Source organism: Chenopodium quinoa, unplaced genomic scaffold, assembly GCF_001683475.1.
Source record: "Chenopodium quinoa cultivar QQ74 unplaced genomic scaffold, ASM168347v1, whole genome shotgun sequence".
Classification (NCBI taxonomy): Eukaryota; Viridiplantae; Streptophyta; class Magnoliopsida; order Caryophyllales; family Amaranthaceae; genus Chenopodium; species Chenopodium quinoa.
This window is the reverse complement of record NW_018742523.1, coordinates 628,569-700,657: the sequence shown is the minus strand read 5'-3', so window position 1 is coordinate 700,657 and position 72,089 is coordinate 628,569. Positions and strand designations below refer to the sequence as shown.

Here is a 72,089-nt window from a genome sequence, read left to right as displayed (position 1 = left end):
ATGTTTATCCACGAGTTTGGGGTAAGCTGCCACACGCCCAAGTCATACCCCTTCTAAATTCTTTTAATCCCTTTGCGAAGGGGAAAGCGGAGGCCGACTTTAATCACGGCTTCATAGCAGCCAAAACAGTAGTCGGCGTTCTCAATATCATCCTCCTAGCCAATGGTTGCCTCAGGCGCAGGAACCTATATTCTCCATCCCTCTCCTACCGGATGCGCTTCTACAAAAGCTCTAAAGCTGCTTTGCTTAACAACTTAGTCCCTAGGAAGCATTATAGTCGTTAAGTGATTGGGTTGATCCGGTCCTTTAGCCGGGTGTTGATAGTCATCCGTTATATCCCCTTGGCCAGAGCTCGACGCCTCTGAGTCAGATCTCTCAGCGGCTTCCTCGCCACCTGACCCCTCCTCATCAGACCCCAAGGAAGAGGCATCGCCCTCCCCGTTTTCCCCTTCCAAAATTGTGTCGCTAAGGGTTGAAGGGGTGCCATCCGGGGAAGAACCCGCCTGCTCTTCCTCCGAACCCTCGTATTCCTTATCAGGAATAACTTCATTTGCTGGCACTTTTTTAGCGCGCCGCCTTCGAGCTATCTGCTTAACTCTTGGCATTGTGTCCTGCATAGACACAGAGACGGAGGTGTTTGAGGATAAGCAAAGCAGGTCCGAATGTCCACAAAAGGCACCCTAGGTTCTAGATTCAGCCGTACCAGGAGACCGGCTGAATGACCTAGGCGGTGCCGTGTGGGTCGATGACGAGTCCATTTTGTTTTAGAAGCCTAACTACACAAGCGAAAAAGTATAAAAAGCTTGAAAGGAGTATAGGTGGTTACCTTTAACTTAGCTCTGAATATCTAAAAACTGCTACACGCGGTGACCGGATGTGCTTCTCGAAACGCAGCTGGAAAAATGCAAAATCACAGTAGACGGTTGAAGAGTTTCTCTCTAAAAAGCTCTCTCTTTCTCTCTCTAAGAAGTCAAAAGCTCTGGTGTGAAATGAGGAGAGGGAGAGGGTGAAACCTTCTATTTATAGAAGGGTAAAAGCAAGGGCATCCCCGTCAAACCCTAGAGGGTGAATAATTTTACTATTCATCGTTTACTGAATGCCACGTGTCATAGGCGCCACGTGACCAGCCACGTGCCACTTGTGAGGGGCAAATGTTTTGGATAAAATTACCCTGTCCACGTGGACCAATCGGAGAAGGCCACGTGTCAAGCCTGGCAGGTCCATTTGGGCCAATTGCCAACTGACACGTGTTAGCCTCAGATTCTTCCCATAATTGCGGCTTTCAAGGCCCAATTCCCAAGAACGCCTTAAAATGGTGCAAACCACCAAATCTAGGTCAAATGACCTAGAAGGGGCACGTTCTCCAACAAACCTAAAAATAGGGAGATATTCCCTAATTTTGGGATACATTCAATCATTTATTACACCTACCCTACATTCTCTTACATTAAAGAACACCTGATCTCGGAATCCGAGAAGATCTCATTGTATCTTCCGCACCTTCTCCTACTCACATACAAGAACTAACTTGATCGTCGGAGGCAGAGCTCCAAACACTCTGAGTCTCCGTTGTTTTGCAGGTACATGCACAATCGGATCAGTCATTGAGCTGTAACTCTCCCGAGGGACAAAAACACCCAAAACAACTGGTATTACCCTGCAGTTGGGAATGGGGCAGGTGGGACGACCCACCTTTGTTGGTGAGGCAAAAGAATTGTTGTGTACTAGGCCATTGTTGTTGGGCCCATGGTTCTCCAGGTGGAGCACTTTATTGTAGGCCCGATTGTTGTGGCTGTGACTGTTGCTGACCGGATTGTTGTCCACGCCCTGTGCCACCGCGGCCGGGTTTGCCGCCGCCATGGCCCCGGCCACCGCCGCTGCCTCCACTGCCGACGAACTAAGATTGCTGCTGAGGTTGGGTAGAGTTAGACGTGCTCTGATGTTGTGCGACAAAAGAGGTCGGTGGGGTGGAGTTGTCTGTGCCACGACGCATTTTCGAGAGTTAGACGTGCTCTGATGTCTCTTTGATACGATTCCATAGTTCTAGAGCCATGGATTTTCGAGAAAAGGATAGTTTCAAAAAAATCGGTGGATATTGTCCCGTATATCCACTGCTTGACAATAGCATCCAACCTCGCCCATAAAGCATCCGAAACCTCCGAGGGACGAGGTGTGGTCGGGTCTATACGATCAAGAATATTATATGCCACATCATGGTTCACAAAAAGTTCCACCCAATTGGAATATTGCACCTTCTCATAGTCAAGGGTTAAAGGAATAGCATTCCGAATGTTATTGACAGAGAGAGCAGGATGAAAATTTGTTGAAGGGGGAGGTGGTGGCGGTGGGGTAGTGTCACCGTCCTTAGTCATGGTGGAGGGGCGCTGTGAAGATAACAAAAACTAGCGGAAGCAAAAAAAAAAAAAAAAAAAAAAAAAAAAAAAAAAAAAAAAAAAAGATCTTTAAAAACCTAAAGATGTGATACCATGTAAGATTTCGGGAAAACTCCTCAAGCCTGGAGTGTGTACCATTGATTCATTACATAGAGTTTACAATAGCTAGGCCTAATCACGTTAGGAAACCTAGAACGATAAGGATACAAAATATACAATAATATATCCTAATCTGCGATAAATATTATCCTAAATATAATATCTATCACACAAAAAAAAAAAAAAAAAAAAAAAAAAAAAAAAAAAATAATAAGAATCCCGAAGCCATAAAATGCAAACGATTGAAAACTAACATATTATAAATCAATTTTTCGATTGAATGGATACCATAAATTTGAGAAAAGGGTTGGGGGGGATCCCTCATCTAACTACCTAAACAAGCTCTCAATGCACTCACAAAGCAATTTCGACTTTAATACTCTATTAAAACTCAGGACACCTACCTAAATAAAATCAGAAATTGAAAAAGTGTAAAGATTAGAGAATAAGATAATTATGGAACAAAAATGGTGGAATTTGAGCAGTAAACAGACTGAATAAGTCTGAAAAAAGATGTTTTAAATAGCCTCTTTGGCTCGATAAACCTTTCCATAAGTACCTTCTTCAACCTTCTCAAACACATTCATGGCCAACAATACTATTTTCTCCTCTTGTTGCTTCCACGTAATGCTGCCATTGAAGAAAGAGGAAAGAACATCTCGGAGAAAGACTGAATGGGAAAGGAGAGAAAGAGGGAAAGTTAAAGAATTGAGGGGAGCTTACTGTAGTAAAGAAGGCATACACAAGAACTGCAGGTATTCAGGTGGAAACATTCTTCATAGGCTCTAGCTAATAAAATTAACAGTCATATTCATATCTACCTAATGGAATTTATCTAGTAACAAAACTCAATAGTTTTTTTAATTTAACTAGCTGCAACTTTTAGCTAGTATAAACATACAGTACTTTGGTTTATGCATAGATTGTGATAAATTGTTATCAGTTACAGAAGGTGAGAGTTGAACAGGTCTTTATTCTGAATTACGTCGAATTTGAGGCAGTCTAATGGCAAATAATTAGAAATAATGTATTTTATTCAGGTTAGTTTAACATACATACGTGTATGATGGTTGCATTTTACCAAATTATGTCCTTGTTCTTTTTGTAAGTCAACAAGGGAATGTCATTTTTTCTATTATTTAGCCTACAACCAAGTTTCAAGGATCCAAAAAAGTCAATTACGGTGAAATGAAGAATCATAGTAACATACATACCAGACTTTAGATATGAGGATATCAATCCAGAATTTATTAGTAGTCTCACTCGAATTAAATTGTAAGTAGGGAACTTGTATGCTTTAGTGTGGATAAAGAGTTAAGGACTGTAATTAGCTTAAAACTGAGAATAGATGCTCCCTTTAATAGTTACAATGACTTGTAAATTAAGCTTACCAGATGGAGGGAGTCAGCAAAGTCATTGAGCTCCAGCTATTGCTGTCATCTCGTCCAAAAATAAATGAGTTCCCAGGGCTTGGTCCATGCCTATGAGGCTATGACTTGAAGGCCTAGGACGGCTGGATGCTCGTTGCAAAAAGGAAGACTACATCCAAAAGCAAAGTATCAAAAATGATCAGCTACACAAACAGGGTGTTATAATTTAGCAGGGAAAATGAAGCTCATTCAAAGCATTCTGAACATTGTAAATAGAAAGTCAGACTGCTTATTTCCAAAGCCAGCAGATCATATTAATTTTTATTATTCTTACCTGGCCTTTGAAGAGTCCCTGCTGCTCCCTTTATTGAGTAGAGATTCAAAAATTGCTAGAAACAGGTAATAGAAAAGACAACGAGAATGACAGCAGACAAATACTCATGCGTTCCCTGTGGCCCATTGCCATCCCTAATCTAGAGGGGAAAAAAAAATTAGTATTAAATTGCATAGACGCATATTCCGATTTACCTGCCATTCAATTAACCCAATTTTTAAGGGAAAAAAAAGAATAAATGGAGAGGAGCATTTTGAGACTGAAGCTGGACGTTATATAAGCTGTTATCTTATTTTTAAACTTTCAGTTACAGGTATAATAATGACAAGCAGACAGCTATGTAAGCAAACAGCCTCCAAATCAGGGTGCAAGCTCAAAAAATGAGCAAGCATATCATAGCAAAGCAAGGCATACATGAGAACTACAAGTACTCAGGTGGGAACATTCTGTACGGGTGCTAGCTAATAAAATTAACAGCCATAATCATATCTGCCTAATGGATCACTTGTACTAAAAGACTAATGACAAAATAGTTGTGATCAGGTTCGCTACATGATTAAAGCTTAATCAAGTTCTATAATCTCAATCTTGGAGCAACCACGGGTAGCCTTAGGAGTACCATCCTCCTGCTGGTGCATCTTTGCGAACATAGGTTCGCAGATGCTTTTAAGGTTCTATTTTCTCCTCAAACTTGACAGCTTCAGCAAGCAAATAGTTCCACTTCAGCCACTGGGTTATCTTCTCAATGGCATCACCCACTTTTCTCTTGTCCTTGTTATTCATCTTTGTTCCACTATGTTGTATATTTGGAGTAACAACTCGAGATATACAAGGGATAAACCAAAGGATAGTTAAGGCTAAAGAACCAAAGGCTTCTTAGATATAGTCACACCACTAAGAAACGGTTTGGATTCCTAAGATCACAAGCCAACTAGTAGCCTAAACTAGCTAACTAAGCAAAGGAAACGAAATTCCAAATCCAAGAATTTCAGGTTTGTTTCTAATCCAAGAAACGAATGTAAAGACAAAGTTGTTTGTTCGAAATAATCTGATTTTTTCATTCACATTTGCTTGCTATTTATAGTAAACAAGCATCCTTAAGTACAAGCTAATTACGTGACTTTTCAGCTCACTTGTTACACGCCTAAGCTAAGTACAAGATCAGCTTTTGTTGTCTAGATACATTAATAAAAGAAGCTTTATTTAACTAGATACATCACAGAGAAAATGGTGGTTTGTAACCTCCAAATTAAGGCTGAAAATAAAATCAGAAATGAGAGCATAACTCCCCCTTGATTCACGCCCAACAAAGCAGCAAAAAAGAAGTGTAACAGCTCTATTGTTTACGCCCAATTCAAACAGCAAAAAAGAAGTGTAACTCCTTGTTTCAAGCCTTGAAATAAGCTTGAATGTATGTAGACAAGAGTGTATCTGGACGCCTTTTAGATGCTCCTTTGCTGACTGAAAAAACGCCCACTTGAAGGCTCAATTGAAAGCTTGTAACTCCTCATTGAAGCTGATTGTAACACCCAAGTTAAAGCCTTGAAATTCCTTTAAAAGAATTTCGGAATCTAGGCTTCTTTCACAAGCTTAAATGGCTGCCTTCTTGATGTATCTTGTACTTGTACTTTGTGTGAATGTGACATTACATTTTCGAATTTTAATCAGCTAAAAAGAACTAAAGAAAATATCCAATTTGCAAACTTAAAATAAGACTAAAGTTTACAATTTATTCAAAGCATAAAATGAACTAGAATGAACTAGTTAATAAGAAAAACAAGAAATTCAAGGGATTGAATATCTTGCTGCACATAGATAGAACGCATAGCATCAATGCTTGATGCTACATCTTGAACCAAAGAAACGTCCATAACCAAGTTGTTAGGCTTGGCTACAACATTCCCCCCTTCTCTAAAAGAGTTTGCCCTCAAACTCAACAACTCTTCAAACTCATCATAGTAAGGTGATAAATCAGCCACGTTAAAGGTGCTAGAAACACCATAATCTCCGGGCAATTCAACTTTGTAAGAATTATCATTCACCTTTTCAACAATAGCAAATGGACCATCACTACGAGGACTAACCTTGGACCGCCTTTTGGAAGGAAATCTGTCCTTTCGAAGATGCATCCAAACTAAGTCACCAGGTTGAAAACGGACCTCCTTTCTCTTCTTGTCATAGTAGGCCTTTGTCTTTGCATTAGCTTGTTCAATTTTGGAACGAACTTGCTCATGCATAGACTTGATTTCTTTTGCACGCACCTCGACATCATTGCTGAACTTGTTTGGTGATGGGAATAGGATTGAAGCCATACACAACTTCAAAAGGACTCAAACCTGTTGTCTTGCTAGGCACACGGTTGTAAGCAAACTCCGCACGAGGAAGCATCTCTTCCCATTGCTTGGGACGTTTGGTAGCCAAAGACCGCAACAAGGATCCCAAAGTTCTATTAGTCACTTCGGTTTGACCATCTGTTTGAGGATGGCTTGAAGTGCTAAAGTTCAATTTCGTGCCCATCTTTCTCCATAATGTAAGCCAAAAATGACTTAGAAATTTTGGATCACGATCACTCACCATGGATTTAGGTACACCATGTAAACGCACAATCTCATTGAAAACTAAGTTAGCAACATGAGTAGCATCATAAGTTGAATGACAAGCAATGAAATGAGCCATTTTAGAAAATCGATCCACAACAACCATTATGGAATCTTTCTTTCGTTGGGTAATAGGAAGCCCCAAAACGAAATCAAGACTAACATCCTCCCATGGTGCTTGTGGAATAGGTAAGGGAAAAAGATAGCCTTGTGGAAGACTATGACTCTTGGCCTTTTGACATATCACACATCTCTTCACAATGAACTCCACATCACGGACCAATCTAGGCCAATGAAAGTATTCTTGTACAAGAAGAGTAGTCTTCTCTAGGCCAAAGTGTCCCGCCATCCCTCCTTCATGAAACTCTTTGATAAGAGATTCTCTTAGGCTTGATCTTGGAATGCACAACCTGTTTCCTTTAAACAAGTAACCATCTAAAATGTAATAATCTTTGTAAGCATGATTAGAACATTTTAAAAACAAATCACCAAAATCATGATCATTTTTGTAACTTGCTTTCACTTCTTCAACACTTATCACCCTTGCTTTGAAAGAATTCAAGAGTGTGTATCTCCTTGAAAGTGCATCAGCCCCTTTGTTCATGGCGCTTCTCTTATGCTTGATCACAAAATGAAAAGCTTGCAAATACTCCACCCATTTGGCATGGCGTGGTTGGAGTTTTTGTTGGCTTTGAAGATATTTGAGTGCTTCATGATCTGAATGAAGGATAAACTCCTTGGAAATGAGGTAATGTCGTCAATGGTCCAAAGCACGAACAAGAGCAAAAAACTCCTTATCATAGGTGCTATACTTTCGTTGTGCTTCATTGAGTTTTTCACTAAAGTAGGCAAGGGGACGCCCAACTTGTGACAAAACAGCACCAATGCCACTCCACTAGCATCACATTCAACTTCAAAAACATCATCAAAGTTAGGCAAAGCAAGAATAGGTGCACTAGTAAGTTGACGTTTTACCTCATCAAAAGCCTTTTGAGCCTTGTCATTCCAAACTAACTTTTGATGTTTAGTTAGCTCGGTGATAGGTGCCATGAGAGTACTAAAATTCCGCACAAATCTCCTATAGAAAGAAGCAAGTCCATGAAAGCTACGATCTTGTTGAATTGTTTGCGGCGTGGGCTACTCACGAATTGCAGCAACTTTCTTTTCATCAACTTCAATGCCTTGTGATGAGACTTTAAAGCCAAGAAAAATAACTTGGGAAGTGAAGAAATGACACTTCTCTAAGTTACTATACAATTTCTCACGTTCAAGGGCTTCAAAAACCTGTTGCAAATGCATAGAATGCTCTTCTTCCTCCCTACTATACACCAAAATATCATCAAAATAAACTACAACAAATTTACCCATTAAAGGTTGCATAACCTGATTCATAAGGCGCATAAATGTAGATGGTGCATTAGACAAACCAAATGGCATCACAAGCCATTCATAGAGGCGCTCCTTTGTCTTGAAAGCGGTCTTCCATTCATCTCCTTTGAAAATTCGAATTTGATGGTAGCCACTTCTCAAATCAATTTTAGAGAACACCTTAGAACCATGCAAATCATCAAGCAAATCATTCAATCTCGGAATAGGAAACCGGTACTTGATAGTGATCTAGTTGATTATCAAAACACATTCGCCATTCTCCATTCTTCTTAGGCACAATCAAAGTAGGACAAGCACATGGACTAAGAGACTTACGAATAAGACCCTTGGACAATAATTCTTCCACTTGTCTTCTAATCTCCTCGGTTTCTTTTGGAGTGGTTCTATAAGCTGGTTTGTTTGGAAGCATTGATCCGGGAACAAGATCAATCTTGTGTTGTATATCACGTTTTGGGGGTAGGCCATGGGGAATGTCTTCGGGGAAAACATGAGAATAGGTTTTCAGAAGAGGGGTGAGGAGTGGGTGTTGTTCTTTTTGTGACGGTTGGGAAGGTGTATCAAGTTGGCTCAAAATGAATTGTTTGTGAGCTTTATGCTCATGTAATTCAGATTTGATGAGGGTGGTAAGGGAAGTGGGGGGTGTGGATGTGGGGTGGCCGTTTTTGAGGTTTAGAGGGGTAAGGATTATTTTCTGTGCATCCTTAGTGAAGGAGTAAGTGTTTTTATACCCATCATGCATCACACGCTTATCAAATAGCCAAGGTCTACCAAGTAAAATATGACATGCATCCATAGGTATAACATCACACCATAATTCTTTCTCATAAGTTTTACCAATACTAAATGATAACAAGACTTGCTGTGTTACTTGAATCCCTTTACCATGATTTAGCCATTGAATCACATAAGGTTTAGGGTGAGGGACGGTTTTTATTTTCAACTTGTCTATCATTACTTGTGAAGCTACATTGGTACAACTACCTCCATCAATAATCAAGGTGCATACCTTACCACCAATGGTGCAACGAGTGTGAAAGATCGCCTCACGTTGCAAGCTCCCTTCTTTGCCCAACATATTGCTTAGCGTACGTCGAACCACCAAGCATTCTCCTTCATCCGGTCCTAGACACGCATACTCATCATTCTCCTCAAGATTGCTGTCCTCTTCAACTTCTAATTCGTCCTCCTCTTCATGCTCAATATAAGTAACAATCTTCTTATTTGGACAATCACTAGCCAAATGTCCAAGGCCTTGACACTTGAAACATCTTCTTAGGGCTGGTTTTGAGTTGGAATTTTGGGTGGTTTGTGAAGGTGGTTTAGAAGTAGGCTGATTGGATGTGGGTTTGTAAGGTGGGAAGTTGGTTGTTTGCTTTTTTGGGGGAAATGAGGTTTGAGATGCAAAACGTGACGAATCACCTTTGCCTCTTACTTTTTGTTGCTGCTCAATCTTATGTGCTAAGATAATGAGCTCTTCAAGGGTGGTGTAAGGGTGTAGCTCGGCCACATTGGCTATTTTTGGGTCAAGTCCTCCCAAAAAGCGCACCAATGTTTGAGGTTCATCTTCCTCTACTCCACATTTCATGATAAATCCTTCAAATTCCCTAGCATATTCTTCTACTGATTTTGTACCTTGTTTGAGGTTGTGGAACTTTGAAAAGTTTTCTTGCACATAATATGTGGGAAGAAACTTTTGTTTCAACATCTTCTTCATCTTGGTCCACGATCTCACCTTCTCTTTGCCTTGCCTTTCCCTCTTGGCGCACACACTAGCCCACCAAGTTGAGGCATATTTTCGTAACTTTAAGGCCACAATCTTCACCTTTTTCTCTTCCGGTGTTTGCTTGTAGTCAAACACTCTCTCCACCGTTCTAAGCCATTCTACAAACTCATCAGCATCGAGTTTGCCATCATACTCCGGAATGTCAGCTTTAATATCATTGTTAGGTCGTGACCTTTCTCTTTCATTAAAAGGTCTCTCATTGTGATTGAAATTAGATTCACTCATTCCTTCATCACTGTGATTGGGTGAGCCCTCTCTTTGATGGCGCAACTTAGTAGTAAGATCTTTTAATTGATCTTGCAGATATTGCATTCATTGCTCCATATCTTCTTTCTCTTGCTCAACCTTATTGACATACTCTTGCCAATTAGGTGGTGGAACGCTTGCCATGGGTTGTGTTTGGGTTGTGTTTGGGTTGTGTTTGAGTTGTGTTTGGGTTGTGTTTGAGTTTGTGTTTTGCTAGATCCCCCTCCTTCTAGCGCCAAATGTTGTATATTTGGAGTAACAACTCGAGATATACAAGGGATAAACCAAAGAATAGTTAAGGCTAAAGAACCAAAGGCTTCTTAGATATAGTCACACCACTAAGAAACGGTTTGGATTCCTAAGATCACAAGCCAACTAGTAGCCTAAACTAGCTAACTAAGCAAAGGAAACGAAATTCCAAATCCAAGAATTTCAGGTTTGTTTCTAATCCAAGAAACGAATGTAAAGACAAAGTTGTTTGTTCGAAATAATCTGATTTTTTCATTCACATTTGCTTGCTATTTATAGTAAACAAGCATCCTTAAGTACAAGCTAATTAAGTGACTTTTCAGCTCACTTGTTACACGCCTAAGCTAAGTACAAGATCAGCTTTTGTTGTCTAGATACATAAATAAAAGAAGCTTTATTTAACTAGATACATCAAAGAGAAAATGGTGGTTTGTAACCTCCAAATTAAGGCTGAAAATAAAATCAGAAATGAGAGCATAACTCCCCCTTGATTCACGCCCAACAAAGCAGCAAAAAAGAAGTGTAACAGCTCCATTGTTTACGCCCAATTCAAACAGCAAAAAAGAAGTGTAACTCCTCCTTGTTTCAAGCCTTGAAATAAGCTTGAATGTATGTAGACAAGAGTGTATCCGGACGCCTTTTAGATGCTCCTTTGCTGACTGAAAAAACGCCCACTTGAAGGCTCAATTGAAAGCTTGTAACTCCTCATTGAAGCTGATTGTAACACCCAAATTAAAGCCTTGAAATTCCTTTAAAAGAATTTCGGAATCTAGGCTTCTTTCACAAGCTTAAACGGCTGCCTTCTTGATGTATCTTGCACTTGTACTTTGTGTGAATGTGACATTACATTTTCGAACTTTAATCAGCTAAAAAGAACTAAAGAAAATATAACTAATTTGCAAACTTAAAATAAGACTAAAGTTTACAATTTATTCAAAGCATAAAATGAACTAGAATGAACTAGTTAATAAGAACAACAAGAAATTCAAGGGATTGAATATCTTGCTGCACATAGATAGAACGCATAGCACCAATGCATGATGCTACATCTTGAACCAAAGAAACGTCCATAACCAAGTTGTTAGGCTTGGCTACAACACACTACCTCTTAAGGTTCCCTTAACCTCGTATATATAATTCTCCAATTTGTTTTTTACTATGGCTGCCTTCTTGCACTCCTCATCCTCAGCCATGTACTTTTGAGCAGACTTCATGATCTTGTCAATCGATTCCTTTGATAACCTCCCACTGTGATTGGCGATGGTGATTTGGTCCTTGTTGTTCGTGCCAACAAGCTCTCCAGACACAGTTAATAGGCCATCAACATCAATGTTGAAACAGACATCAAACTGAGGGACGCCTTGAGGTGCTGGAGGGATATGCAGAGAAAATTGGCCCAATAAGTTGTTTTCATTAGCAATGGATCTCTCACCCTCATATACTGGAAATTGTACAGTTTTCTGGTTGTCAACCGCAGTACTAACTCTGCTGATCATCTTCGTTGGGACTGGCGTATTCCGAGGAATTATTACTTTCATGTTACCAAAGTATAATTGCATACCAAGGGACAGAGGAGTAACATCCACAAGCACAGAGTTCTTATTACTACCTACACCAGCCAAGATTGCAGCGTGGAATGCAGCTCCACACGCCACTGCTTCATCTGGGTTAATACTTTTACAAAGGTCCTTTCCATTGTAAATATCTTGCAACAATTGCTGAATCTTTGGTATTCGGGCTGACCCACCCACAAGAACATCATGAATTTCACTCTTTTCCATCTTGACATCTCTCAAACACATTTGAACAATTGACATACAATCTTGGAACAAATCTGTATTCATCTTTTCAAATCGGGCACGAGTAATGCTACAAGAGAAATCTACTGCCTCAAAAAGGCAATCAATCTCAATAGTAGTCTCTGTAGTTGAAGAAAGGAGTCTCTTAGCCTTCTCACAAGAAGCTCTCAGACTTCCAACAGCCCTACAATTGGCACTTATATCTTTCTTGTGTTTCCTCTCAACCTCAGCGATAAAATGGCTCAACAATCTATTGTCAAATCTCTACCACCAAGGTGGGTGTCCCCACTTACTGCTTTTACTTCGAAAACACCCTTCTTGATTGCGACCAAAGAGACATCAAAACTTCCACCACCAAGGTCAAAAACCAAAATATTCTTTGTCACATCACTGCTAGTACCTTTCCTATTAAGACCATATGCAATGGTAGCTGCTGTTGGCTCATTAATTATCCTCATAACATTTAGGCCAGCAATGACACCAGCATCTTTAGTTGTTTGCCGCTGGGCATCATTGAAGTAGGCGGGAACGGTAACAACAGCATTCTTAACTTCTGAACCAAGATACGCCTCCGATATCTGTTTCATCTTCATGAGAAGCATTGACGATATCTCCTCTGGAGCAAATTGCTTTTCCTCACCCTTGTAAGTAACTACAATTATAAGCTTCTTGAAATCCTCTCCATCAGCAGTAGGAATCACTTTGAATGGCCAGAGCTTAATGTCTTTTTGTACCATTTCATCGCTGAATTTTCAACCTATAAGCTAGACTTGGCAAACATGTCATTCAGGTCGGGTTCGGGTCAATTCAGATCGGGTCAAGTTCGGGTCAACAAATGTTCGGGTTGGGTTCGGGTCGAGTCGGATTGATTCAGGTTTCGGGTCAAGTTCGGGTCAACAAATGTTCGGGTTGGGTTCGGGTTGAGTCGGATTGATTCAGGTTTCGGGTCAAAATCGGGTCAGCACTTCGGGTTAAGTTCGGGTCGGATCAAGTTCGGGTGAGGTCAAGTTCGGGTCGGGTCTGTTTAGTTCGGGTCGGGTCAATTTTTAAGATCAATTTTCGGGTCAATTTTGGGTCGAGTCAAATTTAGATCGAGTCAATTCGGGTCGGGTCTATTCGGGTCAACTATGTGTTGGGTCACCAAAATAAATTCACTTTTAAAAAATAGTTGGAAAAATAAAGTAAAATCGTTAAAAAAAATAAAAATAAAAAAATCATGAGTGCCTATTACGTAGGAAATAAAGAAGCCCTAAACTAAGTAATTCACTATTTCACCATTTCACTTAGGATTCGGGTCAATTCGGGTCGGGTCACTACAGGTCGGGTCGATTTGGGTTAAAATTGGGTCAGTTGACTTTGGGTTTCAGGTCATTTCGGGTCGGGTCAAGTTCGGGTTTCGGGTCAAGTTCGGGTTTTGGGTCAATTTCGAGTCAGGTCATTCGAGTCGGGTCACTTCGGGACATCGGGTCATGTTCGGTCTAGTCGGGTTAGTTCGGGTTCGGGTCATTTTCGGGTCAACTTTCGGGTTACGGGTCGGGTCATTCGGTCGGGTCAATCAAGTCAGGTCAGGATTGCCAGGTCTACTATAAGCCTCTTAGCATCTACAAAATTATATATAAAAAAAAAAAGGGGCTCTCATTATCATCTCCAAAATAAATCAAATCCCGTCATTGGATTCCAACAGTATAAAATTATGATACCAACGGAAAGTTATCGTCACAAATTGACTGATACAAATATCTATGGCTAATTACAGAAACATGTTCCCTCTTCACATGTAAGATGCAAATAACATGGCAGAAAAAAGTTCAAGATGAGTTGACAGATTTTACAGGATACTTGCAAATTATGTAACTAAGCACAGCAACTGCTACCTCAGAAACAAAAATCTGATCACATCTCATATTCAAGTGTTTGACCTTCACTGCCCTTTCCCTAAATAAATACTTTTGAATTTGTTTAATCTTAATTGCTTTCAATATCAAATTCAAGACCAAAAGCCAAAGAAGACAACCACTTTGACACGAGACAATTTCGATAGTCAATACTTTGTACTATGCTCACATAACAAGCCACTAACTTTACAGTAAAATTTCTTTCACAAAAAAGCTCTAATTTATAATCAACTTAAAGAAGAACTAATTTACTAAAGTGTTTCCCAACCAATTCAAACATCATTTAAAATGAAGCAAATTCAATACGATTTAGCTTCAAATTATACTCTTTTAACTGCTAAAGTTAACATAACCTTAATAACACTTATCTCCTTCCCAACCTCACTTCACTCCTTTAATTGAACTTTCTATTTCAGGAATCAAGACATTTATTTTCTGAACATCTCAAAATAGTCTATCACTATTATTTCCAATTCGACCCAAAAGAGTAATGATCCAAAACTAGATGACTCAAAAATATTTTTTTTGCGTCTTTCTTAAACTATGTAGTAAAACAGCAATAATAGCATAATCTCAACTATATTCTTAATTTTTCCATACAATATCAATAAATCAAGAAGATATCAAACTCAACCAAATATATTTTGTTACTCTGAAGTAAAGGGTATACAAATTTACAATTATAACCATTTATTTCTGTATAAATTTTCATTATTCCACAAAAAAAAAAAAAAAAAAAAAAAAAAAAAATGATAAAGTACAAAACTTAAAAGCATAAAAGAAGAGGGAAAAAGAGAAAAACCAAAGATGGTGTTGGTAGGATTGTTTCCGGCTTGGTTGGTGGCAGCCTCGCCAACGAGACGCTGCGTATCGTTGAACGCGACCCAAGACGGCGTCGTACGGCTGCCTAATTCATTGGTGTATGATCTCAACGCGGTCTTGTTGTGGGGACCATGCTCCGACGCATGGGTAAGTGGTCCCGAGATCGATTCCTATTGCCGGCAATAATTTTGCTTCTTTTCCTCCGTTCATCTTCCAAACTCATTGTATCTTTCACGGTTTCACCCAACCTCTTTGTTTCAATTTTTCAAATGGTGAAAATACGTACTATAATTTTTTTTTATTTTTTTATTTATTCCAGCTATTTCACCAAATGTTATTAAACACTTTAAAAATCATCAAATGTCATCGGACTTTTCATAATTCACCAAATACCACCGAGTGTCATTAATGACTAACGGAGTTATGTCATGTAGAGGTGTTTAAAAATACCCGACCCGACTCAATGACCCGATGTAAAATAGTAGGATATTTTTTTTTAAAAAAAAAAACAATTCTTCGGGTCGATACCCGGCCCAAGAAATTTGTGTATCTCCCGGGTCGAGACATGGGCCAGTCTGCAGTTAATTTTTTTTCACCTATAATTTTTTTCTTTTTCTAGACTCTTGTGTAGTTAGGGTTTATTTGTTTTCATCTATTCCCCTTTTTTGTAGTCGTCTACTCCATCTCTCTCCTCTCCTTAATTCTCAGTATTCATCTCACATTCTCCAATTTCTTTCTCTCAATCTTGCCTCTGTTGGTTAATATTGCTCCTAAATGATTTGAATTCGTGACTCATGGCTTAAAGAAGAGAGATAAGGGTTGGGTTGTTCATCTTCTCAAAGGATTTTAACCAAGAATATCTCCAAATCCCAAAAGACGTAGGACAACATCAACGGCAATCTCGACTAGATGCATCAGATTCAATTCTTCAATAGATCTCGTGATTCACGCCGTTGATCTATTTCACTTAGTTTCAGAAAGTTGGGCCACATTTTCCTCCACTAATTTGATATTAAGTGTTGTTTCACAATAATATAAAGTGAATTGGTTTTTTTTTTTTTTTTTTTTTTTTTTTTTTTTTTTTTTTTTTTTTTTTTTTTTTTTATTTACAGAATGCCTTTTACTACATTGTTTATCTATATTCACTTTTGGCAGTAAATTATCAACCCAACTAATTTGGGTACCCATTGACCCGACTCGAGAAAATTGAGTACCCAAAATCCGGGTACCCGGTTTTCTCGGGTCGGGACATGGGACGTGTTTAGAATAATTTTACCCTGCCACGTGGCCCAATCAGAAGGTGACACGTGTCAGCCCCACATTGGTCTAAAATGGACCAATCCCTGCTTGACATGTGTCATTCCCTAAATCAAGGGAAAAGACGGCCTTCAGGCCCAAATCCCGAGAATGCCGCCAAACGCCGCAGCCCATCAATGATTAGGGTTCAGTAACCTAATCAGGGGCACAATTCCCGAAGACCCTATAAATAGGGAGATGTCCCTCATTTTGAGGGCACGTTTTTTATCATTTATTGCACACTTATCTTTGATAGAGACATCCTGAGCTTGGAATCCGAGCAGATCCCTACCTAAATTTCCGCACCTTTTTTCTCCCTTCAAGTTTCTAACTTGTGCGTCGGAGGCGGAGCACCACCCAACTGGTGTCTCCGTTTGTTTTGCAGGTACAGCTCACCCCGGATCAGTGTTCGTGTTGTAACTCTCCCGAGGGACAAAAACACCCAAAACATTTGGCGTCGTCTGTGGGGAGAGTACCTCGAAGATGGTTCAAGAGTTTGTACCCCGTAACCGTCTGGGCGAAGACCCAGAAGTCTTTACAGACCATGAGGAGGATGAGGATCCTTAGGTCGAAACCTCCACAGCCGAAGACGGCTCTCTCAGAGTCAAGCGAATCCGGCCCAGAGAGACTCTGGAGCGGGGCGCCTCCCAGGCGGGTCCGAGCAGACCCACTGGGCAGCCGGAAGGGGCAACCCAAACGGCAACTGGATCAGCCCCTGTCACCCGAGACGAACTCATGAGGTTCATGACGAGTTTCATGGGTGAAATTACAGAGCTGATCACCAAAAGCAGGGCTGCCCCGAGTAAAGGTCAGTCGGCGAAGAAGACTCCTCCAGAGAAGGGGAAGTCAGTCAGAAACCGGCAGCCCACTCCCCATCCAAAGGAGAAGGCAGCCGGGACCATTGATTGGTCAAAAATTCTACTTCCTGGGGGGAACACCAATAACACTCGCCGGCCTCAGCAGCCGGTGAGAAGTAAAAAATCAACTCTTGATGCCCGGGAGATTATTAAGAGGAAGAGAAATCAATCGATGTCTGAGTCGGCTTCAACGTCGAACTTTCCAGACAGTTTCAACAATATTTCTGCAGGGAGTGCACCCTCCTTGCATGAGAGTTAGACAGGCGGTAATACCGTCCATTCTGGCCCTCATATGATTGGAAATGTACCGTATGTGCCTACTCAGGCTTACGGACAGTATCCTCCTCACTTCATGCCGCCGACCTTCTTTGGGGGTCAGACGGCATACCCTAATGTCCAGCCACTGGACTGGCAGCTCCGTCTGCTGCGCCTGGGTGAACAACCTTCTGCGTTCACTCGGGAGATAACCGAGGCGGCTCAGCCGGCCAAGGTTAAGAACGTGTTGGTTGGTACCTATGATGGTACCACCAATCCAGAAGACCACCTCATGGCTTACACCAACCTCATGTACCTGTAGGGGTTGGATGATGCCACTTGGTGTCGCTGTTTCCCGGCTACATTGAAGGGCATTGCCCAACAATGGTTTGGCAATTTGCCGGCCGGGTCCATCGATAGCTTCAGGAAGCTCGCCATCCTGTTTGCTTCCTAGTTCTCAATGAACATCCCTGCTAAGAAAACAAGTCTTGATTTGAGCACTGTTAAGCAGGGAGAGAGAGAAGGGCTGCACTCATATTTCAGGCGGTTCAATCTGATAAGAATTCGGATTTAAGGACTGTCTGACAAGGTAGCTTTTACAGACTTTTTTAAGGGTCTGAGAGACGGGTCGACTTTTAAGTTCGACCTCGTCAGAAAAGGGGCTTTCACCCTACAGGCGGCCCTGAGGGAGGCGGAAAGCTACATTCAAGCTACCGACCTCTGCTCGCCTGGTAGCCAGTCGGACTCTAAGAATTCTGACAAACAGAAAGACAGCCGGTCAGCTCAGCCGGCCAAAAACAAAGAAGAGAGCAAGAAACGAAAAGAAGTCTGGGCGGTCACTGACTCTGACCAGCCGTCCCAGAAGAAAAAGAAAGAGTTTAAACCGTACGTCCCCAAGTACAAGTTTAACAAAGACTGCAACTCCATCCTCATGGAGGTAAAGGACCGGCTGTCCGTTGAGAAGCCGAATCCTATGAAGAGTTATGTCCAGTCACGGAACAAGAATAAATTCTGTTAGTTCCATGAGGAGATCGGCCATGACACCAACGACTGCTTCAGTCTTCAGCGTGCGTTGGACCGTCTGGCTGACAAAGGGCTGTTGAAGTCCTACATTTCTAAGTCCCCAGCCAGGGCAAAAAAGAAAAACAAGGGTCAGTCCTCCAAGACTACCCCCCAGCCTGCTAGTAGTTCGGATACTGACAAGGAGCCGGTCTACACTATAGCAGGCGGGTTCTCATGTGGTGGCCCTACCATCTAGGGCACCAAGAGCCATCTTCGAAAGATGGACAATGATGATGATGAGCAAGCGTCTGCCAGCTCTTCCTTCCCAAACGTCTTGATCACTGAGAAGGATAGGGGCAGCGTCCGCCGCCCTCATGATGACCCGGTGGTCATTGAATGTAAGGTTGCCAACCAGCTGGTTGGACGGATCCTTATAGACACCGGTAGCTCATCAGACATCATCAGCCTCCGGTGCCTGCAAAAGCTGAAATACAATGTCAGCAGCATGCATCCGGTCACCCACCCCTTGGTTGGTTTTGGGGGTGGGATGGTCTACCCAACCAGAAGGATTGACTCACCCATCCGGCTGGGATAGAAGGGCCAAGGACGACATATTGTCGTCAGATTCTTGGTCGTTGAGGAGTTGACCGCCTACAACATTATCCTTGGCCGGCCGACCCTCAACGTAGCCAAGGCAGTAATCATCCCATCTCTCATGCTCATCAAGTATGAGAAGGATGACGGCACTGTGGGTTCCCTGAATGGAGATCAGAAGACGGCCCGAGAGTGTTATCTCTCAACCGTCCGAGATACCGTGGCCCTAGGCGGTCAGGAACCCATAGACCTTGACAATGTCAAGGATGCCGATCCAGTTCCTGCCCCACCAGCAGCCGGAAAGAAAAGAAATGCTCCTATGCTGGTGGAGGTGAAGAAAGAGAAAAATAGCAATCACTGACCGGTGAACGGTCAGATGAGCTTCGTCCCCAACCGGCTGGTGAAAGCTTTGATCTTGTTCTAGATGAAAGCCGTCCGGAACGTACTATAAAGGTTGGGACGGTTGCTTTCTGCTGAAAGAATTCAAAGACATTTTTGCCTTTGAAGTGGAAGAGATGCCAGGCATCAGCCCGAATCTTGCTGTCCACAAGCTCGCCGTGGATCCTAAAAAGAAGCTCATCCGGCAAAAGAAAAGAAACCACGGCGAGGAAAGAAGTCAGGCGGCAACTGCCGAAGTCAAAAAGCTGCTAGACGCCAGGTTCATTCGGCCTTGTAATTTCCCCGACTGGGTGGCCAATGTGGTCCTTGTTAAGAAACCGAATGGGACCTGGCGTATGTGTGTTGATTACACAGATCTCAACAAGGCGTGTCCAAAGGGCAGTTACCCGCTTCCAAAGATCGACAGTCTGGTCGACTCTACAGCCGGTCACGCCTTGATGAGCTTTATGGATGCCTACTCCGGCTTCCATCAGATATCCCTGTGGAAGAAAGATCAAGAGAAGACGGCCTTCGTCACCGATCAGGGGATATTCTGTTATACTGTGATGCCGTTTGGCTTGAAAAATGCGCCTGCCACTTTCCAACGGATGATTAATACGTTCTTCATTAATCAGATTGGGAGGAATGTGGAGGCGTACTTTGATGATATGATAGTCAAATCCAAGATACAGGCGGATCACCTTGCTGATCTCCGAGAAACCTTCACCACACTCAGGCGGCATAAGGTTATGTTAAATACTAAGAAATGCGTCTTTGGTGTTGAGTCTGGGAAGTTTCTCGGATTCCTGATTGATCAAAGGGGGATAGAGGCTAACCCTGAAAAGATACAGGCGGTGATTGACATGAAGTCACCCCGTTCGGTCAAGGAAGTTCAGAGACTCACCGGTTGTCTGGCCGCCCTGGGGAGGTTCCTCAGCCGGTCAGGCGACAAATGCCTCTACTTCTTCCAAGCAATCAGGAAGAAGACCAGATTTGAATGGGGGGATGATGTTGAGGCGGCATTACAGAGGTTGAAAGAGCATTTACATTCTCTGCCTAGGTTGGTCAGTCCTTTGCCTAGGGAGACGTTGTACATGTATTTAGCCGTCTGAGACCATGCCCTCAGTGTCGTTCTCCTTGCTGAGCGAGACAACGTGCAGCTCCCGGTTTACTTCATTAGCCATGTTCTTAAAAATGCTGAACTCCGGTACCCCATGGTTGAAAATTTTGGCCTTGCTTTGTATATGGCATTCAAAAAATTGAAGCCTTACTTTTTGGCACATCCGGTGGTGATCTACACGGATCAGCCACTCAAGCGGCCAATGTCTACCTTGGACTCATCCGGGAGAATGTTGAAATGGGCTATTGAAATGCAGAGCCTTGAAATCACTTACGAACCAAGAAAGGCAGTAAAAGGTCAGGCGTTTGCCGACTTCATTGTTGAAATGACTCGTCCGGTGGCTCCGGATAACCTTGACCAGGTTTGGAAAGTGTACACGGGAGATCTACAAAGAACGGCTGTGGTGCAGGCGTAATTTATGAGTCTCCTGAAGGAGGCAGATTTGAATATGCACTACGCTTCAAGTTTCAGGCCTCTAAAAATGAGGCGGAATATGAAGCCTTGCAAGCCGGCATACACATGTGTAAGGCGGCGGGGGCCATGAAAATTGACGCCTACTCTGATTCTCAATTGGTTGTTAGCCAGTACGAGGGAAGTTATGAGGCTACCCATCCGGCTATGATTAAATATCTTCAGGAAGTCAAAGAAGAGACCAAGGAACTTGAGGAATTCCGGCTGAATCAGGTACCTAGGTCGGAAAACAACCAGGCGGATGCATTGTCAAAGTTGGCATCTTCCGCCTGCCATGATACGCCTCGGTCAGTCTTCTGGGAAGTTCTTGAAAAGAGAAGCATCTATGAGGACCCCGTTGGAATTCTGGACCGAAGCTCTACCTGGATGGATGGCATCCGGGCCTATCTCTCAGACGGCACACTTCCTGATTCGCCACAGGAAGCAGCCGTCCTGAAAAAGCGAGCTGCAAGATTCGAGTTGAAAAATGGAGAACTCTTCAAGGCGGGGTTTCTGAAGCCTTTGTTGAAGTGTGTCACCCCAGAAAAGGGGAAAGAAGTTCTCGAAGACTTGCACTCGGGATTCTGCGCCTCTCACATAGGCAGCAGGTCCCTAGCCGTCAGAGCCAGACGACATTACTTTTGGCCCACTCTTGAGGCAGACGCCAAGGAGTTGGTGAAGAAAGGTGACAAGTGCCAAAAATTTGGCAAACTCATTCACCGTCCGGCTATTGATCTGACGACCATCCACAGCCTAATCCCGTTTGCAAAATGGGGCATGGACATTCTAGGTCCTTACACGCCTGCTCCAGGCGGAAAGCGCTTTATCTTGGTAGCTGTGGATTACTTCACCAAGTGGGTGGAGGCTGAGGCGGTTAAAAACATCAAGACCTCAGACGTAATTTCCTTCGTTTGGAAGAACATTATCACCCGGTATGGGGTACCTATGTCTATGGTATTTGCTAATGGTCCTCAGTTTGAGACGCCTCAGCTAAAAACTTGGTTGGGAGATCAGGCGATCTCAAGTTATTTTGCATCTGTTGGCCGACCCCAAGCAAACGGCCAAGTTGAAGCCTTCAACAAACTCATCTCAGACGGAATTAAGAAGAAAATAGAAAGAGCTGGTGGCTTGTGGGCAGAAGAGTTGATCCATGTCCTATGGGCCATCCGGACAACGGAAAAAGGGGCAACCGGTGAAACCCCATTTCTCATGGTTTACGGTGCTGAAGCCGTCTTGCCCATCGAACGTTACGAGCCGACTCTTAGAGTCATGCTGTATGATGAAGAGGCAAACTGGGAAGCAATGCGCCTGGCATTGGATTCACTCCCAGAACGCAGGGGCAATGCCGCCTTGCGTCATGAGATTTACCGTCTGAGAATGACGAGAGCCTACAACAAAAAAGTACACAAGCGTCCTTTGAAAGTTGACGACTTGGTGTTACGAAAAATGGAGGAAACCGGTAGGGCCAATGAGCTGGGACAGCTAACCCCAAATTGGGAAGGCCCCTACCGGATCTATGAGGAAGTAAGGGACGACACCTACCGCCTGGAAACTCCAGAAGGCAAGCGCCTGCCTAGAACTTGGAATGTAGACAATCTAAAAAAGTACTACTTCTGAGAATGTAACTTTTTGTAAACAGTGAGTCAATTAATGAAGATTCAGTCTTTGTTTGCAAAATTGAGTTATCGTTTGATTATCCATCCGGGTAATATCCAGGCGGATTCCCCATCTACCTAACTAAGTTCGATACTTAGTGAAGGTTACATTTGTTTATCCGCCTGGGTAATGCTCGGATCCCTTGTTTATTTAAGTTTGATACTTTGTTTATTCAACTGCTTGACTATCCGCTTGGGTAATACTCAGACGGATTCTCCATTTATCTAACTAAGTTTGATACTTAGTATGATCAAATATTTGCATGTCCGTCTGGGTAATACCCAGACAGACTCGTTTGCTTAAAAAACAAAGTTCGATACTTAGTGTAAATTCAATACTGAAACTAAGCACAAAAACGTTTAGTGGCTACGCAACTGGTCTCAAACAAGACCAGAGGCTAAAATGGCTGGATGATTGCTCATTTTATAAAATCGACTGTCCCAACATGGACAAAGGCGTTCGGCGACACCCCTCTGGGTGCAATCGTCGCAGAGAACAAACTATTTGTCGGTTCTACGTATCCATGTAGACGACAAAGATTGAACGACCAAATTGGTCAACTCATAGCCGTCTGACCAAAATAACCTATGAATAACGAATAAGTTCCCAGATACCGGATGCCCATAGGCATCAGTCGGTCGCCGGCTGAAGTTCTCACATGTTATTTATTCCAAAAATTGCACCTCACCCCAATTGGGGCAAAAGAGTTCAATGGCTATGAAATCTCTACCAAGACGAACATACGCCGTCTGTGTAGTGACCGAAAATGCTTGTTGGTGTACGGCTGTGCACTTGGTTTGGGGCAATCACTACTATGATTGATTGACTTACAAACATATCATGCTCTTTGCAGCATCAGACGTTTTCAAGCCAATCAACCAACTCCACTTGAAACCAATCACACAGCTGTCCAGGGGCAAGGACAGCCAGGCTATTGACTAGTTAGGAAAGAAATCGCCGCATGCTTTTGATAAGTTAGGCAAAAAAAATGAAAAATTAAAATTTGCACAAAATAAAAATTCAAAATGATCAAAACCGACTCAGTCGGTGCATTTCATAAAAGTCCATCCAACCAAATGGTTGTAATGGATCAAATGTTAACTGGACCCCGTCCGGGACAAAGAAATTGTTAATTAACCCGGCTCCACAGCCGGTAAATACACAGATACTCGGCACGTAGGCCGGAAAAAGCAAGTTTTGGCATACAACCGCTGAATAAAAAGAAAATTAAAAAAGCAAAGATTGGCATACTGCTGCTGAGGAGTCACTTCTGGCCTGCAGACGGAGCCTCCTGGTCCTCCCCCTCCTCTTCACCATCTGAGGGTATCTCTTGTGCTTCACCAGGACCAGGAAGATCAGGCGCGGACGTTTCATTGTTGGAGCTGACCCAGGCTTCGAAAGAGGCAGGCTCTGACTCGCCTTCTTCTCTCAAGTACACCACGTACTCGGCATAGCTGTGCGCCAGTGCCCAGATGCTATAATCAGCGTCTGGGTACAAGACGGCCCACACAATCTTCATACAGGCGTTGTTGTCAGCATCACTCTCAGCAACAAGGCGGTTTTGTTCCGCCTCCAGGGTTGCTGCAAAGTTTTTCTGAGCTTGAGCAGCATCCTTCTCCAACCTCTCAACCTTGGTCTTCAGTTTGCCAAGGTCCGCCTGGGCCTTCTTGAGTGCCTCATCAGCCTTTTTGGCGCTCTCGTCCGCCTTCTTCTGGGCCTCCTCCGCCCCCTTCTTGGCCGCTCAGCATCCGTAGTACGCTGGTCGACCGCCTTTAGATCTAGCTCCAGCTGCTGGATTTTAGACGCCTGTGTCATAATTATTGCTTTAGTTTCAAGTTCATTTACGATAGTCGAGTGTAAAGCAATATTATCAGCGTCTATGGCGGACTTCTTGGCCCTTTTTACCTCTTCCCGTTTACGGGAATAAGGACGCTTGAGCCCGTCCACCCGCAGCATGGCCTGCAAAAAGTCAGGCGGCATAAGTATGGCAGGCGGGATTAGACACTTGGAAAAAATAAAATTAAATTGACAAGTTTCTTACCTCAGCCAGAAGGGATAGAATGCGTTCAAGATTGAACGTCTCTATCCCAGGGATATTGTCCTTATCCCTTTTCCGGACGGCTTCCAATATGGCCTTGGCGTGCTTCTGGACGTCTGGCCAGCGGGGAGATTGATCTGCACCACAATCAATACGTGATGAGTGCGAAACTAAGGCAGCACCTATCTGTTGCCGACCGTCTGAGGATGACGTCTGTTGGGAGTGGGATTTCACCCGTAAAGGCCACCCCAGCTCAAGAGGGGATTTAAAAGGGTTCTTACCTTCAGAGCCAGCCAAGCGGGAACCGCTTGCAGGCGTGGTGAACCCCGCAGCTGCTGATAAGGGGTTGACAAGATCAAGGCACACGCTGCCGCCTACCTTCTTGAGTCGCCCCGATATCCGCATCGTCTTAGGCCCGGCTGAGGCACCAGGAGTTGATGCAGAGGTGGATTTTTTGATTTTGTTGAGAACGGCAGGGTTCTCCTCCCTAGCCCGTTTGAGTTGCTTCTCAAACGACTTTCCAACCTCTCCTCCCTGAAAAAATAACCAAAGTTAAGGATAGCATCCGGGAAAATGATTTTAAAGGGTCAACTTATGAAAGGGTCAGGCGTTTGTTACCTTGGCCCTGAGCTCAGCCGCAACTTTCTCCGCAAGATCTTTGCGGATGGTTGCAGAAGACCGTTTAGGAGTTTTCTCTAACTGCAACATTTTTAGAGCTTCTTCTGCAAAAAGAAAGAAATTGGTCAACATCTTGAATCAATTTTGATAGAAAAATACTACAGACGATATAAACTCAGGCGCATACGTTTTGTAAACATGTGCCCTAGCCCACAGGCGGCTAGAAAACACTCATCCCTGAACCAGGCGCTCTTGGGGATCCAATTTTTGGGGACTTTTATTGTTTCCCCGGTTGACAGAGTTGCGTTTGTGAAGCCGAAAAAGTCTGCCTCAATTCTTTTGTCAAAATCTTCCTCTTGGATCTGGGGAAGAGCGCACTTCCTGCCCAACAAGTCGGGCTTCTTATTGTACAGACGAAATTCATTATTTTCCCGTCTGGTTGGGGCTGACATCAGGTAGAACCTGTGCTTCCAGCCATCGAACTTTGAGACCTTGTCCAAGGTCATCATATATTGCGGCTGCGTGGTTAGAGTGTACCACGCCCTCCAGCCGCCTGGGCTTCTGCTAAGATAGTACATGCTTGCAAAAGCCTCCCAGCTGGGGTTAAGCTCCTGGAACTCGCAAGCGGCAACATACCCCAGAATATTGGTCTAGGAGTTGGGGGTAAGTTGCCAGACCCCAAGGCCGTAGCCTCTAAAAATTGCCTTCACTGCCTGGTGAAGGGGGAGCGAAGGCCGGCTTTGAACACCGCCTCATAATAGCCAAAATAGTTGTTGGTGTTCTCTTGATCATCCCCCCACGCGATGGTGCCCAGCTCAGGCGGCACCCGGATCTTATACCCGTCTCCTAGCGGGTGAATTCTCTTAAAATGCTCTAAGTTCTCCCCCATCTGGATTCGGTCCTTGGAGGAGGCGTGGATGCTGAAGGGATCGTCCTTCTCACTCCACTTTTTCCTTTCTTCCTCCTCTCTACCCGGAAGAGGGGGCAAGTCATCGCTGCTCTCGGAGGTAGAGGCGGAGCTGTCACTCTCCGTCTCCCCCTCGCTTTGGTCCATGGGGGCAGAGGCGGCCTCGTCGCTGCCTTGGTCGCACTCTTCCAAAAAAGAGTCTGCAGAGGTTGAAGGGGCGCGTAGAGGGGATCTCTCCAGAGCCGTCTGGTTTCCCTGACCAGAAGTTTCTCCCTCAGGCGTTTGGCCGCCTGAGCCTTCGCTCTTGTAATTCGGGTCTGTGGGCGTCTGCATTGTCCGAGCCATGGTGTCCTGCACAGACACATAACTGGTCGGAATCCATGGCAAAGGGTGGTCCCAACACCCCGAGCCGACACTCCCAGTCCTAGACTCAGCCGACCTTGGTGACCGGCTGGACTCTAACCTAGGCTGTGCCGTGTGTGTTCGTGATGCATCCATTTATTGCAAGAAATATGTACAAGCGGTGAAAAAAGAAAAGAGCTGAGAGAGACAGAGACGGTACCTTTTTATTTGGTATCTGAACATAGACGGGACCGGCTGTATTGCTGAAGAACAAACTTTCTTGCTCGCGTCTGCCTCAAACAAGTGACTTCTGCTCTCTCAAAGTTTTTCTCTCTAGGAAATTTTTGTAAACGTACAAAATTATGAGGGTAAAACGGCTATATATAGAGGGTAAATTTGGGGGCATTTCTGTAATTTACCCGGAAGGTGAACGGTTACTCTGTAACGGTAAAATTACCGCCAGCCGGAGCGTGACATGTGTCACAGATGCCACGTGGCGTGCCACGTCACATCTGTGAGGGGCAAATGTTTAGGGTAATTTTACCCTGCCACGTGGCCCAATCAGAAGGTGACACGTGTCAGCCCCAGATTGGTCTAAAATGGACCAATCCCTGCTCGACACGTGTCATTCCCTAAATCAAGGGAAAAGGCGGCCTTCAGGCCCAAATCCCGAGAATGCCGCCAAACGGCGCAACCCACCAATGATTAGGGTTCAGTAACCTAATCAGGGGCACAATTCCCAAAGACCCTATAAATAGGGAGATGTCCCTCATTTTGTGGGCACGTTTTTGATCATTTATTGCACACTTATTCTTTGATAGAGACATCCTGAGCTTGGAATTTGAGCAGATCCCTACCTAAATTTCCGCACCTTTTTTCTCCCTTCAAGTTTCTAACTTGTGCGTCGGAGGCGGAGCACCACCCAACTGGTGTCTCCGTTTTTTTTGCAGGTACAGCTCACCCCGGATCAGTCTTCGTGTTGTAACTATCCCGAGGGACAAAAACACCCAAAATAGGACGAGTTTCCAACTACCCGAAGATCCGGATACCCGAATTTTTGGGTACCCAAAAACCCAGGTACCCAGATTTGAACATCCCTAATGCCATGTGAGTTATGCCACATGGCATATTCTAATTGATTCATTTTATTGTTATTTTATTTATCAAAAAAATTATAATTAAAAAAAAAACTAAACCCCAGCCACTTTTCCCACCGCCTCTACGCCAGCCCTACCCCTTGCCCCAACCCCCACCAACGACCAACATCCTCTTCGGTGTCGGCTGCCCTTTTCCACACGACCCTATGCCATCGCCACCCTCTCCTTCCCAAAACCACCTTCCCTTCCCACCGGCGCCCAACCCCCATTCCTTGCGCGGGCGAAGCTAATTTTCCCATCCCCTTACCATTTCCATCCACTCCCCCCCTCTTAAACCACCGTCCTCGACATCCTAAAACCCCAAAATTGAAATCTCCAAAATCAAAACCCTAAATTTCGATTGTAAGGTTTTCAATTTTAGGGTTTAAGGGAGGTGGTTCAGGGGGTGGAGATGGGAGGGGCGGTTTGATGGGAATGATGTCCTTCGAATAAGTGTATTATTCCGATAGAGGACTCATAATTATTAGAAAACTAATTATTCAAGGAGGTTAAGTGATCGAAATGCCTAGTTGGAGGCCGCTTCCGATCAGTGATATTAATGTATAATATTACAGCTTAATCTTGACTGAACCATTCGAGTCACACCCAAGCAACTAACGATCCGATACGACGAATTAATCCGGAAGGAATTAATGGGTTGCTTGAGTATTATGAATATAGACGTCGAATATTGAGCTAGGAGCGTCGAGACCGAGTGTCGTAAGTCGAGTCGAATTAATAAATCGACGAGGAACGATATGACATATTAGGCTAACACGTACTACCGCAAGCAAGCCGCAAGCACCAAGCAGCTAGCTAGGGCTTGCGTACTTGCAAGGGCAGTTGCGGTCTACTAGCAAGCTAAAGCATGCTGGCCAGCCCGCATCAACAGCCAAGCAGCGCACAACAACCGCACGGGCTTGCGATGCGTGCTGGCAGGCAAAGCCAAGCAGCGCACTAGCAACACGCGTAGCTTGCGTATGGCTGCAAGGCCCAACCAAGTCAAGAAGGGCCTTGACCGATTTTTCCTTGGTGACCAAGGAGATTGACCAGTCATTCCCTCTTATGATTGGTGGGTTTGGTGGCTTGGGGAATAAGGAGGCTATGTTGTCCTCCTTGTGGTCCTCACCTAACCACTCCCATGTGTGTGCCAAGTGTTGTTTAATTATTTTCCTTGCAATTTAACTTAATTTAGGAGTTGGGATTATTCACTTGAGTTGGAAATCAAAAAGGCATCTCTACTCGAGAGAAAACCTTTAAGTTCATATAATACTCGAGTAGTAATTTGGTCCTACTCGGCTAAACTTAGTGTAAGAGACCGGTCGGGTCGAGTTGCGGTTGGATATCGTCAAAGGTCTCTGCGCTTGCAAGACTTGGCTTTGAAGTAAGAGCTTCGGGTGTGAGCGAAGCATGCGACAAGGGTAAGATCGTCTTTTCTCTTTTTCTTGTTATTTATGTCATTTATTTATATTAATTTTAAGCGGGTCTTGGGGTCGGGTTTTCTTCCACGGTGAGGTAGACTTACCAAAACCCAACACGGTTTGGGTTCGCGGGAGCGGGGAGGGATTATTGGATGCCAGCAGTGGGGAGTGGAGGGGGCTTCGAATTTAGGGAAATCAATATAGGGGTTTAAAGTGTCAAAACCCTAGATCTCGATTTTTGGGGATTTTAATTTAGGGTTCCGGCGTGGTGGTTGAAAGGGTGGAGCTCGGAGGGGATGAACTAATTTGGGTTCTCCGGCGTGGGGAGGGGGACTTTGGTCGTTGGCGGTAGGGAGGGGAGGGATTTTCGAGGGAGAAAGAGAGTTTGTGAATCGCGGGAAGGGTGGTTGGGTTGTGTCGTCGATGTGGGCTGGCTAGGCTGGGTCGCCGGTGCAGTTGTTCAGGGTTGGGTCGCGTCGCGGTTAAGACTAGCTGGAGGCGGGGATATGGTGGTGGCAGTGACAGACGGTGGTTGGGGGTGGCTCATTGTGGGTGGTTTTTTTATAAAGTTTTTTATTAAGTAATTAATTTACTAATTTAATAAGCTACCAATCATAAGCCATCACGTGGCATAATTAGCCTTAATGACTATCGGAGTGAACTGCCATTAGTCATTAATGACACTTGGTGAATTTTTTAAAAACTCGGTGGCATTTGGTGAATTTTTAAAAGTCCGATAACATTTAGTGAATTTTTAAAGTGCTCAGTGGCATTTGGTGAAATAGCCGTTATTTTTTTTAGGAAGTGAAAATACAATTTTATTTTTCCTTGAGGAAAACAAGTTTTATATACCAAGTACTCTGTTTCAAATGGGAGTATATTTTATTTACATTTTAGTTAAAACAAAAATAAAATAATAAAAAAAAAAGAAATCTCACATCTCGGGATAGTGGAACGTGTAACCCGTTAACAGGCTAAAGTTGTAATCACCCAATCAAAAATAATATCTAAATCATCTAACTAATGCAGATAGGGAAGTAGGGTCGAATCCACAGGGAATTTGGTCTTTCTATTCCTAATTAATTTAAGCAATCTAAATTATCAAGTAACAATTTAATAATATGGATATAAAACTAAACTACGGAGATTAAGAGTAAAGAGAAAACAATGAATAAAGGCCTAGGGCATAGGTTCACCAATAAATAACATTCCAGGGTAAAACATAATAATCAATGTTCAATGCATAAATTAATCAGACCATAAAGGACTTTCGCTACGTATTACAATCACATAATTAATCTACCGCTATTAAATCTCATCTCTCGAATCTCGACTTAACCATTTATAAATTAACCTGCCTATTAAAACTAGACCTAAACATCAATTCTCATCTCTCGAATCTCGAATCAATATTGTCAAACTCATGCATAAAAGATCAAGCCTAATCTAGTCACACAACATTAAATCAATCAATAGGAAATTAATCTAGCATTGATAATCAACAACAATAAATTACCCCTTCATATTATTTATGGATCCCCACAAACCCTAGAAATAAAACTACTCTAACCGGCCCTGGGCTATGAAGGATGGTCGTGCATCTCCAATGCTCGTAGTTGCTCCATAAAATCCCGGGAAAATGCTTCGAAAATGCAAATCCCTACAAAAGTCAACCAAATCTACGAAAACACTAGAAAACACCAATTAGTAATAAAAGTGGCTGTAAAGAACCAAAAACACTTCTAATTATGAACAAGGGATGGGGGTAAAATACTATATAAAATGGACATATCAAACTCCCCCAAGCCAAACCTTTGCTTGTCCCTAAGCAAAGATCTCATCAATGAATAAATAAATATGCTTCACCCCAAAAAGTAAAAATCAAGCACAAACAATTCAAGGTAAGTCTAATAAACATGCTTCAACATCAACCAATCTCATACATCCAATTACTCTTCCTTCCTAACAATTGTCAAATAGAGCAAACCACAAGAGCATATAGAATTTAAGACTAGTGCTCACACACTCAACTCTCATTTATGTGGCGAGTAAAAGATGTACTCGATTGCTATCCAACCAACCCCTTTAATGTGAACAATTCCCTCCCAACTCACACTCTCGTGTGTATAAAAAGATGTAAACTCAACCTACTAGTCGACTCGGAAATATGTCAAATCATAACTTGCATTGATAAACAACACTTTCACATTCATACAACTTTATGCACAAAGGTCGGAAGGTCTTTAAAGCTTGTAATGTAAGGCTAGGGTAAAGGGTAGGAAACATTTAGGAATAAGTGAGAGAAAAACTATGCTAAAAGGGAGCAAATCCTAATAAAACCTGTGTTGGGTGTTTTTGTCCCTCGGGAGAGTTACAACACGAAGACTAATCCGGCGTGAGCTATACCTGCAAACAAACGGAGACACCGGTTGGGTGGTGCTCCGCCTCCGACGCACAAGTTAGTAACTTGAAGGGAGAGAAATAGGTGCGAAAATTTAGGTCGGTATCTACTCGGATTCCAAGCTTAGATGTCTCTATCACAGGGACTATTTGTAATAAAATGGTAAAAACATGCCCTCCAAAAGAGGGAAATCTCCCTATTTATAGGGTCCTTGGGATTTTTGCCCCTAATTAGGTCATTGATCCCTAATCATTGGTGGGATGCGCCGCATTGCGACTTTCTCGGGATTTGGGCCTGAAGGCCGCCATTTTCCCCCTAATCTCTGGAGTGACACGTGTCAAGCAGGGATTGGTCCACTTTGGACCACCCTGAGGCTGACACGTATCGTCCTCTGGTTGGATCACGTGGCGGGGTAAAATTACCCTAAACATTTTCCCCTCATAGATGTGACGTGGCACGCCACGTGGCATCTGTGACACGCGTCATGCTTCGATTGGTGGTAATTTTACCATCAAAGAATAACCGTTTTCCTTCCGAGTAAATTACGGGAATGCCCCCGTATTTACCCTCTATATATAGTCGTTTACCCTCATAATTTTGTACGTTTACAAAAATTTTCTAGAGAAAGAACTTTGAGAGAGCAGAAGTCATCCGTTTGAGTTAGGCGCAAGCAAGGAAGCTCGTACTCCATCAACCCAGCCGGACCCGTCTGTCTTCAGATATCAAATCTAAAGGTACCGTCTCTGCCTCTCTCAGCTCTTTTTCTTGTTTCACCGCTTATACATATTTCTTGCAATAAATGGATGCATCACCAACACATACGGCACAACCTAGGTTAGAGTCCAGCCGGTCACCTGGGACGGCTGAGTCTATGACTGGGAGTGCCGTCTCGGGGTGTTGGGACCACCCTTTGCCTTGGATTCCGACCATTTATGTGTCTATGCAGGACACAATGGCTCGGACTATGCAGGCGACCACCGATCCGAACTATAGAAGCAAAGGCTCAGGCGGCCAAACGCCTAAGGGAGAAACGTCTAGTCAGGGAGACTAGACGGCTCTAGAGAGATCCCCTTCGCGCGCCCCTTCAACTCCAGCTGATTCCTTTTTGGAAGAGTGCGACTAAGGCGGCAATGAGGCCGTCTCAGCCCCTTTGACCCAAAATGAGGAGGATACGGAGAGCGACAACTCCGCCTCCACCTCTGAGAGCAGCGACGATTTACCCCCACTTGAGGATAGCGAGGAGGAGGAGAGGAAGAAGTGGAACGAGAAGGACGATCCCTTCAACATCCACTTCTCCGTCAAAGATCGGATCCAAATGGAGGAGAACTTAAAGAACTTTACGCAAATGCACCCGTTAGGAGACGGGTATAGAATCAGGGTGCCGCCTGAGAATGGCACCATCGCCTGGGAGGATGATCAAGAGAACGCCAACAGCTACTTCGGCTGTGATGAGGCAGCGTTCAAGGCTGGTCTTCGCTTCCCCTTCACCAGGCGGTGAAGGCAATATTAAGATGCTACGGCCTTAGAGTCTTGCAACTTACCCCCAATTCTTGGGCAAACATTTTGGGGTATGTTGCCGCCTACGAGTTCCAGGGGCTCAACCCCGGTTGGGATGCTTTTGCTAGTATGCATTACCTTAGCAGAAGCCCAGGCAACTGGAGGGCGTGGTACACTCTAACCACGCATCCCCAATACATGATGACCTTGGACAAGGTCTCCAAGTTCGACGACTGGAAGCACAGGTTCTACCTGATGTCAGCTCCGAGCAGGCGGGAGAATTATGAATTCCGCCAGTACAATAAGAAGCCCGACTTGATAGGAAGGAAGTGCGCTCTTCCCCGGATCCTAGAGGAGGATTTTGACAAGATCATTGAGGCAGACTTTTTCGGCCTCACAGACGCAACCTTGTCAACCGGGGAAACAATAAAATTTCCCAAGAACTGGATCCCCAAGAGCGCCTGGTTCAGGGATGAGTGTTTCCTAGACGCCTGCGGGCTAGGACACATGTTTACCAAATGTATGCGCCTGAGTTTATATCCGCATGTAGTGCTTTCGTATCGGAATTGATTAATGATATTGACCAATCTTTCTCTTTTTTGCAGAAGAAGCTTTAAACATGTTGCAGACGGAGAAGACTCCCAAGCGGTCCTCTGTAGTCATCCGCAAGGAGCTTGCGGAAAAAGCTACGGCCGCAGTCAAGGCCAAGGTAAAAAACGCCTGACCCTTTCTTAGATTGGTCTCAAAGATTATTTTCCCTGGATGCTAACTTTAACTTGGTTATTTTTGCAAGGGGGGGGGGGGAGGTTGGAAAGACGTTTGAGAAAAATCTCAAACGGTCTAGGGTGGAAACCCTCTCCATTCTCAACAAAACCAAAAAATCCACCTCCGCCTCCACTCCTGGCGCCTCAGCCGGGCACCAACAGATGCGGTTAGGGGAACGAAACGAGAGGGTAGGCGGAAGCCTGGGCCTCGACCTTGTCAACCCCGTAACAGCAACCGAGGGGTTCACCATGCCTGCAAGCGGTTCCCGCTTGGTCGGCTCTGAAGGTAAGAACCCTTTTGAATCCCCGCTTGAGCTGGGGTGGCCTTTGCGAGTAAAATTCCACTCCCAACAGACGTCATCCTCAGACGGTCGGCAACAGATATGTGCTGCCTTAGTTTTGCACTCATCACGTATTGATTATGGTGCAGATCAATCTCCATGCTGGCCAGACGTCTAGAAGCATGCCAAGGCCATGCTTGACGCCGTCCGGAAGAGGGATAAAGACAACATCCCTGGGATAGAGACGTTCAATCTGGAACGCATTCTATCCCTTCTGGCTGAGGTAAGAGACTTGACAATTTTATTTTTTCCAAGTGCTTTACCCCGCCTGCAATACTCATACCGCTTGCTTTTTTGTAGGCTGTGCTGCGGGTAGACGGGCTCAAGCGTCCTTATTCCCGCAAATGGGAAGAGGTAAAAAGGGCCAAGAAGTCCGCCACAGACGCTGATAATGTTGCTTTATACTCAACTATCGTAAATGAACTTGAAACTAAAGCAATCATAATGACACAGGCGTCAAAAATCCAGCAGCTGGAGGCGGATCTGAAGACGGCTAACCAGCGGGCGGGCGACGCTGAGACGACCCAGAAGAAAGTAGAGGAGGCCTAGAAAAAGGCGGATGAGAGCCTCAAGAAGGCTAATGAGGCGCTCAAGAAGGCCTAGACAGACCTTGGCACACTTCAAGGTGTTTCTGAAGAGAACACCAACCTGAAGACCAAGGTTGAGAGGCTGGAGAAGGAGGCTGCTCAGGCTCAGAAAAACTTTGCAGCAACCCTGGAGGCGGAGCAAAACCGCCTGGTTGCTGAGAGTGATGCTGACAATGACGCCCGCATGAAGATCGTCTGGGCTGCCTTGTACCCAGACACGGATTACAACATCTGGGCACTGGCTGAGTCCTCTGATGCCTGGGTCAACTCCAACAATGAGCCCCCCACGCCTGAGCTACCTGGTCCAGGTGTAGCACAAGATATTCCCTCAGATGATGAGGAGGACCAGGAGGCACCGTCTGTAGGCTAGAAGTGATCTTTCAGCGGCAGTATGCCAATCTCTTTTTTTTTTATCTTTTCTTTAATTCTGCGGCAGTATGCCAAAACTTGATTTTCCGGCCTGCGTGCCGAGTATATTTGTATTTACTGGCTAAGGAGCCGGGTTAATTAATAATTTCTCTTTTCTCCCGGACGGGGTCCGGTTAACATTTGATCCACTACAACCGTTTGGTTGGGTGAACTTTTAATGAATGCACCGACTGAGTCGGTTTTGATCATTTTGCGTTTGCATTTCAATTTCAATTTTTGCATTTTTTCCTAACTTATCAAAAGGCTGGTTGTCATTGCTCCTGGACGGCTCTGTGGTTGGTTTCAAATGGAGTTGGTTGATTGACTTGGGAACGTCTGATGTTGCAAAGAGCATGATTCGTTTGTAAGTCAATCAATCACAGTAGTGATTTCCCCAAGCCAAGTGCACAACCGTACACCAACAGGCGTTCCAGTCACTAACCAGACGGAGTTTGTCCGTCTTGGTAGAGATTTCATAGCCATTGCATAATTCTTTTGCCCCAATGGGGATAGAAAGTGCAACTTTGGAATAAATAACCTAAGTGAGAACTTCAGCCGGTGACCAACTGATGCCCCAAGGCATCCGGTATTCGGTAACTTATCGTTCTTCACAGATCATTCTGGTTAGACGGCTATGAGTTGACCAACTTGGTCATTCAATTTCTGTCGTCTGCATAGGTACGTAGAACCGACACATAGTCTGTTCTCTGCGACGATTGCACCCAGAGGAATGTCGCCGGACGCCTTTGTCCATGTTGGGACAGGCGATTTTATAAAATGAGCAACAATCCGGCCAATTAGCCTTTGGTCTTGTTTGACACCGGTTGTATATCACTAAGCGTTTTTGTGCTTAGTTTTTAATCGGCGCATTGGTCAAACGTTATTGAATTAAAATAAGTATCGAACTTAGTTAATTAAACAGAAAGTCCGTCTAGGTCATTACCCAGGCGAACAGACAATTATTAAGTCAAACTTGTAAAATAAAGAATCCATCTGAGTATTACCCAGGCAGAAAAACAAAACAAATTTGCAAACAAAGTCTGAATTCTCATTAATTGACTCATTGTTTACAAAAAATTTACATTCTCAGAAGTAGTACTTTTTCAAATTGTCTACATTCCAAGTTCTAGGCAGGCGCTTGCCGTCCCTTACTTCTTCATAGATCTCTTAGGGGCCTTCCCAATTTGGAGTTAGCTTCCCCAGCTCATTGGCCCTACCGGTTGCCTCCATTTTTCGTAACACTAAGTCGTCAACTTTCAAGGGACGCTTGTATACTTTCTTGTTGTAGGGTCTAGTCATTCTCAGACGGTAAATCTCATGACGTAAGGCGGCATTGCCCCTGCGTTCTGGGAGTGAATCCAATGCCAGGCGCATTGCTTCCCAGTTTGCCTCTTCATCATATAGCATGACTCTGAGAGTCGGCTCGTAATGTTCGATGGGCAAGACGGCTTCAACACCGTAAACCATGAGAAATGGGGTTTCACCGGTTGCCCCCTTTGCTGTTGTCCGGATGGCCCATAGGACATGGATTAACTCTTCTGCCCACAAGCCACCGGCTCTTTCTATTTTCTTCTTAATGTCGTCTGAGATGAGTTTGTTGAAGGCTTCAACTTGGCCGTTTGCTTGGGGTCGGCCGACATATGCAAAACAGCTTGAGATCCCCTGATCTCCCAACCAAGTTTTTAGCTGAGGCGTCTCAAACTGAGGACCATTATTAAACACCATAGACATAGGTACCCCATACCGGGTGATAATGTTTTTCTAGATGAAGGAAATTACGTCTGAGGTCTTGATGTTCTTAACCGCCTTAGCCTCCACCCACTTGGTGAAATAATCCACAGCCACCAAGATTGAGCGCTTTCCGCCTGGAGCAGGCGTGTAAGGACCTAGAATGTCCATGCCCCATTTTGTAAACGGGATTGGGTTGTGGACGACTGTCAGATCAGTAGCCGGACGGTGAATAAGTTTGCCAAATTTTTGGCACTTGTCACATTTCTTCACCAACTCCTTGGCGTCTGCCTCAAGAGTGGGCCAAAAATAATGTCGTCTGGCTCTGACGGCTAAGGACCTGCCGCCTATGTGGGAGGTGAAGAATCCTAAGTGCAAATCTTGGAGAACTTCCTTCCCCTTTTCTGGGGTGACACACTTCAACAGGGGCTTAAGAAACCCCGCCTTGAAGAGTTCTCCGTTTCTCAACTCGAAGCTTGCAGCTCGCTTCTTCAGGACGGCTGCCTCTTGTGGCGAATCGGGAAGTGTACCTTCTGAAAGATAGGCCCGGATGCCATCCATCCAGGTAGAGCTTCGGTCCAGAATTCCAATGGGATCTTCATAGATGCTTATTTTTCAAGAACTTCCCAAAAGACTGACCGAGGCGTATCATGGCAGGCGGAAGATGCCAGTTTTGACAATGCGTCCGCCTGGTTGTTTTCCGACCTAGGCACTTGATTCAGATGGAATTCCTAAAGTGCCCCAGCCTCTTCTTTGACTGCCTGAAGATATTTGATCATAGCCGGATGAGTTGCTTCGTAGCTCCCCTTATACTGGCTAACGACCAATTGTGAATTAGAGTAGGCGTCAATTTTCATGGCCCCTGCCGCCTTACACATACGGATGCCGACTAGCAGGGCTTCATATTCCGCCTCATTATTAGAGGCCTGAAACTTGAAGCGTAGTGCATATTCAAATCTGTCCCCTTTAGGAGACTCGTAGATTACGCCTGCACCATAGCCGTTCTTTGTAGAGCTCCCGTCTACATACACTTTCCAAACCTGATCAAGATTATCCGGAGCCACCGGACGGGTCATTTCAACAATGAAGTCGGCAAACGGCTGACCTTTCACTGCCTTTCTTGGTTCATAAGTGATTTCAAGACTTTACATTTCAATTGCCCATTTCAATGTTCTCCTGGATGAATCCAAGGTAGACATTGGCCGCTTGAGTGGCTGGTCGGTGTAAATCACCACCGGATGTGCCAAAAAGTAAGGCTTTAGCTTTTTGAATGCCATATACAAAGCAAGGCCAAATTTTTCAACCATGGGGTACCGGAGTTCAGCATTTTTGAGAACATGGCTAATGAAGTAAACCGGGAACTGCTTGTCGTCTCGCTCAGCAAGGAGAACAGCAATGAGGGCATGATCTGAGACGGCTAAATACATGTACAACGTCTCACTAGGCAAAGGACTGACCAACCTAGGTAGAGAATGTAAATGTTATTTCAACTTCTGGAATGCCGCCTCAGCATCATCTCTCCATTCAAACCTAGTCTTCTTCCTGATTTCTTGGAAGAAGTAAAGGCATTTGTCGCCTAATCGGCTGAGGAATCTCCCCAAGGCGGCCAGGCAACCGGTTAGTCTCTGAACTTCCTTAACAGAATGGGGTGACTTCATGTCAATCACCGCCTGTATCTTTTCCAGGTTAGCCTCTATCCCACTTTGATCAATTAGGAATCCGAGAAACTTCCCAGACTCAACACCAAAGACGCATTTCTTTGGATTTAACATGACCTTATGCCTCCTGAGGGTGGTGAATGTTTCTCGGAGATCAGCAAGGTGATCCGTCTGTATCTTGGATTTGACTATCATGTCATCAATGTACGCCTCCACATTCCTCCTAATTTGATTAATGAAGACCGTATTAATCATCCGTTGGAAAGTGGCCATCTTCTCTTGATCCTTTTTCCACACTGATGGAAGCCGGAGTAGGCATCCATAAAGCTCATCAAGGCGTGACCGGCTGTAGAGTCGACCAGACTGTCGATCTTTGGAAGCGGGTAACTGTCCTTTGGACACGCCTTGTTGAGGTATGTGTAATCAACACACATGCGCCAGGTCCCATTCGATTTCTTAACGAGGACCACATTGGCCACCTAGTCGGGAAAGTTACAAGGCCGAATGAACCTGGCGTCTAGCAGCTTTTTAACTTCGACAACTGCCGCCTGACTTCTTTCCTCGCCGTGGTTTCTTTTCGTTTGCCGGATGGGCTTCTTTTTGGGGTCCACGGCGAGATTGTGGACAACGAGATTCGCGCTGACGCCTGGCATCTCTTCCACTTCAAAGGCAAAAATGTCTTTGAATTCCTTCAGCAGAAGGTGCAAGCTTGCACCCAAGGTAGCATGAGCAACCGTCCCAACCTTTACAGTACGTTTTGGACGGCTGTCATCCAGAACGAGATCAACGTTTTCACCAGCCGGTTGGGGACAAAGCTCGTCTGACCGCTCACCGGTCGTGATTGCTATTTTTTCTCTTTCTTCACCTCCACCAGCAGAGGTGCCTTTCTTTTCTTCCCGGCTGCTGGTGGGGCAGGTGTTGGGTCGGCATCCTTGACATTGTCAAGGCCTATTAGTTCCTGGCCGCCTGGGGCCACAGAGGTAGCACTCTCGGGCCGTCTTCTGATCCCCATTCAGGGAACCAACAGTGTCGTCATCCCTCTAATACTTGATGAGCATGAGAGACGGGATGATTACTGCCTTAGCTTCGTTGAGAGTTGGCCGGCCAAGGATAATGTTGTAGGCGGTCAACTCCTCAACGACCAAGAATCTGACGACAATATGTCGTCCTTGGCCTTTCTCTCTCAGCCGGATGGGTAAGTCAATTCTTCCAGTTGGGTAGACCATCCCACCCCCAAAACCAACCAAGGGGTGGGTGACCGGATGCATGCTGTTGACATTGTATTTCAGCTTTTGCAAGCACCGGAGGCTAAAGATGTCTGAGGAGCTGCCGGTGTCAATAAGGATCCGTCCAACCAGCTGGTTGGCCACCTTACATTCAATGACAACTGGGTCATCATGCGGACGGCGGACGCTGCCCCTGTCCTTCTCAGTGATCAAGACGTCTGGGAAGGAGGTGCTTGCAGACGCCTGATCATCATCATCCTTGTCCATCTTTCGAAGATGGCTCTTGGTGCCCCAAAGGGTAGGGCCACCACATGAGAACCCGCCTGCTATTGTGTAGACCGGCTCCTTGTCAGTATCCGAGCTACTAGAAGGTTGGGGGTAGTCTTGGATGACTGACCCTTGTTCTTCTATTTTGCCCCGGCAGGGGACTTAGAAATGTAGGACTTAAACAGCCCTTTGTCAGCCAGACGGTCCAACGCCCGCTGAAGACTGAAGCAGTCGTTGGTGTCATGGCCAACCTCCTCATGGAACTGACAGAATTTATTTTTGTTCCGTGACTGAACGGAACTCTTCGTTGGATTTGGCTTTTCAATGGACAACCGGTCCTTTACCTCCATGAGGATGGAGTTGTAGTCTTTATTAAAATCGTACTTGGGGACGTACGGTTTAAACTCTTTCTTTTTCTTCTGGGACGGATGGTCAGAGTCATTAACCGCCCAGATTTCTTTTCTTTTCTTGCTCTCTTCTTTATTTTTGGCCGGCTGAGCAGGCCGGCTGTCTTTCTGCTTTTCAGACTTCTTGGAATCCGACTGGATACCAGGCGAGCAGAGATCGGTAGCTTGAATGTAGCTTTCCGCCTCCCTCAGGGCCGCCTGTAAAGTGAAAGCCCCTTTTCTGACTAGGTCGAACTTAAAGGTCAACCCGTCTCTCAGACCCTTGAAAAAGTCTGTAAAAGCTACCTCATCAGATAGTCCTTGAATCTGAATTCTGATCAGATTGAACCGTCTAACATATGAGCGTAGCCCTTCTCTCTCTCCCTGCTTAATAGTGCTCAAATCAAGGCTTGTTTTCTTAGCAGGGATGTTCATTGAGAAGTTGGAACCAAACAGGAAGGCGAGCTTCCTGAAATTGTCGATGGAACCGGCTAGCAAGTTGCCAAACCATTGTTGGGCAATGCCCTTCAATGTAGCCGGGAAGCATCGACACCAAGTGGCGTCATCCAACCCCTGTAAATACATGAGGTTGGTGTATGCCATAAGGTGGTCTTCCGGGTTGGTGGTACCATCATAGGTACCTACCAATACATTCTTAACCTTGGCCGGCTGTGCCGCCTCGGTTATCTCCTGGGTTAACGCAGAATGTTGTTCACCCAGGCGTAGCAGACGGAGCTTCCAGTCCAGTGGCTGGACATTTTGATATGTCGCCTGACCTCCGAAGAGAGCCGGCTGCATAAAGTGAGGGGGATACTGACCGTAAGCCTGAGTAGGTACATACGGTACAGTACCAATCATCTGAGGGCCAGAATGGACGATATTACCGCCTGTCTGGCTCTCATGCAGGGAGAGAGCATTCCCTGCAGATGTGTTGTTAAAGTTGTCAGGAAAGTTTGACGTTGAAGCCGACTCAGACAGCTGCTGATTCCTCTTCTGGTTGATTATTTCCCGGGCATCAGGAGTTGATTTTTTACTTCCCCCTGGTTGTTGAGTACGGCGGGTGTCATTGGTATTCCTCTTAGGAAGAAGAATTTTTGGCCAATCAATGGTCCCGGCTGCCTTCTCCTTTAGGTGAGGAGTGGGCTGCCGATCTCTGACTGACTTCCCTTCTTCCAGGGGAGTCTTCTTGGCTGTCTGACCCTTACTTGGGCCAGCCCGGTTCTTGATGATCAGCTCTTTAATTTCACCCTTGAAACTTGTCATGAGTCTCATGAGTTCGTCTCGGGCGACAGGGGCTGACCTAGCGGCCGTATGGGTTTCCCCTTCCGGCTGCCCAGGGGGTCGGCTTGTACCCGCCTGGGAGGCACCCCGCTCCAGAGTGTCTCTGGGCCGGATGCGCTTAGTTCTGAGAGATTCGTCATCGGCTGTAAAGGTTTCGACCTGAGGATCTTCATCCTCATGGTCTGTAAAGACTTCTGGGTCATCGCCCAGACGGTTAGGGGGTGGTACAGACTCTTGAACCATCTTCGAGGTACTCTCCCCACAGACGGCGCCAAATGTTTTGGGTGTTTTTGTCCCTCGGGAGAGTTACAACACGAAGACTGATTCGACGTAAGCTGTACCTGCAAAACAAACGGAGACACTGGTTGGGTGGTGCTCTGCCTCCGACGCACAAGTTAGTAACTTGAAGGGAGAGAAAAAGGTGCGGAAATTTAGGTGGGTATCTGCTCGGATTCCAAGCTCAGATGTCTCTATCACAGGGACTGTTTGTAATAAAATGGTAAAAACGTGCCCTCCAAAAGAGGGAAATCTCCCTATTTATAGGGTCCTCGGGATTTGTGCCCCTGATTAGGTCATTGAACCCTAATCATTGGTGGGCTGCGCCGCATTGCGGCTTTCTCGGGATTTAGGCCTGAAGGCCGCCATTTTTCCCCTAATCTCTAGAGTGACACGTGTCAAGCAGGGATTGGTCCACTTTGGACCACCCTGAGGCTGACACGTGTTGTCCTCTGGTTGGACCACGTGGCGGGGTAAAATTACCCTAAACAAAACCCATGATCAAAATAAATAATGATCAACATCTCCAACATAACCAACTCCAACAAGAACCCACCAAAAATAACTCCAAACATAGCAAACAATGCTAACACTTACAATTCCACTCATAAAAATATGATAGTGTAGAACTAGAGTGAATAAACAAACTTTATTTTCCAAACTTGAATTTTTCATTGAAACTCATCATCTTATTTTTTTTCTTTCTTTTGATTAACCTCCAACTAGAACATTTGAACATTGAACAATTTTTTCCTTTTTGCTCTTTTTTTTTCCTTTCGAAGTTCACTTTTTTTTTCTCTTTGAACTTCTCTTATTTTTCATATCATCATACTTTATTTTTTTCAAAAGAAGATTAAACTTTCAAACTCATCAAAAACAAACATGATCAAGAACAAAATAGCTTCTCAAAACTCACCCAAATTGTGCATATAATAAGCACACTACAAACTCCCTCGCCTCACTCACTAATAGCTCCCCCAAGACAAGCTTGGGACTAGTAACCAATGGGGAAAAATAGGCTTGCAATGTGGCTAATAACCAACAAAAAGTCAAGGAAACAACATGGGTAGCAAGAAGGGAACAAATGTATCTAAAATCATCTGGAGGCTACCTAAAACAACAAATGCCTTCGTCCTCCACAATGAGCATAATAATGAGTCATATAAACATTACTTATAGTTAAAGGTCAATACTCAAATTCATTGACATACCAGAAACTATCACACATTCCTAACCAAATCAACTAGTCAAGCACTATATTCACAAGCAGTTGAAAAAATTTGACGCATGTTAGGACATCTAAGCAATCAAACTTCAAATCATGATCAACAAATCCACAATGCTTATCATCATATACCAAGAATCAAAACAATATTATCCAAGTATGGGGCACAGGGAAGCATGATTTACAATTCATTGGAACATATTTTTGGATTTTTTTTAGTTTCCAATTTGTTTTTGTATTTTTCATATAAGAAAGCAATAAAACTAACCTAGAAAGCAATAAATCTAAACTAAGAAAACACACCGAAAACAAAAGAAAAGAGAAAAAGAAAGATACCAAATCTAAAATCTCCCCCAAGCCAGAATCAGACAATGTCCTCATTGGCTCAGGAACTAGCCCAGCATGGCTAATCCTCATCATCCTCATCCATGGAGCCGAACCCTCCGCCTCCACTTCCACCTGCACCAGAAGAGCTACCATTAAAATAATCAGCGTGAAAACTCCCCCCCGTTGGTCCACCGAAAGGAATGTCTTAGTCGTACCCATGGAAGGTAGAATAGTCAGTATAAATACCATGGGCAGTGGGATCCCTATCGTATCCCTGGGGTGGAGGCTGAAACCAGTCAGGGTAAATGGCATCGTCCGGAATGTTGCCCCGACGAGCATAATTGTCATACATAGGGTAGAGAGCTCTACCCTGGTTCCTCTCAAGGTACCCTAACCTATGGTCAATGGAACCTACCATCCTCCTAAGGTCAGTGTGGGAATGCTCAGTACGACCTAAAGCCTAACCTATACTCTGGAAGTCCCAACTGGGTCAGAGTCAACATGGGGGACAGAGTGAGACATGCGAGGTGGTGAACGCACTACCTTTGGCTCAGGCTGGGGTGGTGGGATTCGTGGTGGTACTTTTGGTGCTTGCCCCTAGCATGGGCAACTAATAGGTCATACGTGTAGGAAGCTTGCTCGGGGGGAAAGGCGGTCAAGTCAGGACTAGGTAGGGGAAAAATAGGCAATGACTGCTCAATCCCAGCCCTAATGCACCAGTGGGGGGTCTACTCACTATCCAATCGTACCCAACCCAACTCCTCAAAATACCTAGCAGTCATATAGGTATCCGGTCCACGGTTATTCATCTGGTGGGGTCTACTCTCAATAAAACCAGCCTTTTGAACTGCTATCCTAGTGATCAGGCCTCCTATACAAATAGGGGTACGAGACTGGGTATTGGTCGTGGTATGTCTACTCAGGTGGTGGATGATGTATCTACCTATGTTCAGTTTACCAAACCCATACACATAGTGTCCAATAACAGCTAGTTCGTTGGTTTGGGCGTTGAGAGGCTCGTTCCTAGCAAGAAAACACAATCCTGCAAATCTTTGCTAGATTTTTGGGATAGGGTGATGGATAGGTTTCGTACTAGCATATTGGGGGTCAGGGGTCGGTAAACTAGTTAAAGCATGATAAATATCACCCATTTTATAATCAACATGCCATTGAAAAGGTAATTTAGAGTTCAATTCAAATAATTTACAAAATTCAACATATGTTAAACTAAAATTCCTATTGTTCAACCAAAAAAATAAGTTCGGTTCATTTCTACTATTTACAACTTTCAAAGAAGACAAAAATTCACATGTTAACTCACGGTATGTAGGATAATGCATGTCAACGAATTTTCTCATTCCTATATCATTCAAAAAGCGTTTAACAAAATCATACAAACCATAAGATTCAAGAGTAGGGCGGTGTAACCACCGTGAAGGAATTACCTCCCGCCCGTTAAGGTGTTCTAGCCGTTCCTTTTGCTCCTGGCTAGTAATTCGGATTGTTGGCTAATAGGGGAGTTGCAAATCCGGATGTACTCCTCCCTCGAACTAGAACTCCTCCAAAATTTGATCGAGCCCTCTTTGAAGCCATAAAAGAAAAATGGGTATGAAATTATTTAATTGAAATTTGAAATTTTTTATGTAGGATTGAAGAGGATGATGAGAGAATTAATAATATGTAAAAATTATTTGATTTGGGTGAGAAATGAAGAGAAGATCTTAGAGAGAAGGTAGAGGTTTTAAGGTTTTAGAGAGAGAAAGTTATGGAGGAAAAAGATAAAAATGAGAAAAGGAAGAAGAAAGAAAAAAAAAACACGGGCTTTGGTGTCGCACCCGGTCGGGCGGACCTTCGCTCGGTTGGGCGATCTGATATGTTAAATCTTTGTTGCTCTCGCACCTGGTCAGGCGCCCTTCTCCCGGTCGGGCGATCTGTTGCCCAAAAATTCCTCTTCTCTCGCGCCCGGTCGGGCGCCCTTCGCCCGGTCAGGCGGTAAAAATGTCCGTATACGTCAACTTTCGCGCCCGATCGGGCGGACCTTCGCCTGGTCGGGCGAAAATAAAAATTATGAACCATTACTCTCGCGCCTGGTCGGGCGAGCTTCGCCCGATCAGCCAGAGGCTAACTTGGACGATTTTTGTCTTTCTTCTTTTCTTCAATTTTTGGCTAACTCTTTTCCTTCAAACCTATACAAAAACTCATAAAACTTATTAAATTCCCTCCTCTCTTCTTTCACAAAAAAAAGAAAGAAAAACTAGTCTAAAAAGCATTAAAATACGGGTTGCCTCCCGCAAAGCGCTGGTTTATCTAGGTCCCGCATGACCTTCTTACCAAGTATAAGAACTAGGACCCTTGGCCTAACGCTTGGTCGGGTGGTTTCTCACCCAGTCGAGCGATGTTTAGGCCGCGACGCGGCTTCCTGACATTCCCCGTGGGACGCCAATTCACCTTATCTGGTGGATCCTCCTTGACTTGGACTGAGGGTTCTTCAATGCTACACACTAAAGATCCCTCTTTGATCGATGGTTGCTTCAAATTGTAACTACATTTAGCACTTGCAACTCGATCTGGCAGAGCACTTACTGTAGGCTCAATTTCCATAGATTGCTTGTTTAATTCCACCTTCTCATCCTCAAAGCCTAGACCGACAGTGTAGAGGGCTCTTTCTATTGTATCAACTTCCTTCTGCCATTTGTCTATTTCATCTGTGGAAGATGCAACACAAGATACCGCCTCCAAGGAATCTTTTACAAGATCTTGGGGCTTGTTAGAATAATTTTGAACCACATCAACACTAAAACACTTCTCCTCCGTCATGGAGATTTTAGGGATTTTATTAAGATTAAAAATAATTTTATCGTCCCCTACTGATAGTGTTAATTTTCCACATCTCACATCTATAATTGCTCCTGTAGTGTAAAGGAATGGTCTACCCAAAATAATTGGGGTTATCATATCCTCATCCATATCAAGAACAACAAAATCAACAGGTATATAAAATTTACCTACTCTAACCGGAACATCCTCTAAAACACCTAAGGGGTATTTTAAAGAACGGTCGGCCATTTGTAGAGTAATATAAGTAGCTTTTAATTTACCCATATTTAGCTTGGAACACAAGACAATGGCATAATACTGACGCTAGCACCCAAATCACATAATGCATTATCAATCATTAGATTGCCAATATGACAAGGGATAGAAAAACTACCCGAATCTTTTAATTTAGGTGGAGATTTATTTTGAAGTACGGCACTACATTCTGCAGTGAAAGCTACTGTCTCTACCTCGCTAATAGACCTTTTTCTTGTCAATATTTCCTTCATGAATTTTTCATATGCATGAATTTGTGTAATTAATTCAGTGAAGGGAACTGTTACCTGCAAATCTTTAACCATCTCTAGAAACTTACCAAACTGCTTATCCAAATTTGTTTTCAAGTGACGATTTGGGAATGGAAGTTTGATAACTGGCTTTGGAATATTATTTCTCTTATCTGGAGTTGCTACCTTCCCTGGAGTCGTACCCTGCAATGTAAAATCAGATATATTAATATTACTCTTTAGCCCTGCAGGGCTATTAGCTATATTTTCAGGTTTAATGGAATCAAGATTAACATTATTTATTGAAATAGGTTCATCATCTCTAGGCATAGGGGGCCCTTCATAGTTTGAACCACTCCTTAGAGTAATTGCATAGGCTTGATCCGTAGGCCTGGTCGGCTGTGTTGGCAGGGCTCCCTATTGACGGGCTTGCAGAGTAGCAGAAATTTGCGCAATTTGATTATCAACAATTTTATTATGTGCTAGGATCGAATCAATTTGGGCATCTCTACTCTCCATGTGCTTTTGCATATTAGTCAGCATCGCTCTAATTTCTACCAGAGCAGGGTAGGAAGATGAGGAGGGTTGTTGTGGTTGGTTCTTCTTGCCAGCATTGGGGTGGTAATATTTCTGCTGAGTTTGTTATGGCGCCTGTGATTCTTGTGGAGGTGGTGGATTTTGAACATTAGTTTTCCGATAGGAAAGGTACGGATGATTCCGGTACCCAGGATTGTAGGTGTTGGAGTATGGGTTATTCTGCCTATAAGCTTGAAAGGCATTGACTTGCTCCACGGAACTCCCGTAATCTTGCTCCCAATGACCTAGAATTCCACAATTTTCACAGAAAGCCTCATTATAACTATTATTAATTGCAGAAACATTAGCTACATTTGCAATACTAAGATTATCTAGTTTCTGGCAAAATAGAGGTTAATTGAGCTTGTAAAAAGGATACATAGTCAACACTATGCTTCCCCTTGTTAGAAAATCCTCTAGGATTTCCATATTGGGAATTATGTATTGCCATATCTTCAATAACTTGACCTGCATCATCAACATTAAGGTCCATAAATCTCCCACTAGCTGCAGAATCCAATATTATTTTAGATGAATTTCCAATCCCATTGTAAAAGGCTTGGATCAACTGCCATTGTGCCAGATTATGGTGGGGACATTCTCTTTTTAGATCCTTGAACCTTTCCCCAAGCCTCATATAAAGTTTCATCGGCTTCTTGGTCAAAGTTCTGAATTGCACTCCTTAGCACAACTGTTCTCTCTGCGGGATAATATTTATTATAAAAATTCAAAACAAGAGTTTCCTAGTCAGTTATACCAAGTGCAGTTCTACTTAATCCATTAAACCATAATTTGGATTTTCCACTTAAAGAGAAAGGAAAGAGAATCTCCCTAATTTGGTCTTGTGTGACCCCAGCTTGCCTGATGGTATTACAGTACTGACAGTAGTCTGCAATATGAAGATTTGGATCTTCACCCTTAGCTCCACTAAATTGCTTCCTTTCTATCATCGTTATAAATTGAGGTTTAATCTCAAACTGTACCCCATTAAGAGCTGGAGTGAGAGTAAGGTGTGGAAAATCTGTAAGCTTTGGTTGTGAATAATCACTAGACTTCTTAGGTACCGCCATCTCTGATCTGGATCTGAAGATACCTCTGAATCGCTAGAATCAGTTGGAGGGTCTCGATGATTATTATTATCACCAGAACCCGCCAGAATTTTCTTGTAAAAATTCTTTTGTCTATGGAAGGATCGTTCTATCTCAGGATCGAATGAGATGTAACCTGATCTGGAATACCTAGGCATAAACAAAGAACTAAAAGCAAATATGAGACTTGCCTCAAAGAACTAACGTTCTCTAAGACAAAAAGGAATAACCTAGACTACAAAAATAATCAGAATTAAAAATAAAATCGTTTACCCGGCAATGGTGCCAAATTTGGACAGGCCATAGTCGTAATCACCCAATCAAAAATAATTCCTAAATCCTCTAACTAATGCAGATAGGGAAGTAGGGTCGAATCCACAGGAAAACTGGTCTTTCTATTCCTAATTAATTTAACCAATCTAAATTATCAAGCAACAATTTAATAATATGGATATAAAACTAAACTACAGAGATTAAGAGTAAAGAGAAAACAATGAATAAAGGCCTAGGGCATAGGTTCACCAATAAATAACATTCCAGGGTAAAACATAATAATCAATCATCAATGAATAAATTAATCAGATCATAAAGGGCTTTCGCTACGTATTACAATCACATAATTAATCTACCGGTATTAAATCTTATCTCTCGAATCTCGACTTAACCATTTATAAATTAACCTGCCTATTGAAACTAGACCTAAACACCAATCCTCATCTCTCGAATCTCGAATCAATATTGTCAAACTCATGCATAAAAGATCAGGCCTAATCTAGTCACAGAGCATTAAATCAATCAATAGGAAATTAATCTAGCATTGATAATCAACAAAAATAAATTACCCCTTCATATTATTTATGGATTCCCACATACCCTAGAAATAAAACTACTCACACATAATTAAATCTAAACTAATCAAAGTAATATAATAAGACATGATGAAAGAATTAAAATAAATAACTGATATTAAAGTAGAAGAAATCGTTACCAAAGTAATATGGAATTAAGAGTAGAGTAAAGAACAAAGTTGTAGAGAGAGAAACTAATCTAAAAGCTAAGTAGAGAGAGAAAATTTAAGAGAAGAATTAAGAAAGTGTAAAAGAAGATACTAAACTCGCTTAACGGAAAAGTATTTATATTAAGTAAGAATCCTAAACTAAAATAAACTTAAACGACGATTAAACCGCCTAATAATGACACGCGCCCGATCGGGCGGGGCACCGCCCGATCGGGCCCGCCTTTTTACTCATCAGGTACGTCTCCCGCGCCCGGCCGGGCGCAGTTCGGGCGCCAGCTTTGCTTCCCCCGCCCGTCGGGCGCGCCTTTGGGAGAGACCTCTAATGGCCGGGCGGCACTCTTAGGCCACTCTTTAGACTTCAATTGGGCTCCAATTCTTCGGGCCAATCCAGATTTCCTCTTCGGGTCTTGAATACTTGGTACAAATGCCCCGGTATCACATATACCGAGCCCTTAATCACCGGTTCGATGACTCTAACCGGCCCTGGGCTATGAAGGATGGTCGTGCATCTCCAATGCTCGTAGTTGCTCCATAAAATCCCGTGAAAATGCTTCGAAAATGAAAATCCCTACAAAAGTCAACCAAATCTACGAAAACACTAGAAAACACCAATTAGTAATAAAAGTGGCTCTAAAGAACCAAAAACGCTACTAATTATGACCAAGGGACGGGGGTAAAATACTATATAAAATGGACATATGACCCGTCGGTTGTCCCATTTAACTACATTTGTTCCTCTCATCCTTAGCCTAATAGTTAGCAGCAGTGAGGGACAACTTGCCCCCCTACCTACTCATCAATCGTAGTGTTCAGCTGAGTTGCATTGATAGGACTTTATTGTATTAGAATTAGGCGCTCATCTTTTTACTGTTGTCAACTAATCTTTTCAATGTTCCATTTGCTCTATGTTGAACATTTTTTTTGCCTTTTTAAGGGCTTTAAGCACCTACAGAAGTCAACCTTCTATATGCATGGAAAGCCCTCGATTAATGTCATGGCTAGAAAAAGAAAGCTTCGAAGACGAATAATGCTATTGCAAACCCAATTGAATAATTTATTTTTTATTCCAACACAAATTCTTATATGTGACTGGTCACACGCCCACACCGTGTGACTAAACATCATGGGATTACTTTGTTTTTGAAGGAACCATCATAGGGTTACTTTGTTAGTGTTATAGAGGTTGCTTGGTTAGTGTAACAGAATTTACTTTATCGATATTTTAGAGGTTACTCGGTCATTCGTCGATATTATAGAGGCTATTCGGTCAAGGGTATAGGGGTTACTTTGTTTTTTTACAGTGGTCAGTCGTACACAAGATGCATTATTATCCCAAACGCTTTAAATCCCGTAAAAAAAATGATTAGTTTTAATATCTTTCTCTCTCTTGGTTCCTCTAATTATATTATTCTTCACTAACACACACAAAAAAAATTAACAGCTTATCTTCCCTCTCTTTCACTCTAAAACTATAAATAACAGTGGTTTTTAAGGGAACATTCCAAAATGTGTTGTGAGAGGTCCACAAAGGATCCACGAAACAACCTCTACCATGATCCTTCTAGATACTTTACGCCGGAAGGAGGAAGCCCTACTACCCCATTCTCGAATGAACCTATCTCTTCAACGGTTTCTAGCACCCATGTAGAAAGGGTTTGAAAGGCCCATATGAGAAACCGTAGTCATCCCCTTGCAGTTACGCATGGAAAGGACAAGATATGGCTTAGTTAGTGACTTGGGTATTTTTTTACCTAGCACGTGGACCAACATAGCATGACAACTTGTCACTCTAGAAAGATTCCAAAGTGGACCAACAAGAGCATGACACGTGGCGGTAGATACCCTAAAGGAAATAGCGGACTTCAAGGCCCAATTCCCGAGAAAAGTTGTAGAAACGACATAACCCATTTGTCTAAGGTTGAAGTGACCTATGTAAGGGCACAAATCTTAATGACCCTATAAATAGTGAGATTTACCCCATTTTGGGGACAACATTCAATCATTACATTCACACGCATTTATTACATTACAATTAATATTCCTACGACAGGGAAAAACACTTATTCTCGGAATCCGAGAAGATATTTTACTTTCTGCACTTTTTACTCTGAAAACTTTCTAACGTGATCGTCGAAGGTGGAACTCTGACCAACCAGAGCTTCCGTTGTTTTCTAGGTACAACCGGCCGGGAAATCAGTCTTGGTGGCGTAACTCTCCCGAGGGACACAAAAAACCCCAAAACATTTGGCACCATTAGTGGGGAGATTACCTCTAAGACGGTTTCTCAAGGACTATGCTGCTCCTTTAGAGAAGAATCCTATGATTGAGGTTCATTTGGACCATGATACATACGAATGAGGATCAGGAACTTGAGGTCTATACGACAGAGGATGGATCACTTAAAACCAGGCGGCGCCTCCGTTCTTAAGACAATAGGGAACGAGGCAACAACCAGGCAGGTCCGAGTAAGTCAACCGGCCAGCCCCATGCGACAGGTCGGACTTCCCACATCACCCGAGACGAGTTCATGCAATTCATGGCAAGTTCAAGGGAGAGATGAAGGATCTGATCACCAAGAGAACGACTGGTCCCAACAAGGTCTAGTTGGCCTAGAATCCTTCTCACTTTGAGAAGGATAAGTTAGTTAAAGACTGGTAGCCCACTCCACACCTAGGTTGGGTTGGGTTCAGGTCAACCCATTTAGATAAACGAGTCAGCACCCTTAAACCTGAACCCGCCCTGTTTATGTAAACATGTTAGAAATTCTAACCCGACCCAACCTGTTTATAAACGGGTTGACCTGAAGCGATCTATTTAACCTGAATTTTTTAAAGCTTGTTTATGTGTCTTAAATGTTAAAACCAAACAAAATCGTTGTTTACCCAACTTAAAATAACACACTGTAACTGTTGATATTCTAAAAAAAATGTAATCATTTAATATGTATTTACAATCAAATACTTGTACAACTCGTATGTAATACTCCGTATTTTCATTATATTTTTATATATATAAAAATTAATTATTTTATTAATTAAAATAATTTATTTCATTTTAAAAAGAAATTATTTATTTAAATAAATTATGAGCGTGTGTAAATAAAATGGATCATGAATTAAGGCAACAAAAGTATTTTTAATTGGGTCAATCCTATTTAAAAGGGTGGACCAACTTGTTGGGAATTCAGGGGCCCAATAAGTTGGCCCAAAGGGAGAATTTGTAAGGGATTAGAAATTAGTAATGACAAAGTTGTAAACATGAGTTTTAATTTTAAAAGGAGAGTATAAATACCTGAAAACCTCAAGATTTTTCCAAATAAGTTCATAATTGTTTGATTTCACAAAAATTCAAAGGTTTTCTCTTTTCTTTTTCCTCATCTTTTTCCCCTAAATACCACGCATCTCTTCTCTCCTTATCCCTCCTTTTTGGCACGGCCGGCCACCGGCACTACCATCACCACCACTAGCGGCCATCGGCAACGGCAGCCCAGCCGACCGTCACCCCCTTCTCTCTCTTTCTCTTTTTTTTTTCTTTCAATATATATATATATATATATATATATATATATATATATATATATTTCTTGAATCCTAAAATTAATTCTATTGATTCATTATCTTAAAGACATAATTTTTATTTTGTTTTGTTGTTGATTTTGGGATTTTGATGTTGCTAATTTATTAATATAAATTTCAGATTTTTATTTAATAAAAAAAATCCCAAATTATAAACCCTATAAATTGGGGATTTCACATAATTGGTTAGTGATTGAGGCTAGGTTATTGTTCTTGATTAATTCATGGTCTAATCATGTTTTTGATGTGTTTGAAGCCTTCAATTTAATGCTGAAAAGTATTTACACACATTACTTTCTCTTTATTGAGTTAGGGTTTGATTACCCATAAAAGGGAAAAAGGTTCTAATGATTTATATATGATTTCCTAGTCTAAAAGTGATGTTTTATACTAAACAAGCATGTTGGAATTTTATTTAAGTCATAATAATTAAGTCTTTTTGAAAGGATTTAAGTTACCCATTTAAAGAAAATGTTTTATGGCTTTTATGTCATTAAAAGGGGTTAATTAGTATGGTTTAAATAATATTGCAGTTGTTGGAAATTTGTGAGAATAGTGGATTAATTATAGTTATGTATTTTTAATTGTACGTAGGAAGTTTCGAGTTAGGTGATTTCTAGGAAGTGTGGCCGAGTTTAGGCGTTATTCAAGGTACGTATGTGCACAAGAATATTTGTGTATACGTATAATCATGCAAGGATTGTGAATTGTGTTTAAAGTGATGAATTAGTAGCATGTTTGATTGATTATATGCTTGAAATTGATGTTGGTTGAACATGAATTATTATGCAAGTATGTGAATATAATATTTGAAACATGATACAAGTTGAATATATGTGAATCATGGAAGTATGTTTTATTTTTGAACATCAAGGAAGCATGAAATTAATAAGCAAGGCTTATGTATGTTTAAAAGAGCTATAATTAGAATTATTAAACATGATTCATGAATTTTATTCTCACCCATTTATTATTGGTGTTGAGTCAAGGAAGTTAGTTTATTTATTTGCTCACTCAAGGAAGTTGAGATCGAGTCAAGAAAGTTGTTAGTGCATTCTATGCACCAAGGTAGTAATCGTGAAATCTTGTGCACAAAACTAGACAAGGAACCTTAATTAAATTTAATAGTATGTGCTCACTAATTGATTCAAGAATGAATTATAAGAAGTTTGTGTTGAATGGTGTTATATATGTTTATTCTTAATTGATTGGTTGTAGTCTTCACATGTTAATTTGGTAAATCACGTAAAATGTAAGAGGATACACGCCAAAACTCTTGGAATGTATATACCTTGAGTATGAACATATGGGGGAGTTATGGGGTTTTATATTTAACCATAGATTCTACATGGTTATAGGATGTTGTACTTTTTTTTTATTTTATTATTATTATTATTATTATTATTATTATTATTATTATTATTATTATTATTATTATTATTATTATTATTATTTATGCGTTGGAATTCCGTCACCCAGGTGTGGCATAATAGGTGCCAATTGGGGTAGCTCCCTGGTTGGAAGCTCCATTTTTAATAGGCTATGTTTTTAAGGAAGGAAACACATTCGATGCGTAATCCAAAAGATATTAATTAATAATTAATATTGCTAGTTATGAGTCAAAAGTAAGTTGACTGTGATTGTATGGCAAGCATATTTTATTACTATTCTTATTGATAGGATGTTCATGTTAGTGTGGTGCATATGTACTCATCTTTTGCTAATTCATACTTTTGTGTTTGGATTTGGATTTCCTTTGGTTGGCCCTACTATGACCCATTTATATGGTGAGTAGAGGGTTGAAATAAAAGGGAAGTGACATGTACTTGAAGCATGAAGAGCATAATGGGAATGAGTGCCGAGAGTTACTTGTTATATTTTCCTAGTTTTATTTTTCGAATTATTTTATTATGGACTAACCAGCTTTATGTGTTATTTAAAGTTGGATTATAAAAGGGCCATGTTTGGAATGGTTCTAACTTGTGATTTAATTATTTTTATTTTGTTTTGAGGTTGTGAACTCAAGTTTTATTTTAAAAGTTGGTTTATTTATTTAGACTTCCACTGTGTGACTTTGAAAAATAGCCTTAGCCATGTTATCACGGTGGCGGTAATATTTTGGTTATTTTCTTAAATAGTTTTAATTAGAATACAAAGAGTAATTTAAATTAATGGAATTTCTGGGGTATTACATCTATAGTTTTAAATTAAATTAAATGTACCATCTATCAATTCTAATAAAAGTAGGCGATACAAGCAAAACAAATAAAATAAGAAAATAATAATAAGTAGAAAAACTTAGGAAAAACAATTCAAATCCAAAGAAAATAATGAAATACTAGCAAACTAAACTCCAAATTCGAGAACAAAACCTCATGCATGATAATTCAAGAGCTAGAAATTGAAGAAGAGGGTTAAGATCGAATAAACCCCCACCTTGTCTACTACTTAAATTAGTGTATTTTGAACCTTCCCTGAAGAGTGAAAGAGAAGAAAGTTAGAGGAAAAGTGGCCTTGAGTGAGCCTCCATAGAAGAGATCAGGAGAGAGAGTGATCCTTGTGAGGATAGAGAACGAGGAGAGGAGAAGGGAGGTAGGGTTTAGATCATACAGAGTACTTATATGAGTAGTATTTCATTGGGCTTGGCCCAAAAAAACTGTATATGCTGATAGGTTAAACAGGTCATGTGTATCGTAGAGGATCCTTTTCCTTTATTCCCATGGCCTTTTAAAAACCTAGGAATTTACACTTGTTAGGGTGTATTAGGATTTGAATTTCTGACTGTTTGGGGGACCTTGAATTAGAGTTGATCCTATCATTATGCTTTTGTAAGAAACTAGTAAGGAGTGGCCAATGAGTTTTAGGAAAACTCATAAACCTTGTTCATGCCTTTCTCCCAAGTAGAGTTCAAGGGATATTTAGCATGAACCATAAGTTTACCCATGCCCAAATTTGTCTACTTGTACCAGAAATGAGTTCGGGAGTGAGGGTACTAAAATAACGTTCCCGAGGAATTGCTATTCTAGCCCTAGTGCGCGCGGGGGCCTCTACTAGCTCTTCCTTTTTACAATTATATCATCAAACAATATATGCAACGTGATACATAAAACTAAGTTAGTTAAATTTACGTAGGAATTACATTGCAAAATCGTTAGTCTTTTTAATTCAAATTCGTGAAAAAGGTACAATAAACAAGATTTGCCTTGGCTTAGGTGATAAAAAAAACAATTAATTATTCCAATTCTAATCTTTGAAACTCAAGAATTCTATGTGAAATCGATTAATTAAAATTTTATTTAAAATGGTCAAAGAACACTAATTAATTAATCTAGAGTTATTTAAACAATAAAAAGAAAGGTTATTTATTTAAGTGCTCGAGAAACTAACCTCTTTTCTTTGCTAGATCTTCGTTTAGAAAACTAATGGACTCCTTGTTCGGGAACCTCCACCGTTAGGACAAGTAATAAGAGGGGTGAGTGTTTAGGACAACAGGGTTGGTAGTACACAAGTTCACAAAGTTTCTGCTAATGTTTCGGGTTAATTTTTGTTCGTTTAAGCATCGGGTTAAACCTATTTATAGAGAATGAGTGCATTTAGGGTTTTGAGCATTCTACTGCAGCAGGTGGCGCGCACATCTCGAAGGGTCGCGCGCGCCTGTTGCGCGCAAGTGATTGTGATGCGCTGCCAGAGGTAGTGCAACTAATTTTCATGCGCGCAGTATTTTGGTAAAATTCGATTTTGTATTTTCACGAAATTCAGAATCTTCCATGAGTGGATCATTGGAGGCGGCGCTGGTTGTCACGTGCAACCTTGTGAGTTGCGCGCTCCATACCAGTGCGACTCATTGAGATGCGCGTAGATTTTCCTGCGGCAACTTCAGTTTTTAACCTAGGCGCTCCTAAGTCCGTCAAAATTAGGTTTTAACTCCGGGTTTTAAGCCTAATTATTGATCGGGCTTAGTTAATTTTACTTTAGTTCATTTTGTTTTGGGTTAGGCTAGTTGTTTTGTATATCCTTGTGACTTAATCAGTAGTCCATAAGTATTCTTCACGTTGATCCAACACAAAGATGGTTTTATTTATCATCATAGCACTTCCGGTCGGGACAAGAGGCCAAAAATATATGTCTACATTTAGCCTCCACTTTCATCGAGCCTTGAATAGACAAGGATCAAAGTAGCCAAGGAAGTAAATTCGAGACTCATTCTACAAGTTCCCTAAGAATAGGGAATCTTTCAATAGTGTTATGGATGTTGAAACTATCCTTGATTCGCTAAGTGTTCAAGACAAGTAGCTGTTAAGGCTAGAAAAAGTACTTTCTAGTCTTAACGCGCTAGAGAATCTAGATTGATCTTTTGCAAGTGTAGGACTCTTTTACAAGTAAGGGTTGTCCTAGATGATGTCATGTCTTTAGCAGATATCGGTTTTAAAAAGAGTAAAGAGGATGATATCCCCTCAATATGGCATCGTTCATCTAAAGTCCCTCGATATGTCATTGAAACTTTAGTCCATGATTTTAACAAAGTAAAAGATGATAAAAGAGAGGTGTTTCGACGTTCGGAGCCTAACACGTGAATAGAGGTTTAAACACTCGCTTGCTAAAATGAAGTATTTGGGGTCCATAAGATAGAAATACATGTCTCAGGACTAGAGGCATATATCCAAATCCACTAAGAGAGGAGAAAATCGGCAACTCTCTCACCAGTTTTGTTTAAGGTAAAAATACCCTATACACGTGGATCAATGAGAGGAGGCCACGTGTCGAGTTCAGGATTCCCCACGTGGCTTAATATCCTCTTGACATAAGGCCCCCTTGGATACATCTCTAACATGGCGGCCTTCAAGGGCCCAAATCCCAAAAAGCGCCGTAAAACGGCGCAGCACACTAAAATCTAGGTCAAGTGACCTAGAAAGGGGCACATTCTCCAATGACCCTATAAATAGGGAGATATTTCCCCGCTTTTGGGACACATTCAATCATTTATTACACCTACATTATCTCTCATTAGAGAAATACCTGAGCTTGGAATCCAAGTAGATCCCCACCTAAATTTCCGTACTCTTTATTCCCGTTCAAGTTACTAACTTGATCTTTGAAGACAGAGCTCCAACCACCCGGAGTCTCCGTTGTTTTGCAGGTACAACTCAGTCGGACCAGTATTTGTGACGTAACTCTCCCGATGGACAAAAACACCAAAAAAATTTGGCGCCGTCTGTGGGGAGAGTACCTCGAAGATGGTTCAAGAGTCTGTACCACCCCCTAAGCATCTGGGCGATGACCCGGAAGTATTTACAGACCAGGAGGATAAAGATCCTTAGGTTGAAACCTATACAACCGATGATGGCTCTCTAATAACCAAGCGCATCCGGCACAGAGACACTCTGGAGTGGGGAGCCACCCAGGCGGGTACAAATCGACCCCCTAGGCAGCCGAAAGGAGAAACCCACACGGCAGCTGGATCAGCTCCTGTCACCCGAGACGAACTCATGAGGTTCATGACAAGTTTCAAGGGTGAAATCAAAGATCTGATCACTAAGAGCCGGGCTGGCCCAAGTAGGGTTCAGTCGGCGAAGAAGACTCCTCCGGAAAAAGGGAAGTCAGTCAGAGATCGGCAGCCAACTCCTCATCCAAAGGAGAAGGCAGTCGGGGCCATTGATTGGTCCAAAATTCTTCTGCCTAATAGGAATACCAACAACACCCGCCAGACTCAACAGCCGGTGGGAAACAAAAAATCGACTCTTGATGCTCGGGAGATCATCACCCGCAAGAGAAATCAACAGTTGTCTGAGTCGGCTTCTACGTCGAATTTTTCGGACAGCTTCAACAACACTTCTGCAGGGAACGCACTTTCCTTGCATGAGAGTCAGACAGGCGGTAATACTGTCCATTCTGGCCCTCAGATGATTGGGACTACACCGTATGTACCTTCTCAGGTCTACGGCTAGTATCCACCTTACTACATGCAGCCGGCCTTCTTCGGAGGTCAGGCGGCATATAACAATGTCCAACCACTAGACTGGAAGCTCCGCCTGCTCCGCCTGGGTGTACAACCTTCTGCGTTCACCCGGGAGATAACCGAGGCGGCACAGTTGGCCAAGGTTAAAAATGTGTTGGTAGGTACCTATGATGGTACCACCAACCCGGAAGATCACCTCATGGCATACACCAACCTCATGTACTTACAAGGGTTGGATGATGCCACTTGGTGTCGATGCTTCCCGGCTACGTTGAAGGGCATTGCCCAACAATGGTTTGGCAACTTGCCAGCCGGGTCCATTGATAGTTTTAGGAAGCTTGCCTTCCTATTTGCTTCCAACTTCTCAATGAACATCCCTGCTAAGAAAACAAGTCTTGACTTGAGCACCATTAAGCAGGGGGAGAGAAAAGGGTTGCGCTCCTATGTCAGGCGGTTCAATCTGATCAGAATTCAGATCCAAGGACTGTCTGATGAGGTAGCTTTTACGGACTTTTTCAAGGGTCTGAGAAACGGGTCGACTTTTAAGTTCGACCTAGTAAGAAAAGGGGCTTTCACCTTACAGGAAGCCCTGAGGGAGGCGGAAAGCTATATTCAAGCAACCAACCTCTGCACGCCTGGTAATCAGTCGGACTTCAAGAAGTGTGACAAACAGAAAGACAGCCGGCCAAAAAGAAAGAAGAGAGCAAGAAAAGAAAAGAAGTCTGGACGGTTAGTTACTCTGACCCGTCGTCCTAGAAGAAGAAGAAGGAATTTAAACCGTACGTCCCTAAGTATGAGTTTAACAAGGACTGCATTCCATCCTCATTGAAATTAAGGACCAGCTGTCCCTAGAGAAGTCGAATCCAATGAAAAGTTCCATTCAATCAAGGAACAAAAACAAATTCTGCCAATACCATGAGGAAGTTGGCCATGACACCAACGACGGCTTCGGCCTTCAACGGGCATTGGACCGTCTAGATGAAAAGGGGATGTTAAAGTCCTACATTTCTAAGTCTAAGGGGACTAATAAGAAGAATCCGGGGCATTCGTCCAAGACACCCTAGCCCGCTAGTAGTTCGGACACTGACAAGGAGCCGGTCTACACAATAGCAGGCGGGTTCTCATGCGGTGGCCCTACCATCTGGGGCACCAAGATCCATCTTCGAAAGATGGACAAAGATGATGATGAGAAAACGTCTGCTAGCTCCTCCTTCCCAGACGTCCTGATCACTAAGAAGGACAGGGGTAGCGTCCGCCGTCCGCATGACGACCTGGTCGTCATTGAATGTAAGGTTGCCAACCAGCTGGTTGGACGGATCCTTATTGACACCGGCAGCTCATCAGACATCATCAGCCTCTGGTGCCTGCAAAAGCTGAAATACAATGTCAACAGCATGCATCCGGTTACCCACCCCTTGGTTGGTTTTGGGGGTGGAATGGTTTACCCAGTCGGAAGGGTTGATTTACCAATCCGGCTGGGTGAGAAAGGAAAAGGGCGACACATGGTCGTCAAGTTTTTGGTCATTGAGGAGCTGACTGCCTACAACATTATTCTGGGCCGGCCAACCCTCAACGAAGCCAAGGCTGTAATCATCCCTTTCCTCATGCTCATCAAGTATGAGAGGGATGACGGCTCTGTTGGTTCCTTGAATGGGGATTAGAAGACGGCCCGGGAGTGCTATCTCTCAACCGTCAAAGATAATGTGGCCCCAGACGGCCAGGAACCAATAGACCTTGACAATGTCAAGGATGCCGACCCAGCCCCAGCCCTACCAGCAGCCGGAAAGAAAAGAAAGGCACTGCTGCTGGTGGAGGTGAAAAAAGAGAAGAAATAGCAATCACTGACCGGTGAACGGTCAGATGAGCTCCGTCCCCAACCGGCTGGAGAACATGCTCATATACCTCTAGACGACAGCCGTCCGGAGCGTACTGTAAAGGTTGAGACTTGCACCTTCTGCTAAAAGAATTCAAACACATTTTTGCCTTTGAAGTGGAAGAGATGCCAGGTGTCAGCCCGGATCTTGCTATCCACAAACTCGCCGTGGATCCTAAAAAGAAGCTCATCCGGAAAAAGAAAAGAAATCACGGCGAGGAAAGAAGTCAGGCGGCAGCTGTCGAAGTAAAAAAGCTGTTGGACGCTGGGTTCATTCGGCCATGTAATTTTCCCGACTGGGTGGCTAATGTTGTGCTTGTAAAGAAGCCGAATGGTACCTGGCGTATGTGTGTTGATTACACAGACCTCAACAAGGAATGTCCTAAGGACAGTTATCCGCTTCCTAAGATCGACAGTCTGGTCGATTTAACAGCCGGGCATGCCTTGATGAGTTTCATGGATGCCTACTCCGACTTCCATCAGATACCCCTATGGAAGAAAGATCAAGAAAAGACGACCTTCTTCAATGATCAGGGTTATTCTGTTACACTGTGATGTCGTTTGGCTTGAAAAATGCGTCGGCTGCATTCCAACGGATGATTAATACGGTCTTCATTAATCAAATTGGGAGGAATGTGGAGGCGTACATAGATGACATGATAGTCAAATCCAAGCAGCAGGCGGATCACCTTGCTGATCTCCGAGAAACCTTCACCACACTCAGGCGGCATAAGGTTATGTGAAATCCTAAGAAATGCGTCTTTGGTGTTGAGTCTGGGAAGTTTCTCGGATTCCTGATTGAACAAAGGGGGATAGAGGCTAACCCCGCACTGTCAAGGAAGCGCAAAGACTAACCGGTATCCTGGCGGCATTGGGGAGGTTCCTTAGTCGGTCAGGTGACAAATGCCTTTACTTCTTCCAAGCAATTAGGAAGAAGACCAGATTTGAATGGGGGGATGATGCTGAGGCGGCCTTTCAACGGCTGAAAGAACACTTGCACTCTTTGACAAGGCTTGTTAGTCCACTGCCTAAAGAGGTGTTATACATGTACCTAGCCGTTTCAGATCATGCCCTCAATGTTGTTCTCCTTTCTGAGAGAGACGGCGTTCAGCTCCCGGTCTATTTCATTAGCCATGTTCTAAAAAATGCTGAGCTCCGGTATCCCATGGTTGAAAAATTTGGTCTTGCTTTGTATATGGCCTTCAAGAAATTGAAGCCGTATTTTCTGGCCCATCCGGTGGTAATTTACACCGACCAGCCCCTCAAGCGGCCAATGTCTACCTTGGAATCATCCTGCAGAATGTTGAAATGGGCTATTGAAATGCAAAGTCTTGAAATCACTTTCGAACCTAGAAAGGCAGTGAAAGGTCAGGCGTTTGCCGACTTCATTGTTGAAATAACACGACCGGTGCAACCGGATAACATTGACCAGGTTTGGAAAATGTATGTAAACGGGAGCTTAGCGAAGAACGGATGCGGTGCAGGAATTATATATGAGTCCCCTGAGGGGGACAGATTTGAATATGCATTGCGGTTTAAGTTTCGGGCCTCAAATAACGAGGCGGAGTATGAAGCCCTGCTAGCCGGAATCCGCATGTGTAAGGCAGCAGGGGCAACTAAAATTGACGCCTACTCTGATTCACAGTTGGTCGTTATCCAGTATGAGGGAAAATATGAGGCAACTCATCCGTCTATGATCAAATAACTTCAGGCAGTCAAAGAAGAGGTTGGGCACTTGAGGAATTCTGTCTGAATTAAGTGCCCAGGTCGGATAACAATCAGGCGGATGCGTTGTCCAAATTGGCTTCATCCGCCTGCTGTGATACGCCTCGGTCGGTCTTTTGGGAAGTTCTTGAAAAGAGAAGCATATATGAAGAGCCCATAGGAATTCTGGACCGAAGCTCTACCTGGATGGATGGCATCCAGGCATATTTAGCAGACGGCATACTCCCTGATTCACCATAAGAAGCAGCCGTCATGAAGAAGCGAGCAGCAAACTTCGAGTTGAGAAACGGAGAGCTCTTCAAGGTGGGTTTCCTTAAACCTCTATTGAAGTGTGTTACCTCTGAAAAGGGGAAAGAAGTTTTTGAAGAATTGCATGCTGGGTACTATGCCTCTCATATAGGCGGCAGGTCCCTAGCCGTCAGAGCCAGTCGGCATTACTTTTGGCCTACTCTTGAAGCAAACGCTAAAGAGTTGGTGAAGAGATGTGACAAATGCCAGAGGTTTGGCAAACTTATTCACCGCCCGGCTACTGACCTGACGGTAATCCATAGCCCAGTCCCGTTTGCTTAATGGGGCATGGATATCTTAGGTCCTTATACACCTGCTCCAAGCGGAAAGCGCTACATTTTGGTGGCTATGGATTATTTCACCAAATGGGTAGAAGTTGAGCCGGTTAAGAACATCAAGAGACAGGATGTCATCTCTTTCTTCTGGAAGAACATCATCACCCGGTTTGGGATACCTATGTCTATGGTGTTTGATAATGGTCCTCAGTTTGAAACCCCTCATCTCAAAACTTGGTTGGGAGATCAGGGTATCTCACATTGATTTGCATCAGTCGGCCGACCCCAAGCAAACGACCAAGTTGAAGCCTTCAACAAACTCATCTCAGACGGCATAAAAAAGAAAATTGAAAGAGCCAGTGGCTTATGGCCAGAAGAACTAATTCATGTCCTATGGTCCATCCGGACTACTGCCAAAGGGGCAACCGGAGAAACCCCATTTCTTATGGTATACGGTGCTGAAGTCGTCTTGCCCATTGAACACTACGAGCCGACTCTCAGAGTCATGCTCTATGATGAAGAGGCAAATTGGGAGGTCATGCAGCTGGCATTGGACTCCCTCCCGGAACGCAGGAGCAACGCTGCCCTGCGCCATGAGATATACCGTCTGAGAATGACCAGAGCCTACAACAAGAAAGTGCACAAGCGTCCTTTAAAAGTTGACGACTTTGTGTTACGAAAAATGGAGGAAACCGTTAGGGCTAATGAGGTTGGAAAGCTAACCCCTAATTGGGAAGGCCCCTACCGGATTTATTAAGAAGTCAGAGATGGCACCTATCGTCTGGAAACCCTAGACGGCCGGCTTCTGCCTAGAACTTGGAATGTAGATAACTTAAAAAAGTACTACTTCTGAGAAATGTAAATTTTTGTAAACAGTAAGTCAATTAATGAGAATTCAGACTTTGTTTGCAGAATTATTTTGCTATTTTTTATTGCTTGCCCGCCTGGGTAATACTCAGACGGACTCTTTGTTTAACTAACTAAGTTTGATACTTAGGGTAATTTAATGTTATAATTGCTTGTCCGCCTGGGTGATACTTAGACGGACTCTTTGTTTAACTAACTAAGTTTGATACTTAGTTTAATTTAATGTTATAATTGCTTGCCCGCCTGGGTAATACTCAGACGGACTCTTTGATTAACTAACTAAGTTTGATACTTAGTGTAATTTAATAATTTCTTGTCCGCCTGGGTAATACTCAGACGGACTATTCGTTCAACCAACTAAGTTCGACATTTAGTGTAAAATCAATGTTGTAATAACGCTCGGCCAATGGTCCGATTAAAAACTGAGCACAAAAACGCTTAGTGGCTATACAACCGGTCTCAAACAAGACCAACGGCCAAAATGGACGGATGGTTTCTTATTTCATAAAACCGTCTGTCCCAACATGGACAAAGGCGTCCGGCAACACCCCTCCAGGTGCAATCGTCGCAGAGAACAGACTGTTCGTTGGTTCTACGTACCTATGCAGACGGCGAAAATTGAAGACCGAATTGGTTAACTCATAGCCGTCTGACCAGATCAATCTATGAAGAACGATTAAGTTACCGAATACCGGATGCCCTGAGGCATCAGTCGGTCACCGGCTGAAGTTCTCACTTAGGTTATTTATTCCAAGTTGCACTCTCTCTCCCTATTGGGGCAAAAGATTTTGTGTAATGGCTATGTGATTACCCCAGACGGAATATAGCCGCCTGGGTTAAAAGTTCAAAGCACCCGCTCTAATGGCCGGCTGTGCACTTGGTTTGGGGCAATCACCATTGTGATTGATTGGCCTAAAAACACTCCATACTTCTCCTAGTATCATGTGTTTTCAAGCCAATCAATCAATTTGAAACAAAACCAACCACACAGCCGTCCAGGGGCAAGAGCACCCGGATTGCAAATTGCCGCATGCTTTTTTAAGTTAGGCAAAATATTAAAGAATTTCAAACATACGCAAAATTCAAATTGAAAAATTTATTCAAACACAAACATATATAAACACCGACTAAGTCGGAATACTTCATTAATATTGATAATGGCACAAAGGCCAGAATAAGTGTTAACCGGACACATCCGGTGAAGAAGGAAAGAAATAAAATGTTAACCCAACTCCTTAGTTGGTAAAGATACAACAATACACGGCATACAAGCCGGTTAAGAAACAAAATGGCATACTGCCGCAGAAAGTGGGGAGGCCCGCCTAAGGCTGAGGTGGATGCTGCTGCTCCGGATGATTTTGGCTGGTTTGGCCTTCATTTTGCTCATCCGCCGCCGGCTCCTCGTTATCAGAGACTTTATATCCCTGTTCGGCAGCCCAATCTTTGAAGCGAGGCGGAGGAGCCTCACCCAGTATTTGGGCATCATACACCTCAATGGCGTAATCATACCTTAGTTTGTAGACCTCAAAGTCTATATCTGGGTAGAGGAGGCTCCAAGTGATATTCAGTCGGGCCAGATTATCACTCATTCTCCTCCGTCAGCCGCTTTTGCTCTTGGGCTAGCTCGTCCGACTGCTTGTTTCGTAGATTGACAAGCTCAGCCCCCAGGCGGGAAACGTCTGCTCGGAGTTGAGTGTTTTCTTGATCAGCATCTTCTAATGCTTGAGCTCAGATTTGGCATCCTTTAGTTTTTGCTCAAGGTCATCAGCCTGACTGTTAGATTCGTCGTTCGCAGCCTTCAAGCTCCGGATCAGCTCCTCCTGTTTCAACTCTACTGCTTTAATCTTTAAATCACACATATAATTAGCATATTCAGCAGAGTTGAGGTTTTCAAGGGCCCTCCGTTTGGCGTCATTTACCTCTTCTTGTTTCCGCATGAAGGGGCCCCGGAGGCCATCCACTCTCAGCATTACCTGAGAAAAGAGCAGCCGGATTATGATATGCTTAGTTCAAATAAAGGAAAAGTATTGGGGTTGTGGGATTTTTTACCTCAGCCAGTTGGCCCATTATCCGGTCAAAGTCCACCACCTGCAGGTCAGGTATGGAGTTCTTCTCCGACCGGGTGAGGGTCCTCACCATCCGTTTTGTGAAACCCACAAGATCCGGCTCGTTGGATGTCAGATCTACACCAAAAGTAGTACTCTGTGAGTAAGAGGCAGCGTAGTTGGCACTCATCCGTTTCCGGCTGCTGACTGAACCCCCGGAGGGGTCTACCTCAGTCTTGACTCTCATAAAGTCAAGTGGCCAAGGTATCTCAATTCCTCTCTTACCTTGGGTATCCGGATGGGGCGCAGGCTTCTGCTCCTCCCCAGTTGTTGTCGCACCGGCTGCAACATTAGGTGGCTCGCCACCCTTCGATGTCGTAGAGGAATCCAACGCTTTCTGCTGTGAGCGTTCTAAGCTTTCGCTCAAAATCTTCATCGCAGCAGGAGATTTGCCTCCGGTCGTTGGACGATCGGATTTGGCAGCAGAATGTGTCTGGGGAGAGGGGTCCTTTCTGGCGGCCTTCGCAGCCGGAGCTTTCTCCAGATCTTCTCCTTGCCTTTTGAGAAGCTTGGAGAAGGATCGTGGTATTCGCTTTGCAGAGTCCTGAGAAATGAACAAGGGTAAGTATCCCGACCGGCAAAGTGTTTTAAAAAAAATGTATGAATACATATAACGTCAGGTGGTCTTACCCCCCCTTTCTTAGACTCTTTTGCATCGACGGCTGCTTTCTTGGCAAGTGCAGCCTCTTTGCGCAGCAGCGCCGCCGACTTAGTCGGTGTCTTTGCCGGATCGACCATCTTCAAGGCGTCGGCTGCATGAACAGAATTCAAGGTTAGAAGAAATTATGGCAAGTTTACAATAAAAATAAAAATAACACACACTCCGGATGTAAGTTAATCTACCCTTGGGAAACATGGTACTCAGCCCGCAGGCGGACAAGAAGCACTCGTCTTTAAAGAAGTCCGGATGGGGGATCCAATTCTTGGGAACTATAATGTGAGTCCCATCCCCCATGGGCTCGGTTGTTGTTTCAAAAAATCCCGGATCTATTATTTGCTCACGGGCCTTAGTAGACAGCTCCGGGAGAGGGCACTTCCTGCCTAGAAGAGCCGGCTCTGTGTTGTACCGGCGCAGTGTCTGGTTATGCCTTAGAGTTGGGGAAGAAATCAAGTAAAACTTGTCCTTCCACCCGGACCATTTGGACACTTTGTCCAAAGTCATCAAATATTGGGGCAAGGTAGTCAGAGTATACCATGCCCCATGGTCGCCTGGGACCTTGCTCAAATAATGCATGTGAGCGAAGGCGGAGAAGCTTGGATTTATATTTTGGAACTCGCAGGCGGCGATGTAACTAAGAATGTTCACACACGAGTTGGGGTGAGCTGCCAAACTCCTACATCGTACCCCTTTAGGATTTTCCTAATCCAGGGGTGGAGGGGGAACCGGAGGCCGGCTTCAATGACCGCCTCATAGTGAACAAAGTAATGGTCTGCATTATCAATATCATCGTTGCAGGCCATTACAGCGTCAGCCGGCGGAACGATGATGTCCCAGCCCCTTCCAAAGGGGTGCTTTTCTTTAAAAGCCCTAATGCCGCTCTTAAGTAGGGCAATGTTACCCGGCAGCATCCTAGTCCGTTTAGGGTTGGGGTTGTCGACGACCTTAGGCGGCTGTTGATAGTCATCCGCAAAATTATCTTGGTCAGAGCCGGAAGATTCGGCCCTTGACCCTTCGCCGGCCTCAGCATCGCTGGCTTCATTGGAGGAGGCGGCTCCCTCACCGCCTACCTCTCCTACCCCTGAGCTCCCGGAAGTAGAGGGAGCCTCTTCATCAGACCTACTCTCATCCAAATCCCTCTGTTCTCCGTCTGGGACAACCTCATCGGCTGGCACTGATATAGTGCGCCGGCTCCTAGACCTTTTGGTCGTCTGTTTCGTTCTGGCCATTTGTCCTGCACAGACACAGAGAGGGAGGAATTCGGGAATGAGCACATCGGTTCTGACAGTCCAGAAAAGGCACCCCCTATTCTAGACTCAACCGTCCCAGGGGACCGGCTGAGTGTCCTAGGCAGTGCCGAGTGTGTGGATTGAGAACTCATTTATATTTTCTAAAACTATGTATACAGGAGGGGAAAGAATTGTATACAAGTTTAAAAAGAGAAAAGCTAAAATGGTACAGGCGGTTACCTTACTTTAACTCTGAAAAATCTAAAAACCGCTATAGCCGGTAAACCGGGTGTTGAACTGCTAGCACACAGAAACTCGAAAATGCTCTGACGCAGATGGAGGCAGAGAATCTCTCTCTAAAATCTCTCTCTTTCTCTCTCTAAAAAGTCAAATGAACGTAAGGTGAGAGAAAAGGGGGGGTAAACTTCTATTTATAGAAGGTGAAAACGGGGGGAGAATTTTTGTTTGAAATTTAATACTATTCGTTATTGTTCACCTCTGATAGGTGGACACGTGTCACAGGCCCCATGTGATATGCACGTGATCCCTGTGAGGGGAAAATGTTTAGGGTAAAAATACCCAAGACACGTGGACCAAGAGAGGAGGCCACGTGTCGAGTTTAGGATGCCCCACGTGGCTTAATATCCTCATGACACATGGCCCCCTTGGATACATCTCTGAAATTGCGGCCTTCAAGGGCCTAAATCCCAAAAAGCGTCGTAAAACGGCGCAGCGCACTAAAATCTAGGTCAAGTGGCCTAGATAGGGGCACATTCTCCAATGACCCTATAAATAGGGAGATATTTCCCCACTTTTGGGACACATTCAATCATTTATTACACCTACATTCTCTCTCATCATAGAAACACCTAAGCTTGGAATCCAAGCAGATCCCCACCTAAATTTCCGTACTCTTTATTCCCGTTCAAGTTACTAACTTGATCTTCGGAGGCGGAGCTCCAACCACCCGGAGTCTCCGTTGTTTTACAGGTACAACTCAGCCGGACCAGTCTTTGTGACGTAACTCTCCCGAGGGAAAAAAACACCCAAAACAAGTTTTGTCCACAAGATGAAAACACGTGTCTCAGGACTGGGGGCACATGTCTAAATAGGTGCGACTTCGTCACGTCGCTCTTTATAAAGGGGGTGGACGGACACCCTAACTATCTTATAAGCTAGTAAGCTCACTAACTACCGTATTTGCTTCCAATCGAGAATGTGTCTATTCATGATGGTTCGGCGCGCTAGTCGACTTTAAAGCTGACGCCCAAAGTTTAAAAAGAAGTTCTACCTTTTCGTTATGGGAGGTAGATCACCTGCTGGGAAGAGGATGCAATTTTACGCAGCACCTACGCCATATAATTTTATGTTGTACGATACGCCATATAATTTTACGTTGTACGATGCGCCATTCTTTTTGTTGTGGATGCCAAAAAAACGAAAAGAATGTGACATTTCTAAAGTCAGTATAGTAAAATGATTAGCCTGTCTATGGGAGATTTTACACAAAGCGGAACGTTTTAAGACACGCTCACGAAAAACGTCCAAAACATATGCTTGGGGTAGGCACAAAGCAAGGTGTGCATGCAGGATGATGCAAAAAGCTAGCAAAAAGAAAATAAACTACAAAATGCAAAGTAATTTTAAAGAATTTCGATAATTTATGCGTCATTACGTCTAATAACGAGTGAAAACCGTTCGAAATAAATCAAAACGGATCGAAATCAAAATACCGGTCTTTTAAGTGACCAGTATCCGCGCGCAACTCAGTTGGTCGCGCTAGCCAGGCGCGCGCATCATTCTGTGTTGCGCTGAGATGTCATGTGCAACAAATGCAGTTGCGCACGACATTTAAAGCAGCAAAAATAAATCGTTGAGCACGATTTTCATTTCGCATTCTCTCTCATTCCTTTTTGCCAATTTCGACTCTTTCTCTCTCTACAAAGCTTAAGTTTCTTTGTTTTTTGAAGCTAAAGGAAGTAGATCTCGTTCCCCATTCGTATTTTCCATAATCCAAGGTAAGTATTTGCTTATTTTCATTTGTTTTTTGGTCAAATTGGAGAAATGCGAACCGAAAAAAAAACCCTTGATTTCGAAATTGGGGGATTTTTAATTTGGTTTATTTTTTCGTAAAATTGCTTACTACATGTTGTTATGCTATGTTTCAAGAGTGTTTTGCAACAAATTACATGAAAAATAGTTGAGTATTGAACCTTGTATGAGCATGTCTTTGTTTGAGTGCGTTCTTAACATTTTCTTTGATTTTTAGTCTAAATTTTATGTTTCTTGTTTTCTCATTTGGTTATACTTGTTGATAGTGAAGTTAATTATAATGTTATACCCATATTTACTTTTATTAAGGAGAAATTGTCAGGAACTACATGCTTAATAGGATTATTTGGAAACAACTACCCACTAAAAGTTTTTTAAAAAAAAAAACTACCCCTAAATTTAAAAAGTTAGAGTAGCACTACCCATTTGCATTTTCCGGCGAGAAAGTCGGACGTGTGGGGCCCACTTTTTCAATTTTTCTTCTGAAAATTCCTAATTGAAGAAGTGAAAACAAGTAGGGTATGCAATTCATAGGTAATTCTTTTCTTTTAATCCATTAATTATGAATTTTGATGTTAGGGTGTAACGATTAGAAAAATTCGGGTTCTTAGAAATTGGGGATAATTTGAAATTGGTTGAATTTGTTGCTTTTAATTCAAATTGGTTATCTTAGGGTTACAAATTATGGTCCTATTTGTCATTGCATCGTGTCTTTTTAGAGAAAAATTGAAAAAGTGGGCCCATGCGCCAGACATTCTCGCCGGAAAATGCAAATGGGTAGTGCCACTCTAACTTTTAAAAATTAGGGGGTAGTTTTTTTCGATAAAATTTTTTAGTCGGTAGTTGTGTCCAAATACCCCTATTAAGCGTGTAGTTCCTGACAGATTTTCCTTTTATTAATCACATTTGACAAATTTTGAATCCGAAAAAAATGGCGCAAAGTATATGTTTTATCGCTTTTTTGCCATGTTTGAACCTCAAAATTGTTTGGTAGATGATAATTATGCTTATATGATTGTTCGCCCTCTAAAGAGGGTGACACGCCCCCGCAAGGAGGTTATTTTTATTGTTGTTTACTTTTGAAGTTATTTAAACTCAATTTTACTTTATACTACTTCTTTTGGTTTGAGTTTTGAATAAGGGCCTTAATGGTTCCAAGTTGTAACACTTAATTTGGTTTTGGTTATTGGTTTTGAAACTTATTTATAACTGATTTAGTTTTTCCGCTGCTAATTTCTGATGTAGCCTTAACGTTTGAACATGCGGCGGTAGCACGCTAGTAATTCTCTTGAATATTGTTCAGGTTACTCACAGGTTTAAAGAGAGAATTATTGGGGTGTTACAAAAACGGTCCCAACCAGTCATGTAACTTGTTATAACAAGTTACCTGACACATGACAATTTGTGATTTGTCTAAAAAAATAAAATAAAATTAAAATTAAAAAAAAAAAGGTTAAATTTTTATAAAGAAAATAATGAAAAGAAAAACAATTAATTTTTTTAAAAACCACCCCACCAGTTGCCCAAGCCACCATTCCGCTGCCTAACTTCACAACCACCCTCTCCCACACCCCTGTGCCGACCAGCATACCCCCTCCTGTTGAACCGCCAACTCTTTTCCCCTTCAACCATCAATTTGATTCGAAAAAATCCTTCCCCGTCCTGATCCCGACCTCCCTCCCTTTTCCCCTTGCCTCGATTTCAGCCCCTTCCCCTTCCCACACCTTGATTTTGGTAATGGTTGTGGTGGCTTAGTGGCGATGGAAGGGGGTTTAATGGTTTAGTGGCAACAGAAGGGGGGTTTAATGGCTTAGTGGCGATGGAAGGGGGTTCAATGGTTTGAGGTGGTATTGATTAAGTATAAAGGTCGGATATTAAAATACAATCAAAAGGTGGGATTATTTGGGCAGATAAGGCAAATGTCATATTAATCTTGACAATTTTTCATAGGTTAGGTTGTATTCAATGAGTTAATAGCAAGAATGAATTAAATCAAATTGAAAAGATAATTTAATATTATTTTATTAACTCATTTTGTTTTAACCCTTCAAAAAAAAATCATT

General features: G+C 43.2%; 2 protein-coding genes across 2 annotated transcripts; both read right to left on the bottom strand.

Moving 5' to 3' along the window:
• Nucleotides 1–1,925: 1,925 nt before the first annotated feature.
• Nucleotides 1,926–12,996, bottom strand: LOC110719929 (heat shock 70 kDa protein 18-like). Its single transcript, XM_021898909.1, has 6 exons — nt 12,553–12,996; nt 11,566–12,484; nt 9,189–9,370; nt 4,197–4,251; nt 3,038–3,162; nt 1,926–2,384 (listed from the first exon to the last, which is right to left on the bottom strand). The coding sequence occupies exons 1-6, from the start codon at nt 12,994–12,996 to the stop codon at nt 1,926–1,928; spliced, it is 2,184 nt and encodes a 727-aa protein (XP_021754601.1).
• A 10,852-nt stretch (nt 12,997–23,848) lies between these two features.
• LOC110719928 lies at nt 23,849–67,974 on the bottom strand. Its single transcript, XM_021898908.1, has 6 exons — nt 67,647–67,974; nt 66,718–66,839; nt 66,313–66,631; nt 25,241–25,344; nt 25,001–25,156; nt 23,849–24,220 (listed from the first exon to the last, which is right to left on the bottom strand). The coding sequence occupies exons 1-6, from the start codon at nt 67,972–67,974 to the stop codon at nt 23,849–23,851; spliced, it is 1,401 nt and encodes a 466-aa protein (XP_021754600.1).
• Between the last annotated feature and the right edge of the window lie 4,115 nt (nt 67,975–72,089).

Coding starts and splice junctions, on each gene's coding strand:
- LOC110719929 (XM_021898909.1), bottom strand. CDS start 12,996: ATGGTACAAAAAGACATTAAGCTCTGGCCATTCAAAGTGATTCCTACT. Junction 9,371..11,565: donor GGTTAAGGGAACCTTAAGAG/GTAGTGTGTTGT, acceptor TTGAGCATGAAG/AGGAGGACGAATTAGAAGTT. Junction 4,252..9,188: donor GTTGCACCATTGGTGGTAAG/GTATGCACCTTG, acceptor ACCTGTTTCTAG/CAATTTTTGAATCTCTACTC.
- LOC110719928 (XM_021898908.1), bottom strand. CDS start 67,974: ATGGCCAGAACGAAACAGACGACCAAAAGGTCTAGGAGCCGGCGCACT. Junction 66,840..67,646: donor ACGGACTAGGATGCTGCCGG/GTAACATTGCCC, acceptor CTGTTCATGCAG/CCGACGCCTTGAAGATGGTC. Junction 25,157..25,240: donor CGGCTGAGCTCAGGGCCAAG/GTAACAAACGCC, acceptor TTATTTTTTCAG/GGAGGAGAGGTTGGAAAGTC.